This window comes from Mesoplodon bidens (genome assembly GCF_964165515.1).
Source record: "Mesoplodon bidens genome assembly, chromosome: 19".
NCBI classification, from domain to species: Eukaryota; Metazoa; Chordata; class Mammalia; order Artiodactyla; family Ziphiidae; genus Mesoplodon; species Mesoplodon bidens.
In genome coordinates this window covers 22591373-22661581 of record NC_138179.1, presented here as the reverse complement: position 1 = coordinate 22661581, position 70209 = coordinate 22591373, and the positions used below count along the sequence as shown (strand labels likewise).

Sequence of the window (70209 nt, the reverse complement as noted above, 5' to 3'; positions counted from 1 at the left end):
GAAGGAGGAGAGGGGGTTGGCTGGCCCTGCTCTCTCCCCTGGATGCAGGCTTCCTGCTGCTCTTCGTACTTGGCCGTTACTCTTTTCAGAACCAGGAGCAAACGTTAATTGAGCATCTACTGTGTGCAGGCTCCTGGAGGAGGCCCTGAGACATACGAAGGCCTTTCCCCTGGTCTGCATGTGGCCAGGACGTCTCTGAACAGTGGGAAAGGCAGCATGGCTGAAGCGGGGCTGGGGGGAGGGAGAGAAGGTTGGGAATGATGCAATGAGCTGGCTTGTGAAGGGTCCTGAAGGCCCAGCTAGGAAGTTTGCAGGAAACTGGGAGCTGCTAGGCATTCTTGGGCAGCTGTTAGGCCCTGGATGAGCTGATGGTGGCAGAGAGGCAGAGGAACTCGACGGGGCCAGATACGGGTGGGCGAGGGTCTCTGCCACCCACCCCCATAGGCCCCACATAGGAGCTGGGGGTGGGGAGAGGGCAGAGAAGAATCCCACAGCCCTCTCCTCCGTGGTCTCCACAGCCTGTCCTTCAGGTGAGCCCCCCCAGGACCGGCTGCCAAGCATCCCTCTGCCCAGCCCCCACATCACCTTCCACCTATGGACCGATGAAGAGCAGCTCTGTAAGTGCAGTGCCTTTGACCCCTCTGGGGGGAGCAGGCTGGAAATAGTGGTGTATGTGTTTGTGCGTGTGTGTGTGTGTGTGTGTCTGAGCATCTGTGTGTGTTTGTATGTCTCTCAGTGTGTGTGCAGGTGTCTTCGTGTGTCTGTGTATGTGTCTACATGTTTGCATCTGTGTGTGCACTGTGTGTCTCTCTCTCTATGTATATTTATTGTGTATCTGTGTGTATGTCTACGTCTGTGCCTCTGTGTGTGCCTGTGTGTATCTTTGTGGGTTTCTGTGTGTCTGTGTTGTGTCTTTGTGTCTGCCTGTGTGTGTGTCTGTGTGTGCTCCTTGTTCCCTGAGTTGTTTGCAGTATCTGAAAAGGGGATACATTTTCTCTATGTCAGAACACTCCGTGCATTAGCCACTGGCCACATGTGTCTAGAAAGTGTCTAGAAAGTGTCACATGCCATGATGATGCCAACAGACAATACATGTCCCCAAGAAAGAGGCAGGCACAAAAAAGTTATGGTTTCCAGAGCAGGAGGGGGCCCACACTTCCCCTCCACGCTGATGTCTGTCCCCCAGCCCCCCTGGCTCTTCTCAAGGGAAGGGGGAAGATAGAGCGGCAGGTTGTGGTGGGAAGTGCCAGACTGGTGAACCGGGTTCAAGGCCCACGTGTCCTTTCGCGTGCTGGGTCACCCTAGACGGACTCAGTTCCCTGGGGGCCTCAGTTTCCTCATGAGCAATAAAATGAAGGTCGATTAGAAAAGCCAGGAGCTGATGCTCTGTTATCTGTGTCCCGGGGGAAACTACAGGGGAGCTGGAGAATGGAGGATGCTGATGAGCAAGTATGGAAAAGAGGGCTCTAGAGTCAGCACGCACCTCATTAAGCTGATTTCTTTGCTACAGGACTTCTCAGAGCCTTTAAGATGTTCACTTGTGACAGGAGTGTGTGGGGTTCTTAGTCTCTGTTGGCCACAGAACCTCTGTTCCTTCATGGAGCATCTCATGGGGCTCCTGTTCAGCTAAACGTGTGTGGGAAACACGGAACCACCCGCCTTGCCAGGGTGGGGCCCTGCCAGCCTCGTGTCCGCTCTCCGCCCTGATGGTCCCCTTTGTCTCCGCGTCCCAGGGGAGGAACTGGTGCTCTTCCTGCGCCCGCGATCCCAGCTGCGCCTCAGTGCAGACTTGGAAGCCTTGGACCTGCAGGGCCTCCTGCCAGACCGGGAGTTGGCCCGGGCGTCCATGCTGTCCACCGACAGCGGCATCGAGCGGGACCTTCCTTGGGGGGCCGACGAGCCGCCCACACCCGGCAGCCCCGAGGTGGAGAGAGCCAGGCTGCAGCGCAAAGGCGGCATCAAGAAGCGGGTGTGGCCCCCGGACATCCTGATACCCGGCAGCTGGGATGGGTCCCCGGGGCTGCACCAGAGGACTGGCAGGCCCAGCGGGGATAGGGAGCTGCTGCCTGGGGTCTCCCGGCTGCACACGGCCCGGGTGCTGGTGCTGGGGGACGACCGGATGCTGGGGCGCCTGGCCCGGGCCTACCACAGCCTCAGGTAGGGCCCCGAGGGGCGGCTGGGGATGGTCGGGGCACAGGTGGGCCCAGCCTGTGCTGGTGAAGGATGGAAAGGTCGGGGTTGGGGGGTGCTCAGGAGGCCAAGGCCAGGGTGGGACGGCAGAGGATGGTGCACGGTGCTCCCCCTGCCCCCGCACCCGGCCACCACGGAGCACTGTGCTTCCTGCTTTACTGCACCCATTCTACAGATGAGAAAACAGAGGTTCAGAGAGAGTAGGTCAATTGCCCCGAGTCAAGAGATAATAAATAGCAGAGCCAGGACGTGGAACCAAGGCTGTCTGAAACCCAAACCCCTGCCCTCATGCCTGTACTCTGCTCCCCCCTGCCAGGAAACGCGAGACCCAGAAGTTCTGCCTCACCCCCAGACTCAGCCTGCAGCTCTACTACATCCCTGTGCTGGCACCTGAGGTGGCTGGATGGGGGGGCGGGGCATGTGGGGGAAGAGATGGAAGGTGTCAGGAGCGGGAACTGGGATCATTCTTCCTTAGGATGTGGAGCTGGGAGAGACCTGGAGGCTTTTTGTCCCAGAAGCCACAGACCTGGACCCTGGGGGCTGCATGTGGCCAGAGAGAGATGCTCTCTCACTGGGAGCATCGTTTTGCTTTTCTAACGAAATTAATGGCAAGCTTCTCAAACGGGGCCCTCTCTCTCTCTCTCTCTCTCTCTCTCTCTCTCTCTCTCACACACACACACACACACACACACACACATACACACCCTCACCTACATACACACCACCCTTCCTGGGGGGCCGGGAATGAAGCCGCACGGGCAGTTTTTCATTTCTGTTGCCCACTCTGCTTCTGATTGGAAAGCATTAAATTCAAGGCAATACTTGTCTCTCGCCTTTTAAGGCTGATGATCATTTTTCAGTGTCCCTGGCAGGCATCCTCAGGGAAGGGGATTCCAGCTTCATCTCAGGTGTAAAACCAGTCTTCACATGGCGCAGAAATCGACGCCCCAAGAGGTTGAGTGATTTGGCCACATTCCCAAAGCTAGTTTGCCTGGGACTGGTACCTGGGGACCCTCCGAGTAGGAAGAGAGTGCCAGAGAGGGCCTGACGGGTCTGCCCTGTCCCCTTGTCCCTTTGTCCCCAGAAGCCCACAGCATCCAGGCATTCGGAGCTCGGAGAGTTGGCTGCGTTCCTGGGCCGCGCAGACCCGTGGTATGAGAGCATCGTCAACACCCTGTGCCCCGCCATCCACAAGCTGGCAAAGATGGTAGGGCAGTGAGGGTAGGAGGGCGGGAGGGAGGTGGTAGGGGGTGTTTTCTTGACCCTTGACCTCAAGAGTCAACCCAGGGAGCCTCATGAGGCTTGAGGCAGGAAGGGATACGGAAGAGGAGCCCTAACCAGCTAGTGGCTGGAATTCACTTGGAGCGCGTACCAGGCACCTATGGGAACGCTATGGAGAAGATAAAGTAAAACATTCTTAAGTGTGTAGGCCAATTATATGCCTTCTTTTGTGAGTTTCTTGTGCTATTTTCTCTCCAACTGCAACAGTTCATGCTTCCTGAGCACTGCCACATGCCAGGCACTGTTCTAAGCACTTATACGCAGCAGCCCTACCAACCAGGTACTCTTGTCTGTCTACAGGTGCTGTTGCCACTGCATCCCCATTTTACAGATCAAGCAGCTGAGACACAAAGAGATTAGGTCACTTGCCCAAAGTAACAGAAGGAGTCCCACTTGGAATCAGGCAGCTTGATTCCAGAGCATGTTCTCTTAACCACAAGCCATAGTGCCAAGCCCCCACCCCAGGCAGCAGTGGGGGGCAAGAAGAGCTCATCTTTTACTGATTTGAAAGGCCTTCCCTTTCTGCTATCATATGTGCTGCAGACATTTTCCCCCACTTTTTTATTTGCCTATCAATTTTTTCAGAGTGTTTTATTTGACTTACAGAATTTCAATATTTTTACCCTTTATGGTTTTTCCCTTTGGAGCCATGCTTTGAAAGGCATTCTCCACTCCAAGATTAAGTAAATATTTACTGATAATTTCTCTAACAATCTTATGGTCTCAATTTTTACATTTAAATAACCTATCTGCCATTAATTTTAGTATGTAATTTTATTTTTTCCAAGTGTTTAGCCAGTTGTCCTAAAGCTATTTATTGCGTAAACCGTCTTGCCCCATCAATTTGAAACGCCACTTTTATCATTTACTAAATTGTCACACATGCTTGAGTTGATTTCTGGATACCTATTCTTTCTGATTCATCTATTCATTTTTGTATAAATTAGCACTTTTTAATGTTAATATTTGGCACGGTACATCTACCCCATTACTCGTTCAAAACTTTCCAGACTTGGAAAGTCTTCTTTCTTTATCTTTCCAGATAAATTTTAGAATCCCTTTGTCAAGTTTTATTTTTAATTCCCTTGGGATCTCGATTGAAATTTGGAGAATTAACATCTTTAGCACATTATGTTACACTCTCTGGGGGTGAGGTATAACTCTTCACTTATTAAAGTCTTCTTGTATCTCCCTCAGGTGAGTTGTACAGTTTTCATCATATAGATTTTACCCATTTCCTGCTAAATTTATTCCTTATGTTTGATGGTTTTTTCTTATAGTTGTGGATTTTTCTCCCATTATATTTGGGTAGTAGTAACCGCTAGTATAAAAGGAAGTTATTGATTTTTACATAATTACTTTCTAACTGGCCACATTTTGCTTCATTGCCTGATTGATTAGGGCATCTTCTTATATCTTATATTCTAATAAAGATATTGGAGGTAGGCATCTTTTCTGAATTATTACTTATCTGAAAATGTCTTTGCCTATATATGAAAGACTGTTTAGCTGGGTATTAAAATACCTTTTCCTCGAAACCTGGAGGATACTAACAGGAGAAACATCTGATGCAGGGTCTCATTTATACTCCTTTGTTGGTAGCTTTTTTCCCTGCCAAGACACTTGTAGGATTTTTATTTTCCCCTGCTCTCTTTCCCCTTATAATTAACAATTTATGTGGCCCTTACCCTTACTCCAAAAGCAGTTTCCACATGAAGAAAATGGAAATAGTGTGAACAACGGCAGCACTATTAGAATAAGTTCATTGTTCCTCAGTGTGAGCTTTTTGAAAGGAACAATATTTCAATAGACCAGATGTGAAAGTTAGAAGAGATATTATAAGATTGGATATGGGTGAAATACTCTGAGCTTCTTTCCAGCTCTGATACTATCAGACATTATATAGACGTTCTGTTTACCTGAAAAACCCATTATGCTTTATAATCATATGGGGTTGGGGAAGGCCTGTAGGACATGGCACTAGTCATTTCCCAATAGCATGTAAACATTAGCTCATTTATTAACATATTCAGATGCCACAAGAACTCAAAGAGACATCAGATCATCTGGTTCCAGCTCTCATGCCCAAGGTTACCTGGCTAGTGAGTAGCTAATGCAAACTAGAACCCACTCCAGTCTCTCTCATCATTACTTACATTCTTAAGCATCTTGTCTACCCCAAGCATCCAGCACAGTGCCTCATACACAGAGCTGCCCAATATGTCTGTGTGTGATTGAAATGAATCAGAGTCCCTGAGATGGGGATTTAGACAGGCATCTTTTGATTAGGAGCAGAAATTGGGTTGTGGGAGAGGCTTGGACTGTTGAAGGACCAGCTGGGTTAGTGTATCACAGAGGGCACATGGGGGCTTTGGAGTTTCTCTGTTAAGAAAGTGGTGGCAGAGTGGCTAGGCCTGTGAGCCATGGCCGCTGAGCCTCTGTGTCCGGAGCCTGTGCTCCGCAACGGGAGAGGCCACAACAGTGAGAGGCCCGCGTACTGCAAAAAAAAAAAAAAAAAAAAAAAAGTGGTGGCAATTCCCTGGTAGTCCAGTGGTTTGGACTCGGCACTTTCAGTGCCAGAGCTCAGGCTCAATCCCTGGTCAGAGAACTAAGAGCCTGCAAGCCATGCAGCATGGCGAGAAAAAAAAAAAAAAAAAGAAAGTGGCAGCTCCCACAGTAGGATGGAGGAAGCTGGCTGAAGACAGTACCTCTCCCTCACTCACAGCCTCTCTCCCTGGACACATCCCAGACCGTAGACCCCTTCATCCTGGATGCCATCACCTACTATGTTCGCATGGGCACCCAACCCATCTATTTCCAGATCTACGCAGTCAAGGTAAGCTTCGCACCTGGGGCTCCAAGGAGACCATGGCAGCCTGCTGGACCCCAGGACCCCACAACCTAAATACCCTGGCTCCAGGGAAACAGGGGGCCAGGATGCAAGTCATAAACTCATCCAGACATTCTTGGTTGTTAACTTTCTCTTCTTACTCTCTGGATGAGTCAGATTATTATTAACTCCTAAGGCCTCAAGTTCAAGCAGAAGCAGGTCTTCTTCATGTGGAAGGTTCTCTCCCTTACCTCACATCCTCCCCTTCATCCTTGCCAACCCTCACGTCCTACAGCAAAACTGCCCTCATCTCTGCTCCTCTCAGCCCGATTGGGTGCTTCTCCTGGGTGCCCTTGTGATGCCCTGGGCATCCCTCTGACACCTCACTGCCACTTTGTCATATACCTGCAGATGCCTGTCCCTCCCCACCAAGACTCTGGGTCCCCTGAGATAAGAGGCTGTCCTTTGTTTATCTTTGAATGTCCTGCTATTAACATCATAAAGTATGTGTGTGTGTGTGTGTGTGAGTGTGTGAGTGTGTGTGTGTGTGTGTATGTGTGTAAACCAAAGAGCGGGTCAGTGTGGGACCGGCTGGGTGCAGTGGGTGTAAAGTTAGAGCCAATGTGAGGTGGTAAGAAGTTCATGGCTTTGCCTCCTGGTCCCCCCACCTGCTCACTGTGGGATCGCGGTACCTCTACCTCTCTAACATTCATTTTCCCCATCTTCAAAATGGGAATAGGGACTTCCCTAGTGGTCCAGTGGTTAAGACTCCGCGCTCCCAATGCAGGGGGCCCAGGTTTGATCCCTGATCAGGGGACTAGATCCCACACGCGTGCCGCAACTAAGAGTTTGCAGGGGGCTTCCCTGGTGGCGCAGTGGTTGAGAGTCCACCTGCCGATGCAGGGGACGCAGGTTCGTGCCCTGGTCCGGGGGGATCCCACGTGTCGCAGAGCAGCTGGGTCCGTGAGCCATGGCTGCTGAGCCTGCTCGTCCGGGGCCTGTGCTCCACAGCGGGAGAGGCCACAGCAGTGAGAGGCCCGCGTACTGCAAAAAAAAAAAAAAAAAAAAAAAAAAAAAAAAAAAAGTTTGCAGGCTGCAGCTAAGAGTCACAGGCCACAACTAAAGATCCCGCGTGCCACAACTAAGACCCAGCGCAGCCTAAATAAAGACAGAAAGAAATATTTAAAAAAAAAAAAAAAAGGTGGGGCTCTCTCAATTGGCACAAGCCTTTCTCCTTTCTGGAAGGCAGGTGCAATGTAGGAGGTGGGGCAACCATTTAAAATAGGAATAATAATCTTCACCACAGGGTTCCTGTGAGAATTCAAATGAGTAGAAAAATAAATTAAAAGATAGGGGAAGATAAGGGCAAGGAAGTCGGCCCATGCAAGATTTGAGGGCAGCAGTGGGCACTTGGATTAAAAGCCCGCATCCCAGGCTGCGGGGGTTAGCGGGGAGCTGCCTCTGCTGGGGACGGCCTCCTCCAACCTCCATCCTCCCTGCCTCCCTCCAGATCTTCTTCAGTGACCCGAGCCAAGACCCTGCAGAGGACATCTTCCTCACCGAGCTCAAAGTCAAGATCCAAGACTCCAAGTTCCCCAGAGGTGAGCATCTGTCTCCCCTTTCCCACAGCTTGCCCTGACTCAGCTCCTCAAGGCCCACTTCCAGAAAGTCCTCCCACCTCTCACCTAATGGTTCCCCCCAACCCCCATCCCACCTCTGCTGAATACCGGGGGGCTTTTCCCGACTGAAGGGCAGCCTGGCCCCCCTGGGGTGCTGCCTTTCCATCCCCCGACAGATGCAGCTTCAGCTCCACCTCAGGGAGGTGGGGAGCCAGGGTGGGAGGGACGGGGACCTCCCGCCTTCATTCAGCCTCCCGCCTTCATTCAGCCTCTTCTCGCCCCCTGCAGATAGCCCTTCACCCAGGAGGAGGGGCGTGGCTGAGGCCCCAGGGGCTGAGCTCTCCGTCTGCTACCAGAAGGTCAGTGTGTGTGGCGTGGTCAGCAGGTGGCCCGGAGGTACAGCTGGGGGGAAGCAGATGTCAGGGACGTCAGGGGGAGCAGATAGAGCCAGAGGAAACTTCTGCCCTTTTCTCGTGGCTGCCCCCAGAGTTTCCCAGCCTCCAGGGAGTTTTGCAGGGATGGGCGGGTTACAGTTGGCCTTCCGCACAGCCAAGGAGGCGATCTGACCTAAGGAACAAAGCACTGTCCCCTTGCTCAAAAATACCCTCCTCGGGCTTCCCTGGTGGCGCAGTGGTTGAGAGTCCGCCTGCCGATGCAGGGGACACGCGTTTGTGCCCTGGTCCGGGAAGATCCCACATGCCGCGAAGCGGCTGGGCCTGTGAGCCATGGCCGCTGAGCCTGCGCGTCCGGAGCCTGTGCTCCGCAACGGGAGAGGCCACAGCAGTGAGAGGCCCGCGTACCGCAAAAAAAAAAAAATACCCTCCTCGCTAGCTGACCCGATGTATGGGGGCGTAGTCCTTGGTCTGGAAGGCTGATGGCGCTCCCTGGGCTGAGTGTTCTGAGCCTGCATCCTCTGGCTCCTTACGGGACAGTAGTGACACGGCCAACACTCAGGGCAGGGGCGGGAAGCGGGGGATGGGGGGAAGGGGAGAGAAGCTGGACTGTTGACGTGGTGTTGTGTACCTTGACCCCCTTCCGTCCCCGCATCCCCCTCCCCAGGCCCTGCTCAGCCACCGCACCCGAGAGGTCACCGTCTCCCTGCGGGCCACTGGGCTGGCCCTGAAGGCCCTTCCAGCCGGTGACACTGAAGGTGAGGGGCTGGGCACGCAGAGCAGAGACAGGGAAGGCCACGCACGGGAAAGCTGGGGCGCGGAGGAGAGAGGGCGGAGAGAGAGGAGACAGGTAGAGCCACGGGAAGGAGCCTCCCTCCCGGTCCCTGGGATCACGGAACGTGGTCGAACTCCTACCCGTGCTGGGCCCGGAGCTGGGCGCCAGGCTGCCTGGGTGAGGACCCGCCTGGCCTTCAGGTTAGTCACCATCGAGCAGCACTGGGTGATGCTTCTGCTGCCGGATGAGCCTGAGCTGGAAGGTGGAGGGACCACGCGGAGGGGTATACGTGGCCTCGTGTACATGAAGGAGACGTGTGACTTTGGCAATAGCTCTAAGACAAGAGGCGGTCACAGAGCAGTGGGTCAGGAGCACAGATTCTAGAACCAGATGGCAGGCTTCGAAGCCCAGTTTTGCCACGTTTCCACCTGTGTGACCTCGGGTTACTTGTGACCTCTCTACCTGTTTGTTCATTTCTAAAATAGAGACAAGATGCTAACGTATGGGCACATAGTAAACTGTAGCGTCAGCCCTTATTGTTAAACTTTGATTTCTTCTGTTTCCTTTACAAAACTCCTGCCCCATCCATCCCCGCTCTAACTCCTGAATCTCCTCCAAACTTTCCATCACACAGTCCTATCCGAACTGTTCTTGGATCTCTGAAAACCCTCCTTCGTCGGCAGGGAGGGGTAAAGCCGGGCAGCAGTCACACAATAATGATTTTTGACACATTATACACTGTGAGGAAAGTCAAGGAAATGCTCTCGACATGTTGGGACAGATGCCCTCCTACAGGCCTCTGTCTTACACACCATCCTGGGCTAGGTGTTCCTGCCATTCTGAGCATGCCCAGTGGCTGCAGAAGAACTTCTTCCCATTGGAAACGGGTACAGGAGAAGGTGAAAGAAAGGGTTTAGGTTGCTGATGGCTGCTATGCCTCAGGATATAGAAATGTGGATTCTCCAGGGGAGGGAGACGGATGATCTGGAGGGAACTGAGGCTCGTTGAGAACCAAGGTGGAGTCAGGAAGTAGGGGCTGAGCAGGGTGTGGGGAGGGGTTAAAAGGGGGCGGGGCGGTAGTCAAGGTGGGTTTGTGTCCTTCTTGGGAGGTGGAGTCTCAAGCTCCCCTACTTCCCTAGAGGCCCATTCACAGCCCCTCACCCACCATCTCATTCTTCCCAGTTTCAGGGCCCACCCACTGCCCCCCAACTGCTGCTGCCGAGACAGACCACACATGCCTGAATATTAGCGTGACAGAGGTTGTCAAGACCTCCAACTTGGCGGGAAGGTCCTTCTCTGTAAGTACTGGGTAGAGTGAGAACTGGGGAGATTCAAGCAGGGCAGGTGGCGGGGAGCCCAGGGGGAGGCTTTCAGCGAAGGGGGAATGGACTCTTGAGCCTTTCTGAGCCTTTGCTGTTGAAGTGGGTCTTCCTGTTGGAAAGAATCTGCTTTCCAGTCAGTCTGTTTGAAATACTGAGCACCAGCTGGCATAAGTAAGGCAGTGGAAGAGTTAAGGCCCCGCCCTCCACCTCCACCTGGACCATCTGAGGACCTAAGACGTACCCAGAGAGTACAAAATGCACCCGAGTTCTGGCGTCCCCTGCACACAGCAGCCAGACTCCCAAACAGCAATGGCCCAGCCTTTGACCATATCAAACCAGCTATTTCAACCTCATCACCCTACCACCACCCTTTGCCCTTTGCCTTAACCCTTACTGATACTCATAGAGAGTCCCTTATTAATACAGACATAGGACCCGCCCATTTTCTCCCTATCTGATGGCCTCTCTGGCCTTCCCTGCCCTACTCGGCTGGGCTTGGAGCCCGTGATCATACCTGAACCACGTTCTCAAGACAGCCTCAGCTTCCCCACATCTCCTTCCAGGCAGACACTACCTTTAGGTCAAGCCGCCTACTCGGCCTGATGCTCAGGTGTCTGAGTGCTTCCGCGATACCCTGCATCCGTGAGGTCAGGGCCGCTGCACGCTCGTGACCTTCCACCTCATCCCGATCCTTGGCATCACTGAACCCTTTTCTCTGGACTCTTTTTCCTAAGCCAATTCCTTAAATAGCTAATGTTCTCCGCTTCAGTCCATGGCCCACTTCTTTTCTTATTCCCTGGACTCTCAAAACCACGTCCATGGCTTTAGTCCAAGTTGTTAAGGGTGCCCAAACCTTTATCTCCTGCTCTGACATTCATCCTTGAGTGTCTGACTCCTGCATTCAACTAAGTTAGCATGACCTCAGTGTCCCACGACACCCCAAACTCAAGATATTCAAAAACAGAGCCAGTGCTTTCTAGTAGTTAAGAGCTCTCTAGAGCCAGACTGCCTGGGCTCAGATCTGGGCTCTGTCATTTACCAGCTACGTGACTTTAGACAAGTCACTCCAGCTCTCTGTGCCTCAGTCTCATTATATGGAAAACGGGGACAATAATGGTACCTACCTATTCGGTTGTTGTGAGGATTAAATGATGGTGACATGTCAAGCTTCTAGAAGAGTGCTTGGCCAAGTCAGAGCTATATATGTATTAGCGGCTGTTTTTATTTCATCCCCTCCTCCCCTGTGTCCTGTCTCTCATTCAGCGGGACCATCATTATCCAGTCACCTGTCCCAGAAACCTTGGAGTCAGCTCAGATGCCTCCCCTTTCTCACCTCCCCGTGTCCACTGGTTTTCTCTCTCAAACACTCTCACACCTCTCCCTTCCTCTCCATCCTCCTTCTTGTGGTCCAGTGAGGTTGACGATCTGTCCCAATTGGCCAGGGACTAAGGGGTTTCCTGGGACGAATTGGTCACCCTTGGGCCAGACCTTCCTCCACCCCCTTCTCCTGGACAGTCTCTACAGCCTCCCAGCCGGTCTCCCCGATGTCATTCCAGTGCTCCTCCAATCCACCCTCCATACCTCTGCCTGCGTGATCTTTCTAAAACAGAACTCAGACACGTGACTCTGTGCTTAAAATCCCTCGACCATTTCCTACTCTCCAGGGCAGGAGGGTGGAGAAACTTCAGTGTTGCATAGCTTGGTTCCTCTTTCTCTCCATCTGCAACTCTGGCCACCCCTGCATGCACCTTAAACGGGGGTATCTGTGATACCGAACCAAACCTGGGTCCTCTCGCCTGTGCTCAGCAAAGCCCATACACTGACACCAGGTCGTGGCGAAGGAAAGTGCAGTGTTTATTGCAGGGTGCCAAGCAAGGAGTCCAGGGCAGCTGGTGCTCAAAACCACCAAAGTCCCCTATGGGTTTCAGCAAAGCACTTTTAAAGGCCAGGTGAGGGAAAAGCGTCCCAGTGTATGTGATCAGCTGGTGCACAGCTCTCTGATTGGTTGATGGTGGGGTAACAGGGCGGTGTCACAGGGGTAAACATTATCAATCCTTAGGCGCCAGTAGGTCTGGGGGCTACAGGCTCATGATCATCAAGTAGTTAATTCCTTCCACGTGGTGGTGGTTTTAGCATCTGTAAAACAGCTCAGGAAATATGCATCAGATACTGTTATCTAGGTCCTTCAGAGAGAAGCTACAGAAGAGGATATGGGGGAGGAGTCTGTCCGGGGAAGGTCCCGTAGTGTCCCGCTCGGTTACATTTGGAGGTGTACTGGCAGACCTTCCTCTGTGCCTTTGATCATGCGCTTCGCTAGGCCTGAAACCCCATTCCTCCCTTTCTCTTCCCCATCTTCCTTTCATAACCCCTATTTCTCTTTCAAGATGAAACTCAGGTGTTATCTCCCCCCCAGGAGGCCCTTCCCTCCACCTCCTCCACCACACTCCCCATCCCCCACTCCCCAGAGAGCTAGGGACCCCACCTCTGGGCTCCCCCAGAGCCCTGGGGACACAGCCACTGAAGCATTTGCAAAACTGTCAATGCGGTCATCTCGTGGCTCAGGCCCTATCTCCGTCTTTCCAGCACACACCGTGGGAATGGCCCACAGCAGGAGCTGGCTAGATGTTCCCTGATCATCTGACCCAAGCCTTCACCTATGCAGGATCTCACCTCTAACCAGAGTTCATCTTTTCTGGGGCAGCCTATGCACTGGAGGAGCATTCTGACAGGCCGAGAGCTTTGTACTGAGCTGAGATCTTCCAACAGGACAGCTCTGTATTTGAACTTCAGGTTCCAGGGTGGACCTATTTACCTTTATGTATTTCCTCTTTCAAAGTCAGTTCCTTACCACGGTTTCTATTTTTAATGACCTCTTTAAATAACCTGGTTGTGAGCTTTTCGAAAATCTAAACTTACCACCCTAGCGAGTTCCCTTTTACCTCTGTACTGTCTTGCTACCTATAAGGTAGTTGCAAAGGTGAGAAACAAAAGCACAGAGTGATTAAGAATCATGTCCAAGGTCGCAGGGCTAATAAGTGGCAGAGCCAGGATGAGAACCCCGGTGGTCTGGGTGTAGAGTCTCCCGGGAGATTCTTGCACACTCTGCCCATAGACTCCTGGCCGCCAAGCCCACCTTCCACCCCACAGAAGTCCAGCAGAAATGCCTGGACATGCTTGACTGCCCCCCCCCCAGGTTGAGGCTCTGTTTGTCCCTCTGCTGTCTGACAGCAGGAAGGTGGATCAGCCCTGCCTACAACAGGGAGCTTATGAAAAATGCCCAGGCCGGGGCTGGACTCCAGACCACTTAGATCAGAATTTCTAATTTTATGTTTTGGAAAGGTGACTCCAGGGTTGAGAATACTTGAATGAGATGGAGGCTAAGGCTCTAGAAACTCCAATGCTCTGTGGTGGTGAGTCATGCAAAGCTGCTGTCCACGTGTGCTATGGGCCAGTGACCGGAAAGGCCCTCAGTGCCCCACCTGGAGCCCAGGATGCTCTACATTCTCTGTCCAGGGGGAGGGGTCTCTCGGGGGCAGCCCCCTCAGGTCACGGGTTGGAGGGCCGCCTCGGGGCTGCTTTCCTCTGCTCCTGGGTACTTTCTGGAGAAGCTGCGCAGGGCTGTGGGTGTGGAAGGTGGGAACACCTTGACCCAGGTTCCCCGTGCAGAGGACGTAACTAGCCCCAGGGTACAGACTGGTACAGGCTTAGTCTGAGTCATGGGGGTAGGTGGCTGTTTTCCAGACCCTCTGTCTCTGCCCCAGGGAAATAATTTTGTATGCAATCCAACACTGAGTACAGGGGTCAGGGCTTATAAAAACCCTGAAGTAGCCCCAAATTACATACATAACATGCCTGTCAAATAGGAGGTGCTCAGGTCACTTCAGCACCTGGCAAGCTCTAGCTGTAGCATCCCAGGTTGTGTTTGAAATTAAGGACAACAGGTGGGAAAAAGAACTGCGGAAATGATGGGAGAGCCAAGGACCAAGGCAGCCTAGAAGCATCTTATGCAGGCTTGTCACTACTCAGGGTCACTTGCAAGAAGAGGGGCGGGACCCTTGTGTACTGAACTGAAACACACAGGATTCCAGGGTAGGAGGTGTTGGCTGGGCTATCCGTTACCAAGGTGATGCTCCCCAAGCTGTCTCTGTTGCAGACGGTGACAAACACCTTCCGGTCAGCTAACGTCCAGATCCAAAGCCAGGACCAGAGGCTGCTGACACTGTTGCTGGACAAGGACAGTTGCCGCACATACAGGGATGTGGCCAGGTGAGGCTGGGCTCCATGCCCCTGGGGCAAAGCTTCCCGGCTGCTGGCCCACCCCGCCTCTTGCCTTGAGCCCTGAACGCCTTGTCGGGGTGGATCGTGGGCCAGGCAGTTATCCCTGATGGGTGTGGACTCAGGTGATGACTTAAATCCAGGAAGAAAAGCAAATGACGGTTGACCTTGGGCAGTAGCTGAGATTAAGTTTTCCCGAGATTCTTCTACAAATGCTCAGCCTGCAGCCCTCCTGATCCAACCTCCTGTGCTGGCACTGGCCCGCCAACACAGGCTGCCCTTCTGTGGCAGCTGCGACCCAGTTAACACGACACTTACTGGTGTCCCCTGGGGAGGTGTATTTGGGTCAGGCAGGCGCACAGGGTGACCCGTTCAGGCGTCTCCTCCTCTCCGTGCGTGCGCCCCCGGCTCAGGGTGCTCTTTCCCATTCTCACTCTTCCTCTTCCCTCTGCGGAGCCCCCTTGTCTATACCCGACAATAAAGGGGCTACGTTTAAAATGCCCAGGCAGATCTGACCCCTGAGATGGGTCTCCCGAGCTGGCCTCTCTCCGCCCACAGGTTCGAGGTTGCTCCCTGCCCAGAGCCGTGTTCTGGGGCCCAGAAATCCAAGGAGCTGGGGCTCAGCTCACACCGGGAGGAGATGGAAAGGACCAAAGCCAAGGCCAAACCCCTTCAAATGCCCATCAACACGTTCTCTGGCATCGTCCAGTGAGCCCAAAGGGGCTGCAGAATCGTTGAGTCTGAGAGCGGCGGGCCCGAGACCAAGGTTACACTACCCCACCCGCCCCAAACACTCACAGCAACGACTAGAACAAGGCTCCCTGGGGCAGCTTCCAGCCGCATATGAAAGCCAGCGAGTCCCAGGAGCACAGGGAGCTGGCCGTGGCAGGTGCGGCGGGGCAGGGCCCACACGAAGGGCCGAGGAGGCCCTGGCCAAGCTGTGCGCACAAAGCCCAGCCCCTTGCGCCTGTGTCCACTCCCCTTCGTTGATTTCCAATCCCTGCCTCTCCCACTCAAGCTCCTCACCCGGCCCTTAAAACCAAGGTGAGAGCTGCTGTCCCGTGGCCTGGGGCCCCGTGGCCTGGGGCAAACAGGACGTGGGCAGCGGCAGCCCCTCCCGCCCAGTCTGTTCCCTTCCCTCTAGCGGGCCACTGCCCACCTCGCCCACTCCCAGGCAGTCGTCCCTCCCAGTTGAGAGGAAATGTCAGATTCAATAAATACGCACTGCAGTCTTCCTGCTCTCATCTATATGGAGCAATACTTGTGTTTTAGTAGAGAGCAGAGGCACTGCATAGTCTAACCTAACAACTCTGCTTAGGCCCAGGTAAGAGCTTGGTGAAACATTCACTGGTGTGTTCTGTCCACCTGCCCGGCCCCCTCCTCATTCCCGTTCACTGAGGGCCTCCTGCTCAGAGATATCCCCAGAACGGAGGTGGGAACGCAGGCTCATTTCAGAGGAGCCAGAGATGAAAGACATCAAAATTCTTGGCTTTTGAGTTCAGATGTTAAGTCCAGATGTTATCCAGATGTTAAGTCCATACCTATCACCTGGACAATCCCAGGGGATGGTGGCAGTGGGATGGAAGAGTCCCTTCCAAGTTTGGGACCCAAGAGTGGAGAGGTCGGCACTTCACTTTTGGCCTTATTGCCCTGGGAGTGGGGGCAGGCCTCAGAGCACGTTCTCAGAGCCTAGGGGCGTGGTGTAAGAGGGGCTGCCTGGGGGCCTAGGCAGATGGGCCCAAGAGCAAGCTTAAAGAGAGTCCCTGCGCCTCTGTGGGCACGGGAAGCAGGTACGGTTTCCCCCAGGTAGTTGAAAGCAGACAAGCCCAAGGTAAGAGGTGCAGCCGTGAGTGGCTACAGGGACCACAGGACCTGAAGCCTGGATGTGGACCACAGGCACCTTTGATGGACACTACGTGGCGAAATCCCTGCCCCTCAGTGGTGATCCACCCTGGACAGGTGAAGACCGAGAAGTTGATGGATGTGTGGTCCTCCACCGAAGCTGCCCCTGCGGAGCCTGGGGAGGAGAGGGACTAGGGACAGCCCTGAATGTAACAGAGATGGTTTTAAACAGGAAGTGACTGATGTCACTGAATTTGAGTGAGTTTATCTGAACATGGCTAGACTTTCTTCTTCTGTCATTGGGGTTATGTAAATTGATTCATATCAATTTGGGCAACAAGTACTAGGTTCTTGAAATAAACAGCTGCAGGGTTTACCAGCTGTTAGCGTTAGGAGAGGGTTCTGGGCCTTCTCCCCCAACAATCTCTCCACCAGCTTACAAAGAAAGTACGTCATAGACCAAATTCTGCTGCGCACTCAGAGATGCATTGGCAAGTAGCCCTCCTCATCCCCACCTCCAGTCAAATTAGGTCCTCCGAACAAACCTTGCTTGAAACATTCACGCAAGGACACTGGGTGGCTGGACACTGTAAAGTGTCCATCTCAAAGTAAAGTCTTCCCTTCCAAAGGGTCTGGACTGCTGGAATCTCCGGATTCTTAATCCTGTTCACCAAGGGAGGAGATGCCTCCAAAAATTATAAACAATCCACGTAACTTGGACACCACGAATTTCACCAGCGAAATTTTGCCAATATCTCTCGGGATAATTAATGAATCCACTTCCGTTGATCTGAGATCGTTAACGTGCTTGTAGTCACTGCCTCTGGAGTGTGACTTTTGGATGAAGTGTTAGCTAACCACCTCTGGCGTGTGTATTCCCCACATGGACAACTAAGCACTCTCAGGTGTCGATTAAAACGATCCAGTACATGCATAACGTTGGCCGGGGGTGGGGCTGAGGGTGGGTGCTGCACGGGGCTGCCTGGAGGAGCTGCCGCCTCAAGACCACCCTCAGCTGTCAGTCCCTCTCGGGGGATTGTCTCCACTGAAGAAAACTGTGTCACCTAAGGTCATGCCTCTTAAGGAGGCAGCTCACATCCAATCAAACAGTTCTAGGCCCTGGGGACAAAAAATAGCACTTTGATTCCAATGGAGACAGACAATCAACAAGATAGACCCGTGAAACAGAAACCGGTAGAGTGTCTGATAGCGATGCGTACCACGGAGGAAAACAAGCAGGGAAGGGGAGAGTGTGAGTCTGGGGAGGGGGCGGGGTTTGTCAGCGAGGGTGGACAGGGACGGTCCCTGAGGGAAACAGGGTCGTCCTTGATCAGGGGGCCCATGAGCAAAGACCTAAAGAACACGGGGCAGGGGGGCATATCATGAATTCCACTCTCGCTCCTCCCCAGCCAAGTTTTACTTGCCTAAAGCAGTTCAGGGATCTAAGCACCATGGGCTACGCGGGGGCCCTGGGGGTGGCCTCGAGCGCACCCTGCAGGCCTCAGCCCGCGACCCTCCTGCACCTGCGCACGTCTGGCAGGTGCGGCGGCGAAGGCCGTGGGGCGTGGCAGGTGCGGCCCGCAGGTGCGCCGACCCCGCCCCTTAGGGTTGGTGCCCTCCGGGCGGGGCCACTTCCGGGTCGGTGGCCGGACGTGGGCGGGGGGTTGGGCGGCCGTTGACCCGGTGACCGCGGCGCCGCCGGAGGCTGGAGGTGCCGTGCGGCTCGCTCCCCGCCTCCCTTCAGGGGACATGGCCCCGCGCCCGCCCCGCGCCCCGCCGCGCCCTCCGCCCGCCCGGGTCTGACGGAGCCGGGCAGCCATGAGCGCCAACCCCCAGTGGGACATCAGCAGGGCGCTGGGGGTGGCCAGGTTCTTCCATCTGGTGTGCGGGGTCCGGGATGCCTGCGTGACCCCGTTCCTGACCCTCTACCTGCGGCAGCTGGGCTTGGCCGCGCCCTGGGTGGGCATCCTAATGGGAGCCAAGCACCTGATCGCAGCCTTCTGGGCTCCCTTCTGTGCCTTCCTGGCCAAAAGCTACCAGAAGCGGAGGGTGCTTCTGATAGGCTCGCTGCTCGGCTCGGTGGGAGCCAGCCTGTTGATGGTCCTGGTGCCGCCCTTGGACAGAGACCCAGGGTACCGCTCGTGTAATGGAAGCCACGGTGTGACCGCGACGGTCCCACCACCGGGGGTCGCACTCACTGTGAACGTCACCTCCGCCCCCGAGCCAGCTCCGAACTACCCAGCGCCCAGCCTCCCAGCCGAGAGGAGTACTGGGGTCTCCCCAGCCGATGGCTTCAGAGAAGGGCCTGGGGAAAGTGGCCAAGAACCTTCCAGTCGTCTGCCCAGCTCCTTTGTGGGCTCCATCCAAGGAACCAGGACCACATCCCGAGTTCTCCTCCATCCTGTTACTTCAAGAGTGAAAGATACTCCCCAGGAAGGTGCTTTTAGGGTGGTCAGTCCTGCCCTCCCTTTGCTTGCTGGGGGTACGGCGTTGGCAAGTCCGGCCAACCAGTCGGCAGCCAAGGGGATGGCGGGGGCCCTCGACCTCTCCTTGGAAGGGTTGCGGTGGACTTTCATCCTCTCCCTGGGCTCCATGGTGTTCTGGGAGCTGCTGACATCCCCTCTGGAGCAGGTGGCAGATGACAGCCTTTATGAATACCTGGATTTTGTGGACGCCACTGACCGCTACAGAAGCCTGTGGATCTGGAGGCTGCTGGGCATGTCGGCAGGCGTGTGTGGCATCTCAGCCTTGGTGGGGCAGCTGGACTGCTTCCTGATGACAAATAGCCCCCGGGGTGTAGTGCACTTCTACGGCTACTCACTGGTCAGCACCCTGGCTTTACTGGTGAGCATTGCCTTTCCCGTCCCCGTCTGCAGGCGGTGGGAGCCCAGCTACAAAATGGTCAAAGCCCTGTCTGTTGTAAGCGGTGACCCTCGCCTCATCACCCTCGCCCTCACTGTCTTCTTGATAGGAAGCGCCACCAGCACCGTGCAGAACTTCCTGTTCTGGCACATGGAAGACCACGACAGCACCGAGCTGGTCATGGGCTTCTCAGTGGCCCTGGGCTTGCTGGCGGAAATTCTACTTCATCCTCTCAAAACTCCGTTGCTTAGGAAGCTGTCCAGGGTGGGCACGGTGGGGCTAGGGCTGGGCTGCCTGGCGGGGCAGCTTCTGTATTTCTCTTTCCTCTGGAGCTGGTGGTCTGTCCTCCCCGCTCAGATCTTGAGCGCCATCAGCCACGGGGCTCTGTGGTGGGCAGTCGGGGCCTCCATAGAGCATCTGGCCACTCCCGGAACAGAGAGACCTCTGAGTGCCATGTTCCGAGGCCACTTTTACGGGGTCGGGGCCAGCCTGGGCAGCTTCGTGGGGGGCTTCATGGTGATGCGCTTCAGCTTAGCTGTGCTCTACCAGTCCTGCTGCGTGGTCCTGTTGCTCTGGCTGGCCTTGTTCCTGTCCATCCAGCCCAGACTGCCCCAAGAGCGGAAAATCAACTACTCTAAGCTGCTGGCCGTGGAGGCCAGTGACACGAGTGATTCTGAGCAGGGGACCGAACGGGACTGGCTTGTGAAGGCCATGAGGGACGAACACTCAGACTGGAGGGGCTGAGAGACAGTCAGGAAGTGCTGATCTGGGGAGGAGCCAAAGGGATGGACAGCACTGAGCCTGCTGAGGGCAAAACCCCACGAGTCCTGCCAGGAGTGCAGGGAGCCTGGGGAGAGAGAAGCATGTCTGTGCCAAAAACCCCACGGGACCATCTCATCGCATGATTTTCTTTACTTTTGTAGTAAAAGGAGCTTTAACTTTTGGCTGTTCAGTCTTTTTAAAATAATGGAGCAAGAATATATTTGCTAAAAAACAAAGAATTTCCCTTTGTGGTCACTCTTTTTTGGCGTATGTGGTTTGCAAGAGCTTTGCCTGGTGCTGTTGATTTCAACCACGGCCGAACTGCTCAGGTGAAACTGACGGGGCTGGGAGGGCGATGGAACTGCAGGACTCAGTCGGCGGAGGGGGCAACAGGCTTCGGTGAGTCATGTACATTCCTGTGGATCTTAAGGCTTGAGCCCGAGCCTGTAAAAGCCATGCCGTGGGCAGGTAAGCATGGCCATGAGAACTGAAACTCTTCTCTCTGTCTCTCTCTCTCTCCACTGATATACAGGTGCCCACACTCACACCCAGGTACTTAAGTCTCCAATAAGAGAAAATGATGGGAAGCGTAATGTGTGTTTGGGGGGATAGGGGGGTGGAGGTGAATAGGTTTTCATTCTTACTCTCAGATGTGTGCATCACCAAAATGGGATCCTTAGACTCGTCTTCCATACTTAGATGAGAGCAAGAGCCATTTCACGTCCTTTGGACTCCCATTTTGCAGGCTCCACCTCTCAAGAGCACATGGAGACTTTTTGCATCTGCTTCGTGAGGGTGCGGCAGCCTCCTTAGGGCTAGGATGCTAGTACCTGTGCCATTGGACCTCCCACAGCAAACCTATGAATAAATCAAAGTTGTTCACTGCATTTTACAAGCAAGAAAACAGAGTCTCAGAAAAGTCACACATTGGGTCACTGTCGGAAACACCTCCAGAGCCTGATCTCCTTCCCGCAAATCTGGTGCATTTTCCGCTATGCCAGTAGTTCCCAAGGCTGGATTCAGACACCAGCCACAAATTCAGGGGTCCCCAGGGCCACCCTCACTTCTGACCAACTGGCTACAAATTTGGGGTTCCCACTTTCCCCCTCAGGTTCAGTAATTCACTAGAATGGCTCACAGAACCTATGAAAGTGCTACACGAATGATTACAGTTTTATTATAGCCAAAAGAAGAGACACATAGAGTGAGGCCTGGAGGGTCCCAAACGTGAAGGGGCCATGTCCTCTCTCCACGGAGTCAGAATCCACCACCTCTGAGCCACGGATGTGTGCACATACACGGAGCATCGCCATCCCGGGAGACTCTGGCATTCGTGGTCTCCATTGCATCAGCACATGGTTCATTGAGTCATTGGTCTGAGACTCAATCTTCAGCCCCTGTCCCCTTCAGTCCCAACAGAAGTCAGGCTGTTGTCACATGGCTCAAAGCCCCAAACTTCTATTTAATCACGTGGTTGGTCTTTCTGGCACAGCAGTCCCCTTCCCAGTTATCTCATTAGCATTAGGGTCCCTCACTAGTTACTTCATTAACATAAACCAGGGGCCCTCCCAGAGTCACGCATTAGCATAAACACAGGTGTGGTCCAGAGAGACCCACCAAAAATAACAAAGACACTCTTATAACTCAGGAAATTCCAAGGATTTAGAGGGCTGCCTTCCAGGAACCAGGGACAAGGGGCAGCCAGCAGGCCCAACAGAAAACACACACACACAGAACAAGACAAGCTGAATGTCAAGTGAGAAGTTCAAACAGTGTTTCAGGAAGTGTGGGGCAGGCGTGATGGTTGAATGCTGGGAGAAAACCTCATGGAGATGATGAAATAGGCCTGCATATTGAAGGAAGGATCAGGTCACAAAGACTTAGACCTCAGAGGTGTGACTTTTACGCTAGTAACCAGCCACTAGATCAGTTCAGCATCATAAACTTAAAAGCAAATGAAATCCTTAGCTCGCAGCCTCGTGGCCATCAGAGATACTGAGTTCTGACACATCTTAGTTCCGGCTAAGAGGAAAGTAAATATTGGATTAGCCATTCACCTTTCTGCTCAGCCTTACTTAAAGCTTCATTTCCCAGGTGAGTTTGCAGAATACTTGATCCTAGCAGGGATGGGGGTGGGGGCATTAAGAAAGAATTCTGTGCCAAACAATTTAAGAAATTATGTAAATGATGTCACCTCTTAGAAACTTAAAATACATATTAGCAATGAAAGACTCTGGAAAGCCCTATAGCCAACAAATTTGTTTAACTTTGTTGGCCCTGTAATTCCCCTGACATAACACGTATCACAACCTTCTTCCAGGTACACAAATCACTATCTTGCAGAACTAGTGTTCCCTAGAAGAGCCTTGGAAAACACCAATGTTGGTAGTTTTCTGTGTGACCTTTTCAACTCAGGGACAAATCTGGGCTCCCACACCCAGACTGGCAAGAATCGAGGATATCTGTGCTACAAAGCTATCTCATTAAGTCAGAGCATCCACTCATTTTACAGGTGAAGCAACTAAGGCTCAGAAGGTTAAAATTCAAAACCAGATCTGTTTGAGCCCATCTGCTCAAGCTGTATGTTGAAACTGGCTCAGATAAGTGGAGAGGCTATTCTACAAGGGTAGCGGGTGATAACCAGGCAGGGGCATGGCGGGGATAAGACACTAAACTTGCTTGTGGATTTTGTATGAGGAGTTGTGGAAAATAGGCTGGAGACATGGGTTGGAGTCAGATCGTGGACACCCTCAATATCACCCTAAGGGAAAGGGAATTCACACAGGTTCAACCATGCCCACCCCCTCTGTGCCTGACACCTGCACATGTCACGCTCTTAATTCTCACCACACAAATGCTCATTTTACAGCAGGGGAAACTGAGGCTCAGAGAGGTTAACCGACTTAGCTGCTCAGGGTCATGACTATTGGATGGTGGAACATAGCTTGAACCCAGATCTGACCACTGCCAATCTCATGGACCTTCCTCTGAATATTCACGCTGCTTCTGGAAGTGAAGATTTTACCAGCCAGCTGAGAGGCACTGAAAGTTTAGACTCTCTCTTGCGGGTTGCACTGTGAACAATGGGTCTGGGTTGCGGGAGCTCCGTCAGGGCTGGGATGTCCGTTTTGGACAGACCATTGCAATTGTCTGGGCAGGAAGGGGGCTGCATCTCAGAAGCATGTGATGATCTAATGATGTGACAATGTATGTGCCACGGATTGAATTGTGTCCCCTCCAAAGTCATATGTTGAAGCCCTAACTGCCAATGTGATGGTATTTGGAGATAGGGCCTTTGGGAGGTAATTAGGGTTAAATGAGGTCATAGGGTGGGGCCCTAATCCGATGGGATTGGTGTCTTTATAAGAGGAAAGGAGACACCTGAGAGCTCTCTCTCCCTCTCCCTCCCTCCCTCCATCTCTCCCTCCCTCTTTCTTTCTCTCTCTCTCTCCCTCTCTCTCCACCAGTGCAAGAAGAAAGGCCATGTGAGGACACATCGAGAAGGCCACTGTCTCCAAGCCAGGAAGAGAGGCCTCACCAGAAATTGAATTCGCCAGCAATTTGACCACGGACTTCTAGCCTCCAGAACTGTGAGCAAATAAATGTCTGTGGTTTAAACCACCCAGCCCATGGTATTTTATTATGGCAGCTGGAGAAGACTAATGCAGTATGCAAGGGAGTTTCAGAGATGGAATCAACAATATAGCCCTTGGTTATTGATCGACTAATGATGTGGAGGTTAGGGAAGAAGGAGATATCAAGGATCACAGATGATTTTGCAATTTTGAACCCATGTGATGAGGGAAAAAGTCTGTAGAAATGGCAGAGTCCAGAATGACAGAAAACCAGTGCCTATATCATAAAAAAGGAAGACAATACAGAAAAAAACATGACTCCTAAGCCTGCTAGGTCCCTTCCACAATGGATGACTGTCACCGAGACCAGGGATATGGCTGTTCAGTGACACTTGTGATGTGAATGTTGTGAAGACATTTCCAAAATCAGAGGACTTTTCCAGAGCAACGTTCAGGAAACCTGACTCTCTTTTCAAGTCTGGTTGGGAAATAGCTTGGAGACATGAGTTTGGCCTGGACTGCAGTTCCTCTGGATCCTGGGAGCCTGTGATCTGTGATGGGAGGGTGATGTGGTGAGGTATCTTCTGTTACAGAAGTGAAGCTTAAGATGTGACCCCTTGGGCAAACCACTTACCCTTCCAAGGTCTCACCTTCCAAGTCTGAAAAACAAGGGCCTTGGCCTCCATGATTTTCCAAATTGTGCCGTTTGACTGGACATGATCCGTTCCTTTGAGCCTCGGTCCTTCTCACTCGGCAGAACGGCATGGCGTCCTGGAACCCGAGGGGAGTACTGAATGAATGTTTATTTCCTTCCCTGAACCTGGCACTGAGCCCCTGGTCTGCTGTGCAGCATGGCCACGTGGAGCCCCAAGTCCCAGCCCTAGACTGACCCTCTGCCCTCAAAACCAGGGCTCCAGGGCAGTGATGGGATGAACCCGAGGGGCAGTCCCTGGGGGCTAGAATTGCGAGCCTGTGGGTGGGGGTCTGCGGTGGAAGGGGGAGCCCCAGGCAGGCACCTTTAGCGCAGGGAACTCCCTCCTAGCAGCATGCGAATTCCAGCTCTGCACGTGTCAACCATCATAGGCTGCAACCTTGGACTCCTGCATCCCCTCTACCCTGTGCCAGGGATGAGGGCATCCTCTCGGGCCAGAGAAGCCATTTTCTACCTCCACATGGAGTGCGAGGGCCATAAGCTGAGGGCCATGAGCTGGGACCCAGGAGAACAAACCAGGACTGGCAGGGAGGAAGGGAGTCGGCCCGCAATTCAGAAGCGTTCCACCAGGGGGAACCAAACACATGGAGAAACACCCGCCTGGCTTCCTTTGGCAAACATGGGCCCGGGCCCTTCCCAAAGCTCCAGTTCAGGGTGAGGCCAGCTCCCTGAGGACCCTTTAGATCTTGAAGGTGGGAACTCCAGGGGGAAAAAAAAAAAAACCGAGGATCAGGTGCCACTGCTGGCTGGCTTTAAGTGAGAGATAGAACTCCTCCAGGAGAAGGACTTGGGAGAGGGGATGCTGCAGGGTTTGCAGTGGACTTGGCAGGTAAGAGACACGGGTGTCAGCGGCCCTGCCAGCTCAGAGCAGCCGCTGGTATTTCTTCCTGAGGAGACAAGCTACCCTTATGCTGCTTTGGTCTTGGTCAGGGTGGGTGGGAGTCCCTGTAAGTGTGAAAGAAACAGGACAAGTGGCTGCATGTACCACTTGAAGGTCCCAGGGCTGAGGGGGGCCATATGGGGTCAGAACCTTGATAGGAATAGCATCAGCTTCACAGGTCCTCACCTCCTGCTTCTCAGCCCCCATCCCTCCAACCCTGGCAGCCCCTCGAGTCTCACCTGTTTATATCTGGATGCCGGCAGTGAGGGCCTCACCAGCGTTTACCAATTACTCTGCTTTCACCAGCCTTCGCCCCCTACCGATGGAAAAAGATGGGAGGATTTGTCACCTTTGGGAGAATCCTGAGACCCTCTGATACCACCATGATACGACCTCTTCCTTTCTCTCCGGAAGCAGATGGCATCGAAAAACTGCCTCTTTCTATTGTTCTTGGCAAGATATATTAAAACCTGTGTGCCCTTTTCCCAGAAAAGAGACTAGACTTCCAGTAAGGAGAGAATCTTTTTTTTTTTTAATTAATTAATTAATTTATTTTGGCTGTGTTGGGTCTTCGTTGCTGTGCGTGGGCTTTCTCTAGTTGGGGCGAGCGGGGGCTACTCTTTGTTGCGGTGCGTGGGCTTCTCATTGCCGTGGCTTCTCTAGTTGTGGAGCACGGGCTCTAGGCTCGCAGGCTTCAGTAGTTGTGGCACGTGGGCTCAGTAGTTGTGGCTCGCGGGCTGTAGAGCGCAGGCTCAGTAGTTGTGGCATGCGGGCTTAGTTGCTCCGTGGCATGTGGGATCTTCCCGGACCAGGGCTCGAACCCGTGTCCCCTGTATTGGCAGGCGGATTCTTTTTTTTTTTTTTTTTTGCGGTACACGGGCCTCTCACTATTGTGGCCTCTCCCGTTGCGGAGCACAGGCTCCGGACGCGCAGGCTCAGCGGCCATGGTTCACGGGCCCAGCCGCTCCGCGGCATGTGGGATCTTCCCAGACCGGGGCACGAACCCGCGTCCCCTGCATCGGCAGGCAGACTCTCAACCACTGCGCCACCAGGGAAGCTCGGCAGGCGGATTCTTAACCACTGTGCCACCAGGGAAGTCCCAGGAGAGAATCTTTTGCTTGGAGGTTGTAGAGGCTTTCAAGGTTTCCATTGGAGAATAATGAGATGCTTGCCCTCAGTGGGGTGAATTAGGTGAGAGAGCTATGGTTGGGTGGTGTCACTACTGAACCTGCCATAAATAATGGCCACGGGGGGCCACCATTTCTAAGGAAAGTTGTGAGAGGAATCTGAATGCCTTCCCCCCTCACAACAGCTGCCACCATGCCAGTTGTGGGCAGCAAACATACCTGGCTGTGTCTGTCCCAGGGGCTGGTGAGCCAGACCAACTCGGGGGCTCAGGATATTTAAAGAAATACTGTCTTCCACAGAGGGGGTAATATCTGAATATGCTTGGCATTTTCTTGGTTAGAGACTAAAGAAGCATTTAGAAAACAAAACCATTTTTTAAAATGAACTCTTCTGTGTTACTTGGTGCCCAGAAATCTTTGCCTTACTACAATCAAAGGAATCTAAGCAAGGTGACCTGGGAGAGGAGAGAAGAGATACCGGGTACCATTACTACATCCAAACTGGGGCCCACCACCAGCATGATGATGTCCACCAGTGGAAACGTGATGGGGTTTACAGGTGGAGGACAAAGTTTGCAAACAGGCACGTGTAGCATCAAAGCACACAATCAACAGAGCAAAAGGCAACCTATGGAATGGGAGAGAATATTTGCAAATCCTACATCAGACAAAGGGTTAATATCCAGTATAAAGAACGAACTCCTACAGCTTAACAACAAAAAACAAACAACCCAATTATAAATATAGGCAAAGGACTTGAATAGACATTTCTCCTAAGAGTATATACAAATGGCCAACAAACACATGGAAAGATGCTCCACATATGTAATCATTAGGGAAATGCAAACTGAAACCATGATGAGATACCCATTGTGGATGGCTGCTATCAAAAAAACAAAAACAAAAGACCAGAAACAAAAAACCCAGAAAATAACAGGTGTTGACAAAGATATGGAGAGATTGGAACCCTTGTACACTGTTAGAGGAAACGAAAAATCCTGCCTTTTTCTGAACATACGTCTCATGAGGAAGCCTGTAACTTAGCTGCACCTGCACCAGCGCAGACGGCTGACTGCCTCACCTTTTTCTTATTTCCAGTCCCCTTTCCCCACCTCCCCACACCTCAGACCACCCTGCTTCTTTATCCCATAAATACCTCGAGGCCCTTGCCTTCAAGGAGGTGGAGCTTAGATCAGTTCTCCAGTCTCCCGGCCTCGTGAATAAACCCTTTCTCTGGTGCAAACCTCAGCGTCTCAGCGTTTGGCTCGCTGCACGTCCGGTAAACAAACCTGGCTTGGTGACAACATGAGGTACATACAGTGGTCAAACTCAGACAGACAGAAAGTGGAACGGTTGTTACTAGGGCTGGGGGCAGGGGGAAATGGGAGGTGGTGTTTATGGGTATAGGGTTTTAGTTTTCCAAGATGAAAGAGTCTGGAGGTTGGTTGCACAACCATGTGAATGGATTTAACACTACTGAACTGTATATTTACAAATGTTTGAGATGGTCAATTTTGTTTTACCACAATTAAAAAAAATTTTTTTTTAAAGAGGCAGGTCAGGCTTCCCTGGTGGCACAGTTGTTGAGAGTCCGCCTGCCGATGCAGGGGACACGGGTTCGTGCCCCGGTCCGGGAAGATCCCACATGCCGCGGAGAGGCTGGGCCCGTGAGCCATGGCTGCTGAGCCTGCGCATCCGGAGCCTGTGCTCCGCAATGGAAGAGGCCACAACAATGAGAGGCCTGCGTACCGCAAAAAAAAAAAAAAAAAAAAAAAAAAAATTTGCAGTCTCAAAGCTGATGGAGAAGTCTGATTTCTCTTGGAGTTCTGTTAAAAGCCCATTCCTAGAGCACAGTCAATATTTTTTCCAAGTTAGAAGCTACCTGAAAAATCCCCATTCCCGAGGTGTTATGGCTATTTGATTTGACTCACAGCTGGGGGTAGTGGGGGGAGGGAAGGTGGTATCCCTAGGGCATTACCGAAAACAATAGCAATCTTCTAATAATATCTCAGCTGCCTAAGGTTGTGATTTTGGTTGGAGCAAACAGAAGCCTGGCCAACAACAACAAAAGTTTTAAAGTAAGCCCTGGAAAACTAGAAAACCACAGGGAACTTTGAAAACTCCACCATATTCCTAGGGATCTAGAAGGCTGTGCACATGCACATGGTTAGGAAAGGCCTTTGGGAAAAGGCTGCAGGCACTCACCTCTGACTGACCTTTAGGCCCTGTGTACTCAGGAAGTGAAAGCGAAGTCTGTTCTGTTAACTGCCTGAAGTTTGAATGTGTGTCTTCAGACACAGATCTCCTTGTCGAAGGGTAGAAGACATATAAGCAAGGCATTTAGCGAAATCTCTAGACCGATCATTGGCTTACCACTAAATTATACTGAACCAGGAGTGAACCCTAGGAAACCAGACTTTAAAATACGAAGTTAAAAAAAGGGGTGGTGGTGGTGCATAACAGAGAACTCAAGTGCTATACACTTCAGGGAATACAGAATCTATAGAATTAATTGAGGAAAGTCACTAACAAGCAGCAACTAAAAAAACAATAACAAAAAAAACAGTAACAACAACAAATCTGAGGAGAAAGAATCTGATTTCAAGTTGTTACAATATATTATTTTAAATATCTAATTTTTTTTTTTTTTTTTTTTTTTTTTTGCTGTACGCAGGCCTCTCACTGTTGTGGCCTCTCCCGCTGCGGAGCACAGGCTCCGGATGCGCAGGCTCAGTGGCCATGGCTCACAGGCCCAGCCGCTCCGCGGCATGTGGGATCCTCCCAGACCAGGGCACGAACCCGTGTCCCCTGCATCGGCAGGAGGACTCTCAACCACTGCGCCACCAGGGAGGCCCCTAAATATCTAATTTTTGACAAAAATTTACAAGACATGCAAAGAAACAGAAAAAGATGCCACGTAATAGTAAAGTAAACAGCCAGCAGAAAATATCCCTGAGGGGGCACAAATGTTTAATTTAGTAGACAAAGACTTTAAACCAGCTACTACAAATATGTTTAAAGACCTAAAGAATACCATGCCTAAAGAATTAAAGTATGACAACGTCTCACCAAATAGAGAATATCAACAACAACAACAAAAACAGAAATTACAAAAAAGAATCAAATAGAAATTCTGGAGTTAAAAAGCGTAGTTACTGAAATGAAAAATTTGCTAAAGGGTCTCAATAGCAAATCTGGGCTGTAAGAAGAAAGAATCAGCAACTTGAAGGTAGGTTAATAGAAATTATCCAATCTAAGGAATAAAAATGAACAGAGCCTCAGAGACCTATAGGATATCATTAAGCATACTAACACACACATAATAGGAGTCCCAAAAGGAGAAGAGAAAAATAAAGAAAAAAAGGAATATTTTTAAACATAATGACTAAAATCTTCCCAAATTTGATGAAAAGAATTAGTTTTGTTGTACTATGTCTAGGTGTGGTTGATTTTTTGTTTTTGGGGTTTTGTTTTCTCCTTCTTAGATATGAACTTTTTTCAATTTGAGGTCTCTTCTGGAAATTCTTGGTCATTTTTTTCTTCAAATATTTCATCCCTCTCCATTTTTTTCTTCTTATGAAATTTCCATTATTACCTTAGATTTTCTATTTTTTACTTCAATCCTCTGTATCTTAGCTTATTCTCGATATCTTTCTGATGCCTTCTGGGAGAGTTGCTAAAAATGGTCTTCCACCTACTAATTGTTCTTTGTCTATATGCATCTACTCTTCAATGCATCCATTAAGTACTTCACTCAGTTTTCATATCCAGTATGTCCTTTGAATTCGTTCATCTTTTATGCTTGCTTCCAGCTTCATGTTTCTGATATCTTCCCTCCTCTCTCTGAGGATATTTGTTATGTTTATTTTAAATGCTTATTCCTTTAATCCATTCGTTCTGTTTCCCTTGGTACAGGGAAACAGGTTCTTCTGTCTGTTCCCTTTCTTTTATAACAGTTACCCTCCTCGGACATCCCATTATTTGCCCCTCTGAACTCATGTGTCCTTGGAACCACCAATGACCTTGGCCTGGCTGTGTGTACTTGGGCAGTCAGAGAGTCTCTGTGTTGCTGTCTGAAAGCAACCACTCCCCTTTCCCTCTCCCAACCAGGCAATATTCTTTCTCAGTAAATCTTCCAGAACCTCTTCCCCAGACATTGCTCTTTTCCAGGGGCTGCCTCCCTCTTGCAACTCTCTGTCCCTTGAAAGAGGGAACATTTAAGTGTGTCCAGCCTGGGTGCCCCTGTATCTGCTCCAAGGCTGCCTCCCCCTCACCTCACTGCTCTGGGCTGGTATCACATTGGCACTGGGCTAATGCTATTTTCTTGCCAAACAGTGGAAATAGGGTGTGCAGTGATCTTCCCAGCAATGTAAAGGAGAGAAATGGCATGGTCTGAGCCCCCCCAACTTTTTTTCTTTTTTTTTTTTTTGGTATCTGGCCCTCTTCTGCTCTAGGCTACCATGAGAGAGAGAGAGAGAGAGAGAGAGAAAGAAATCCAGCCACTTTCTGTTTCCCTAGGGTTTTCTTCTTAGTTTTTTTTTTTTTTTTTTTGCGGTACACGGGCCTCTCACTGTTGTGGCCTGTCCCGTTGTGGAGCACAGGCTCCGCGGCCATGGCTCATGGGCCCAGCCGCTCCGCGGCATGTGGGATCTTCCCGGACCGGGGCACGAACCCGTGTCCCCTGCATCGGCAGGCGGACTCCCAACCACCGCGCCACCAGGGAAGCCCCTCTTCTTAGTTTTTATGTTCGGTTCTGGTACCCCTCAACCTCCCCCCCATCTCTGCAGCATCTCAGGACAGGAGCAAAGAACCTCTCCTGGTTTGCAATCTTGTGGGAAACCTGAAGTCAGCCTCATGTGTTGTGGCTGAAGATGAATTTTAATCTCCAAGCCTCCATTCTTTTCTTCTCTGTAATGAGAAGTTTGGAACAGATGATCTCAAGTTGTCCTAGCTCTAAAATTCTGTGATTCCATGCAGTACACGCAGAGGCGGCAGGTAAGAGACATTGAGATATTTTAAGACCACACAGTTTCCAAGGTGATATAGAGACATAATGGCGGGGACACCCAACGAGAGAGAGTTATTAACAAAAATGAATGTCAAGTTAGAGGGTGGAATGTCAATCAAGTTTCAAGGAATGAGAAGGGGAGGATATTGACAGAGAAAGAGAAAGATGTCACAAGAGAAAGGGAAAACCACTGATTGGAAAAAGGTCTGGAGGAGAATCAGCAAGTGTTGAGAATGACAAATGCGATTAACCCACCATGGGAGCAGATGCCATCTTTTCTTTCTAATTTATTAGGAAATATTTCTGACTTACCAATAGTACACAGAATAACATAATGAACACTTGTGTGCCCAGTGCCCAATCTAAAATATTACTCACGACCAATATATAGCAACCTTCTCTCCACCATCACCAAGAGGTAGTAGCCATTATCCTAATTCAGTGTTTATCATTCTCAGTAGTTCTTTATACTTTTACTTCATATATGTATGCAAGACAATACTTTGCCTTTGAAAAATCAGTTTTCATGTTTGAAGACAGAAGTATGATGACTATGTATTGAAATACTTGTTTGAGGTTAAAAAAAAAAAAAAGCATCAGTGCTGAAGGAGTCCCAGGAGAGGGGAATAATAAAATAGATGGAATAATTTGGATCAGAGCATGAGGAACTTCTTTCTGCTCATTAGGTCTCTCCAAGGTGATGACACAGTGACTGGCAGAAGCTCCCGTAGCTGGACTGAGAGTGTTGGCCCCCTTCCTAATGGAGAGAGCCACACTCCTAGAACATCAAGATCAGAAGGAAAGGGATGGTTTCAGCTGCTGCCTAGCAGAGCCGTTCATTTGGATCAGTGGTAGTTCACTTCTCAGAAACACCAGCGTTGGGAAATCAGACATCAGAACACAGCAGGGAGTCATTTTATCATTTCAGAGACAAGCCCAGGAGCAGGCTGAGGTTTGGGGCCAGGCGCCAAGGTCAGAGTTGGCCCATGACTATTCATTGAGATGAATACAACCAAGGTTCTGCCTCATCCTTTCCCTGTAAGAGGCCCTTGAAACTGCCTCTGAAGGGGCCTGTCATCCTCAGCCTCAGCAGACTGCCAAAAGGGAATAAGAGAACCATTCTGTGAAAAGATGCCTGGGGTCAGGGAGGCCCTGGCTTTGCAAGATCCTACTAGTGACAACCCAACTGGGACATCTGTAGACAAGCCAACCCCGCTGGGTACATCACTCAGCCCTAAACCCTGTTGCAGCAAAAGATTAAAAACGCACTCCCATCGACGCTAAGTATAATTTGCATCGACACTAAATATAATTTTGGGGAAAAAAAAGTGAGAGGATTTTTGTAAACACACTTTTGAAATTTTTGTCTATAAATAACTCATTTAATTCGCAATTTGCTTTGATTTTTTCCCAAAAATCTGTGCATAATTGGGAATTTTTGAGAAATGAAGAAATCAAATCCACAGATTACTTTCAAATGTGTGAAACACTGTATGAATGCTAAAATTAACACTTCATGAAGTTGGAATACCATGTTTGTATGCATTTAATTAAACATTTATTCTTTATTTTGTGGTTTTCTTTCCGTATTCTAGAGCCAACAATCATTTCCAGGCTTCAAACATTGTTGCAAGCTCTTGAAAAGCTCATAGACCCTGGGCCCTGGGCCCACAGGGCCTGGAGGATAAACAACCCAGTTGGGGAGATTTGATGGGAGGTGCCTGGGTCTGTGGGCCTTGATTGGCTCCTTTGTCCCAACTCCCTACTCCTCCCCACTCATGGTCCGTTGTGGCGGTAGTAGGGGCAGCGTCCTGAAGACAACATTCTCAGGTGTAGTCACCAGAGTTTATTTCCTATTTTCTCCCCCAGTCACCGTAAGATTGGGAACCTTGTTTCGTTCACTGCTGTATCCCCAGCCTAGAATAGTGTCAGGCACATGACAGGTACTCAACATATTTGTTGAATGCATGCTCATTTCTGGGAAATGGGATTGGATGGTGGATCACTAGGGCTCAATAGGGCTCCAGCTGTATCAATTTTGTTTGAATGATGGACAATGAGAATATATTCACTCATTACCCGTCTAATTCAACAATAACATATTTTCACAATGAGATATCACTTCATACCCATCAGGGTAGCTTCTTTCAAAAAAACCCAGAAATAACAGGTATTGATAAGGATGTGGAGAAATTTTAACTCTTGTGCTTTGTTGGTGGGGATGTTACATGGTACAGCCGATATGGAAAACAGTATGATGGTTCCTCCAAACTGAAAATAGAACTACCATATCAATCATTCCAGCAATCCCTCTTCTGGGTATAGACCCAAAGGAAATGAAATTCGTACCTCAAAGAGATATCCGTACTCTTATGCTAATTGCAGCATAAACACAGTAGTCAAGATATGGAAACAACCTAAGTGTCCATCAGCCAATGAATGGATGTAGAAAATGTGGTGTATATGTGAACAATGGAATATTATTCAGCCTTCAAAAGGAAGGATATCCTGCTATTTGCAACAACACAGGTGAATCTCAAGGACACTATGCCACATGAAGCAAGCCAGACACCAAAAGATAAAAACAGCATGATCTAACTGATCTATGGAACCTAAAAAAGTTGAATATAGAGGAGCAGAGAGTAGAATGGTGGTTCGAGCAGTGGGGATCTGAGGGGAATAGGGAGATGTTGGTCTAAAGGTACAAAGTTGCAGTTGTGTGGGATGAATAAGTCTAGAGATCTAGCGTACAGCATGATGACTATAGTTAATAATACTGTACCGAATGCTGGAAATTTGCTAAGAGAGTAGATTTCAGGTGCTCTCACCAGACACACAAAAAATGGTAACTATGTGAGGTAGCTATGTTAATTAGCTTGACTGGGGTTATCATTTTCACTATGTAGATGTATATCAAATCATCTTGTTGTACTCCTTAAGTATATACGATGCTTACTTGAAAAATAAAATAAATTTGTATGTATTTTTCTTTTTTCCAAATAATTAGCTAGTTACCCCAATACCATTTGTTTAATAATCCACACTTTCTCCACGGGTTGAATGCCACATTAGCATACAAAGCATTCTTATATAAACTTGGGTCTATTTCTGGGCTTTCTATTCTGATTCAGTGTAGCAAGGATCACAAACTGTGGCACTGTGGGCTCAACAGACCTCCAGATGTGTGTTTCAACTTGTTTTGGTTTTGGCCGGAGGTGTTTTTTAAGCCTGTGAATTTTAATACCTTTAGGGCAGTGGTCCCTAACCTTTTTGGCACCAGGGACCGGTTTCATGGAAGACAATTTTTCCACAGACAGGCAACGCGAGCGATGGGGAGTGGCAGATGAAGTGTCGTTCACTCTCTCGGCCGCTGCTCACCCTCTGCTGCGCAGCCCAGTTCTTAACGGGCCGCGGACCGGTACTGGTCTGTGGCCCAGGGGTTGGGGACCCCTGCTTTAGGGGGTCTAGAGAGTCAGTTCTGTCTTAGACCAAGTTATTCGCCCAAGCTCTCAGGTTATTGAGTTTTTTCTGTCTGGAGTGACACTGGCAACATTAATATTTTATCTTTATAACATATTTTAGTATGGAGCAGTGGACATTCACTCTTGTTATTCTTCTTTTTCAATATTTAAGTGCTCTAATTCTCCAAATAATTTAGACATTATTTTGTCAGCTTCTGGGGAAAAAAACTCTCTGGGATTTTGATTGCAAGTACATCAAGTTCTTAAATCCATTTGGACAGAATTTACCTCTTTACAATATTGAGTCATTATTCAGAAATGTAAGTCTCTACTCAGTTCTTTTTTATCACTGAGTAAAAATTTAAATTTTTCTTTTTGAAGATCCTGCATATTTCTTGCTAAATTTATTTATTTCTAAGAATTTCTTTTGTTGCTGCCAATACGGATGGATATCTTTTTCTCATTTTTTTTCAAGATTACAAAAATAACATGTGGTCATTATACAAAAAGAAATTAAACAATATAGGAATATAAAGAACCATCACCCCACCCCCATGTCATTATGTCCCCAGAAATATGGTGCTATCCTTCTAGGGCTGTGCTTAACTATACACACACCATAGGCACACATGCACGCATGCGCACACACACACACACAGACTACACATTCTGTTCTGCATCTTTTGTCACATAGCAATTTATCACAGAAACCTCTCCATGTCCATGCATATAAATCAACCTCGATCTTCTTATAAATAGCATAGAATTACATTAACTTCTAATTGTTTTTCACTAATTAACCATTCTCTTGGATTTTCACAGTACATGATCACAGCATCTGTCATTATGAAAAAAAGAAAACTTTTTTTTGTCTTTTTGCAATAGCATCCAAAACAATGTCAAATGACTGTAGTGACAGAAGAAAACCTGTCATGTCTCTAACTTTAACAAAAATGTCTTTAATGTAAATTTTAATGTTATCTGTTGGGTTCAGATATTTTTTATCATGTTGATAAAGTGTCTTTGTGTACCAATAATTTGGAATTTTAAAAATCAGGATGGATGTTGAATTTTTCAATGCATCGTTGGCATATATCCCAATGATCATAAGTCTTTTCTCCTGAGACATATTTATAGAATTAATTTTATTAATAGACTTCCTAATATTAAACCATTTTTGTATTCATGGTCCTGGTGAATTATTCTTTTAACATTACACTAAATTAAATTTGATAACGTTTTCATTAAGATTTTCTTTTTTTTAAATTGAAGTATAGTTGATTTACAAGGATTTTCATACTTGAGATTGTGACTGGCCTGTTTTTTTCTTTCTTTGTCTATAATTAGTTCTTCTATAAAGCTCTGCTTTCAGCTTACTTCCAAACATTCTTTTAATTCTCAAAAGAAGTACAGCACAAACTGGTCTGATGCTCCTGGGAACACAGCTAAACCACATTGCTAGTCCCTTGCAACATAACTAGTCATATGACTGGTTCCCACCAGAGGTCAGTGAATAGACATGGCGCTGGGTTTGTTAAAAGCAGAAGGACCTTTGCTTTCTTTCTTTCCCTTCCGTAGCGACCTTGGAGGTCACGGAGCTGCGAGATGGAAGGGGCTTACACTTTTCACTGCTTGGAAGAGAATCTCCCAGGAGAGCTGCCCCACTGAGAAAATCCATATTGGACCTTGGTAAGCTATTGAGATTTGAGGTTGTTTGTTACACCAACTAACATCAGCATAGTTGACCAATATAAGGAATTTCCATAACGTCCATTTTGAAATGTATTTAATATAGTTTATCTGTGTGATTCCACTTACATGGAATCTAAGACATGGAAAATAACATAGACAAAAAGTGGTTTCCTCACACCCAGTACTCTGTGTGTACCTAGCACTGTGCTGGTCTACATGGCAGGAAATATTTTTTGAGACATTAACCTAGATCTTTTTTCCTCCTGATATTTTTCCCCCTCTCCCTTTTCAAACAGATAATTGTCTCAGAGGGAGGATGGGACAGGATAGAAAACAGAAAATATTATGCCTATTGGTTCCCAACAACCTAAATCCATCAGATTTTCCTAGATGCCTCAGAGGCAAATATCAAGATGGAAAAGTGGAGGTAGGGGCTGAAGGGTGGTAAGAAAGCTGGGCTCACCCAAGGAGGGAAGAGGAGAGGAGTGGGGGAGAGCACAGGCTTCTGTGGATCCCAGACAGCCCTGCATCTTGACCCACAGCTCGGGAAAAGGCAGTGAGACCCCAGGGAGGGATGGTGGGTGATGGGGATGAAGATTCTCATGACTTTCCCACAAGGTACAGAAGCAACAGAAACGCTACACGGGCACGTACACCGGCAGGAGAAGAAGATGCCTTGGCAGCTGCCTGTATGCACCAACCTGGCCCTGGACCATCCGATTCGTAGATGCAACCAAGGACGTGTCAAAATACCAGGGCAAGCAGGTGATTCGAGAAACAGAGAGCTTCCTCCTCAAGGCCGGGCATTACACACACACCCTCTTGGGGGAAAAGGGAGGGAAACCCCCCGCTGTGCCAAACTCTAGGGAGTAAAAAGGAGAGGGTCTGTTTCTTGCGGGTGCTCCCGATGGAGAACCCTCTCGGGTGGAGGCGCTGAGGGTGGAGTGGGATGGTGAAGGGGTGTTTGGGGGAGGGGGGCCGTCAGGTTGCCTCTGCAGATCCCGCCGGGCTGGCTCTGGAGGCGAGACTTGGGGGAGGGAGTGGGAAAGGGCGGGGTGGGCCGCGCCCCGCCACGTCTCCTCCTCCTCCCCGGCCGGGATTGAGGGCGGGCTCGGGCGGCCAGCAGGGGGCGCCAGAGGACAGGCACTGCCTCGCGGAGGACTTGCCGGGCTTGGGACGCTGCCCCGCCCGAGACCCCCGCCCCACCCCGGCTCCGCATCCCAGACCCGGAGGGGACCCGGGCCGCGCGGCCGGCGTGCGCGGGGGGAAGCAGGGAGAACCCAGCGGAGCCCCGAAGCCTGTGCCCGGCAGCGGCGGGCTCGAGGTCACGGCTGTTACCTCCGGGCGGGGCACCTGGGTGTCCGCCTCACACTCAGGGTCTCAGATTTAGACGCTGGACCTCGGGCCAGATGAGCTGATGCACAATGCCCTGATGGGACCAAGGAAGGCAAGCGTCATAAAGCAGACATGTAAAATATCTGACATTTATGTTAACACATTTAGCAGACATGTAAAATATCTGACATTTATGTTAACACATTTCGGCATTTCTTCCTATTTTAATACTCCGCCAACCTCAAAACATAGCACTGGCCCTGAGTCTCTTAGCCTACGAGGGGCCCCGTGCTGGGCCTCCTCCATCTCTCCGGGGGACATCCTCTTTCGTCCCCAGGCTTATCGCTTATCTGCACCCCACCCCAGCCCCCTCCCAACACATACACCCCTACACATCCGTCGCCCACTACTTGTCTCTCAACTTTGGGCCTCCTCCCCTCCTCCCACAGGCCCCATGCGCCTCTGTCCACCCCTACCCCTGCCTCAGCTAAACAGCTTCCTGATTCAGTTCTTTTCTTCTCGACCATCTGTCCCAGCCCCAGCCCCCTGCCTCGCCCTCACACACACACCTGAGCCCAGGAGGGAGCCCCCCACCCCGGGCAGGGCTGCCCTGCAAAAACATGCCTCTACCAAAACCCCCCTTTCTCAGCCATGGACGCCCAGCCCCTGCCTCCCCGGCCCCCGGCACCAGCATCAAATCAGGCCTCAAATCAGGCCGAACTTCTTCCCAGAGTTCCTGAGGGATAAATGCAGGAGCAGAGAGCCAGACCCCAGCCAGAGTGGGGTCAGTGTGGACAGGGGTCAAAGGGCAAAGTCAGGGTTCCACTTGTGGTTCACAGAACCCAGAGACCTGTTGCTAGGTAACCAGATCTCCCAGCACTTTCCCGACACATCCTGAGCTGCCGATAGCCAGCCTCCAGCCATCTTCCCTGAATCTCTCAGACACCCACCCTCTGTGGGACCCTGAAAAGCAGGAGGAGGGGAGAAGCAAGCCCTGCCACCATCCCTGAGCTCTGCCACCCCCGTTTCACTGTGAAGATTCGGCCGCTGGGCCATTAGGTCACAGCCGCCATGAGTCTGGGCATCATGGAGGAGGAGGATCTGGCCGAATACTTCCGGTTGCAGTATCGGCAACGGCTGCTGCAGCTGCTGCAGTGAGTGTCGGAGGGCCTGGGACCACTGAGCCCACCCAGTGCCCCACCTTCCCACCTGTCCCCCCTGCTCCTATAACCCAGCACCCCAAATCACACTGGCACCAATCCCGCCCATCCCCGGCCCCAGCTTGCTCCCCAGCACAGCCTTCTCTCCCTCTCAGCACACCGTTCTTTTCGCTTAGATGGGGCAGGGCACATTCCCTCCCCATGGATGCCTGTCTCCATGCGTTCCTCCCATCCCGGGCTGCCCCAGGCGCTCAGAGTCCACAGTCCCTATTGCCTGTGTCTTGGGCAGGAAGTTCCCCAGGATTGAGGACCACTCAGACTCCCCATGCATCCGGCTACTGGAGAAGAAGAAAGAGGCCAAGATCATGCACGATGCCATGGAGCAGAAGAAGGAGGTGGGAGACGCAAGGGTTGGATGAGGGGAGGGCCACAGGGCTCAAGGAGAGCCTGAGGATGGCCCTCTGTTTTGTGGGTGGTGGTGGCTAGAGCCAGGCATCGTGGGTGGTGATCCTGTGTTTCCTCTGCACAGCACAGAAGGGATCCGAGTCTTGGGGTACCAGTGTCCTGCGATGCTCTGCTCTGAACCAGACGTGGGGTGGAAAGTGGGCACCTGGGGACAGGAGCTTTAGGGCAGGGGATGCTGGGGCCTTCCTCAGTTCCCATTCGGGGGTCCTCCTGACCTCTCTGCGCCCCCTCACCCCTAGACATTTCAGCGCAGAATGGAAACCCTGAACCTGCGCTGGGAGGAGCTGGGAGTCAAGGAGGCCCAGCTGAAAGCCCACATACAGAAGTTTGAGCAGTTCATCCGGGTACGAAGGGGTGTGGCCTGCTGCAGCAGGGCTGCCACATTCTGCAGTTGGTCAAGTTGCCCCTCTTCACACTCCCCACCTCTTCCCCCGCCACCCCCCCATCCTCGATTTCCCTGACTCCATGGCCCTGGGTTAGAGGTCTCCTTGGTGCTCACCAGTGCCTGGGGCTTTCCCCTTTATCTTCCCCTCCTACTGCTCTGTTTGCATTGACAGTTTCCTGCTGCCCTGTCAGTCTCTGCCCCCTCTAGATTGCTGTTTCCTAGTTCCTTGTCTGTGGTTGGCACATACAGTTTATCCAGTGAATGAATGAATGATGGATAATGAATAAATGAATGAATGTGCCATGGTTAGGGCCAGGCACTTGGGGATACAAAGATGAATCAGACAGGGTTTTATTTTTTATTTTTTTAATTTTTTTTTGCGGTACGCGGGCCTCTCACTGCTGTGGCCTCTCCCGTTGCGGAGCACAGGCTCCGGATGCGCAGGCTCAGCGACCATGGCTCACGGGCCCAGCCGCTCCGCGGCATGTGGGATCTTCCCGGACCGGGGCACGAACCCGTGTCCCCTGCATCGGCAGGCGGACTCTCAACCACTGCACCACCAAGGAAGCCCTATTTATTTATTTTTAAAATAAATTTTTATTTATTTTATTTATTTATTTTTGGCTGTGTTGGGTCTTCGCTGCTGCACACAGGCTTTCTCTAGTTGTGGCAAGCAGGGGCTACTCTTCGTTGCGGTGCACGGGCTTCTCATTGCGGTGGCTTCTCATTGTGGAGGCTTCTCATTGCGGAGCACGGGCTCTAGGCATGTGGCCTTCAGTAGTTGCAGCACGTGGGCTCAGTAGTTGTGGCTCACGGGCTCTAGAGCACAGGCTCAGTAGTTGTGGCACACGGACTTAGTTACTCTGCAGCATGTGGGATCTTCCTGGACCAGGGACTGAACCCGTGTCCCCTGCATTGGTAGGCGGATTCTCAACCACTGCACCACCAGGGAAGCCCCCAGACAGGGTTTTAGTCCCCCCAGCTCAGCCTACCCCTCCATCCTTGCACTGAAGGCCCAGGCAGGGGGCATTGAAGAACCAGGTACTGGAGTCCCCTCTGAGACAACCCCTCTCAGTGTGTCCTGAGAGGAGGGATTTAACCATTTTAAAATCCAGATTTCTCCAGACTGGCTCCAACTGGGCACCTGCCAAGCCTTGAAGGGCTGGCCCAGCCCCAGGGGGTAACCTCTGGCCTCTGCTACAGGGCAGTCCTGTTCTCAGGCATCCTTGTCTCTCTCTCCGCCTAAACCAGGTGGGAAAGGAAGCTGATGGACCAGGCATTATTCTCCAGAGGTCCAGTCTTTCTTACTGGCCAGAGAAAAGCTCATGGAGTGCTTGGGGTGGCAAGAGATTGGGGGGTGAGGGCTTCCGCAAATCGTCGGAATCCTGGAGAGCTTGTTACAGATACGGGCCCTGGGCCCCTCCCCTCTCCTTGCTTTCAGCAGGCCTGAGGTCAGGCCCAGTCGACTGTATTGTTAAAAGTATCCCCAGGGGATTGTGATGCCCGGCTGGACTTGGAAACCAGTGGTTTGGGGCCCCTCTGTCCTCTCCTGGACCCACAGGGCAGAATGCAAATCCTCCGGGAGCCTTCTTCCATGTCTTCCAAATGCCACCACCACAGGCACCCATCTGGGTGGAATCACCACAGCCCCTGAAGGGGGAAAGGAGCCACACACATGCAGTGTGAGAGGTCTGCCCCTCGTCTTGGGAGGAGAGCTTGTTCTCCCAAGGAAGGAAGGAGGATGGGATCAGCCCAATTGCAGCAGCTGAGCCTCATGTCTTTCTTTCTGGGCATTGAACTGCCTGCATCATCTCCTCCTGTCCCCACCTGATGCCAGTCTTGAGCTACAGGAACAGCCTCTCCAGAATGGCCTTGCCCCACCAGGCCCTCCGGACTGGCCCACCTCCTAGCTCGTCTCCCTAGAGCTCCAGCAGGGTTGCCCCAGCTTTTGAAAGGAACAGAGAGGCTCCTGCCTCTCATTTCTACAACCGGAGAAGCTGAGGCACCAAATCAGGAGAAAATTTGGGCTTCCCAGGTCTGGGCCCAGGACTCTGCCCTGTGACAAATGGCCACCACTAAGGATAGAGATGAGGGACTTCCCTGGTGGTCCAGCGGTTAGGACTCTGCGCTTCCACTGCAGGGGGCTCCGGTTCGATCCCTGATCGGGGAACTAGGATCCCGCGAGAGGAGCGGCGCGGCCAAAAAAAAAAAAAAAAAAAAAAGAATAGAGACGGAAACTTTTATCAGAAGATTTTCCCAGCCTTCCCCGGGTTTGAGTTCTCTACAGACACTGAGCCCAGTGGGGCATGGGGCTTCCAGAGCGCAAATCCCACAGAGTCAGGATCACTTCGTGTCTCATCCCCATAAGGACACCTTCTGATGTTGGATTAAATCTCTGTCCTCTCAGCCTCCTCAGTCCATAGAAAGCCCCTCAACCAGATTCAAATAACCCTGGAGACGTGCTTCCTTACACCTCATCCGCCACATGGGCAGCCTGGCCACCCCCGTCCACCCTCAGGGTGGACAGAGGCCTTGTGGGAGCCCCACCAGCCTGGGCCCCAGGGAGGGCAGGACCCACTCCTGATGGTCATCACCTCCCTGGCCCCAGGAGAACGACCAGAAACGGATCCGGGCCCTGAAGAAGGCCAACAAGGAGCGAGAACTCAAGAGTCAGTGCATGCGCGAGCTGGCCAAGGCCAAGCAGGAGATGGCGGCCCTGCATCTGGAGCACCAGCGGCTGAGCGCCAAGCTGCAGGAATACTCCATCTTCAACAAGTACCTGGAGAAGGTGGTGGAGAACTCCGAGGTGCGTGGAGGGCTGAGGGGGGTGGGAGGTTCCTCAGGCCCACCTACTCTTCCCCAGGGTCCTGGGCTGTAGGGGAGACTGGGGCAGGGATGGTCACCTGCTCTGGGGAGACGCCTTCAGCCAAGGAGGGCAGCTGGCAGAGGCCCCTGGGGAGGCTGGACTCATTTCTCAAGGGTGGGGACCTGGTGGTGTATCTTTGTCTGTGTGCCTGACATCTGTGGACCTGTCTCTATATGGGTCTCGTGTCTGTGTCTAGGAGCGAGGTTTTGTTTTGGAGCACCAACGATCAGCTTGGCCTGTGTCGGATATGACCCACACTCTCCCTGCTTCCCCTCCTCCCTGGTGTTCTTTAGTTTACTTGAGAGTAGATGGGCAGAGAAAGTGCCAGCCTTGTGCAGAGCTGGGCACTTAGCATGTGCTGGGCCCTGGGCTGGGTGGGTGCTGCAAGCGTAGCCTTGCTGAGTCCACTCACTAGCCCCCCGAGGAAAGCCATCATTTCACCCTGTTACGAGGAAGAAGCGGAGGCTCAGAGAGGTTAGGTAACCTGCTCAGGGATGCACAGCTTATAAGTGGCAGAGCCCTTGCTTCTAACCACCCTTCGGTGGGCCCCACAAAGCCACTGACAACTGCTCTTCATAAAGTTGCCTTGTTGCCAGAGCTAAGGGAACTTGTCTGCCCTCTGCCCACCCATGCTTTCTGGAGCATTTGACACTGTCCATGCTCCTGCTTGAAATATACCTGTGCCCTTTCCTCTGGGACTCCTCCCTCCTTCTACTTTCAGGCTACCTGTGGCCCTTCCTCCTCAGGCTCCTCTGGGGCTCCTCCTCCTCAAGTTCCTCGGGTCTTTGTCCCACACCCTGCACTCCTCTCCCTGAGGAATTCCCTGGGCCTCTGATGGATGTCACCCATGTCAACGGCCATCCACCTACGTCCCCCATCCTTCCACGTGACAGCAGCAGGGCCCTTCACCGGGGTGGAGAGAGGTATGAGGGATGCCCTCTGGGGTGTGAATCCATGTCCTGTGGGGGCCCAGGGAGACAAAGGATGCACAACTTTTTAAAAAGTCCTGGCAATTTCCATATAGAACCACTAACCTAATTTATTTATGCGTGAGTCCCAAGTCCGTGTTACTTCCTGCATTCTAAGGCACTACCTACTGTATGATAAATTGTTCATTTCATAATTGGGTTTCGGGGGAGGTGGGGGAGTGAGAAAAGACTAGTATATTAAAGCAGCAGATAGATTATAGGACACGACTCAAATTTAGAGCTAGTAAAATGTGTCTTAGAATGGAGGAGATTGGCCTGGATCTCTCTGGCCTGGAGCTCCCTCCTAAGCTTCAGGCCCCTACATCTAATTTACTGAGTCCACAACTGCTTCCTGTCATCCCCAGGCCAGCGCTGCTGCTGGTGGGTCCGGTGCTGGTGAATGGCAAGACCACCCACCCACAGCCTCACCAGAACTCCGGCTTCTTCCTGGACTCTCTTCTTCTCCCTCATTCCCCGCAGCCATCCATCAGCAGATCTGGTCTATTCTGCCTCCTAAGTATTTCTGGAATCCAGCCCCTGCCCCTTCCTCATCCAGACCACCAATGTACCTCATCAGGAGTTCAGCTCTGCGTTATTCCTCGCCACCAGTCTGTCCAGCATTCTACAGCCAGGGGAATCCCAATCTCTCTTTCTCTTTCCTTGTCCTTTACTTCTTTCAAAATATTTTAAGTGTACTGAAAAGTATACATAAATATATAACAGCACCCAAGTACTCTCCACAGCTTCATCACATCTTAATATTTCCCCCAATTTGCCCCTTTTTTTGCTAAAATAAAACACAACTGGTAATTGAAACCGCCAGTGTGCCCCCCTTCCAAACACCATTCTTCTCTCTTCAGAGGTCACCAGTAATCCAGATTTTTAAGCTTCTCATTCTCAGGCTTGTTGTTATTATTTGGGGCCACAGTTTACATTATCCATAAACTGTGAATAGTATGTACATGTCCTTTTATGGCTTTTTTCCAATCAATGATTTAAAAAAAAAACAAAAAAGGCTTTGTATCATGGGAAATTTCAGGCGTATACAAAAGCAGAGAAAATAGTCTATTGAATGCCCATTACTCATCACCTAATTCCAGCAATCATCAGCTCATTGTCAGATCCCCATTTCTGCCATTTTGAAGCAAATGATATTTTTTTCATCCATAAGTATTTCATTATATGACTCTAAAAGAGCTCTTTTTAACATAGCCACAATACCTATATCCAGCCGACGTCAACATTTCCCCAGTTATTGCACAAATGCTTTTTGTACAGCTGGTTTGTTCCAATCAGGGTCCAAATAAGGTCCCCAAACTGCATTTGGTTGATGTGTTTCTCAAGTGTCCCAGACATTATTACTATGCTGATCAAAAGAAGCCAGACATGAAAGAGGACATACTGTATGATTCCACTGATACGTTTAAAAACAGGTAAAATGAATCACTGGGGATAGAAGTCACAATTCTGGTTTCCTCGGGTCAGATACTGACTGAAAGGGGGCCAAAGATCCTTCTAGGGTGCTGGAAATGTTCTAAGTCCCCCTCTTCACATATTAGTTAGAATACTACCATCAGGAAAAGGACTTCATAAAGAGACTCTTCCCTTCATCAACTATTTGATGACTAGGTGGGCCTTAAAGAAAAATCTTGTTAAATGCTTGACTCTTTTTTTTTTTTTTGCGGTACGCAGGCCTCTCACCGTTGTGGCCTCTCCCGCTGCAGAGCACAGCCTCCGGATGCGCAGGCTCAGCGGCCATGGCTCACGGGCCCAGCCGCTCTGCGGCATGTGGGATCTTCCCGGACCGGGGCACGAACCCGTGTCCCCTGCACTGGCGGGCGGACTCCCAACCACTGCGCCTCCAGGGAAGCCCCATTAAATGCTTGACTCTCTTATTACAGTCTTCAGAATAATGAGTTGGTTCTCCAGCGTCCTCTGCAAGTGCCCTGTAATCTTGTTAGTATCACTGCAAACAACACATTTGATATGGTTCAATCCTTTGCACTTATTCCTACTGATGTTCAAAGGGTCCCATCTTTGGACAGCAGGAGCCTCAAGTTGGCACCTGAGACCTTTTGACATCAGCATTTAGTTTTGGAGAGGTGCTCCTGGTTGCTCTGAAGTATCCCATTCGTTTTAGCTGTTGTGCACCATTGCATCTCTCAGAAATGCAGACAGGAAGTTCTCTCTCTGCTCTCTCCTTCAGTGGATGAAGTTCACACTCCTCAGGGTTTACTGGGCACTTTTTTAACTCCTCCAGGGTGATCTCTCCCTCCCCATCTTGAACTCAGGCCGTTCATATTAAACTCTCTTGCACATCCTGGATATGCCACACATACCCCATCATCTTTACCCAGGCTGTTCCGTCTACCTGTACTACTTCCTTGCTTTCCCACACCTGCCTTTGCCTGCCCATCTTCTCTTCATACCTCGGGTCTCATTTTAACCATCCTTTTCCTGAGGAAGCCTTTTCTGGCTGTCCCCATCTCTAATGCTGGGTTAAGTGGCCCTTGCCCACAGAGGATGTATTTGGGGAAAGGCCAGTTCCTGGAACACCAGTCTATCACTGGAAATGTCATAAGATGGAGAGACAACTCAGGGAGTTTCCCCTGGGTGGCTGGAAGTCAGGTGCTGATAACGCCCCCGGGACGTGAGTTGGCATCCTGGAGCTGGTGCTCACAGCGCCTTCTAGTAGAGGGAGGATTACAGGGCTTCTGTTCTGCTGAGTTAGGGCCAGAGCAGCGTGGCCCTGCACTGTGGCAGACGGGGCAGCTGAGCCTGGCCAGCCACCTGCCCCACTGGTACCCACCCTCTCCAGACCCCACTGGAGGGAGGCCTCAGCCCCTGTTGAACAAATACCAGAGAGCACCAGGCTGTAGATACGACCCAACAGTCGCCTGCAGCCCATCCCCCAGTCACCGAGAGGGCTTATCACTCTGTGTTGTAACTGACTATTTACTTGTCTGTCTGTCCTACGCCGCCACCCCAAGTTGTAAGGCTTCCTAAGAGCAGGGTCTGGCTTTCTTATCTCCTGTTCAGCTGGGGAACCTTCAGAGCGGTTTATTAATCCGGGTCTCTGAGGGTGGAGCCTGGCACGTATCTTTGTTAAAGCTCCCAGGTGATTCTAATAACCTGCCGTCAAGACTGAGAGCCCTGGGTCTAGATGCACGTGCTCCCAACACGTGGCCCATGGCCCATACCAACTCAGGAGGAGCGCAGGGGGACTCCAAGGGCTCACAGCCTCTGCCCCTTGGCCCAGGGCCTCACTGCCGGGCAGAGGCATCAAGGCTGGGAGTGGAAGGCGCAGAGTGGGGTCGGGCCCCCGGGGCGGCGGTGTACTGGTCCGAGTCCGTCCCTCCCCCCCCCCCGCCCATCCCCGCCGCAGTTCGAAGAGACCCACGAGGTGATCACGCGCTACAAGACGCTGGTGAGCATGCACCACGACCTCATGCTGGTGGCGCAGGAGGGCCAGGAGGAGGTCGAGCGCGCCAAGGCCCGGCTGGCGCGCTACAAGGAGGAGAAGCAGGACGAGATCCTGCAGCACAACGACGAGCTGGCGCGCCTGCAGGTGCGCTTCGACCGCGCCCGCAGCAACGTCATCATCTGGGTGAGCGCCCCGGGGCGGGTGGTAAGGGACACACACACACACACACACACACACATACACACACACACACACACTCCTAGCGCTCACGGCCCGCCCTCATCCTCCTCCCCAGGAATCTCGCTGGACACACATCCAGAACACCGCCGCCAAGAAGACCCTCTTGCTTGGCACCATTAAGATGGCAACGCTGAACCTCTTCCAGATCGTGAGCAAGCAGCTGAGGGAGGCGAGCTTCGTGTCCCTGGAGGACACGCACAAACAGCTGGACACGGTAAGAGGAGGCCCAAGTGCCTGGCCAGCTGGCTCGACTGAGCCACGATGGTTCTCCATGGGTTGAGCAGAGGCGTGATTCCTACAGAGTAGTGGTTCTCAAATTTTCACAGCATCAGAATCACCTGGGGGCTGGGGCGTATCGCTGAATCCCACCCTCAGAGTCTCAGACTCGGTGGGTCTGAGATGAAAAGCCATGAATTTCCATTTTCAGCAAGTTTCCAGGTGATGGTGCTGGTCTGGGTTCCACACTTTGAGAACCACTGCATTAGGGCTAAGGCTCTGTTGGCCCCAATCAACACGGGCAGTAGCAGGGACCCACTACTGCATTCATTAGTTACACAAAACAGTCTTATTAAGTTCTAGTGAGATGCTGAAGGCTTGTGACTGACCCCCACGCTTGGGGAAAAGAGAAAATCGGCGGGTGGTGCAGGGGGGGAAATCAGCAAGGGCAGGGAAGTGTCAGTCATATTAGTACCATTCTGAGATTTTCTCTTTGAAGTAACTGAAAGGAAATGACTTTTTCACTGTATGATTCAAAGCTATTGGATGCCATGTCCGTGTGCCACCTGAAATTGTCTTACTTCTCACCAAAGGTACCCGCATCCCACGATTTGGGAAACTACACCAGCAGATGCATTAGCCGTGCTTCTTGTGACATGCAGAGAACCATGACTAATTATTTATCCTTTTTGGCAAAAGCCTTTAGCTCTGCCATGAAATAGTAGAAAGTAGGCTCCTAAAGGCTGGGATTTCTGTTTGCTTTGTTCCCTGCTGTATCCCCCGCATCTAGAACAATGCCAAGCAGATAGCAGGCACTCAGTAAGTATTTGGTGAATGAATATGAAACACAAGCCGATAAAAGCAATTGACTGAGAGGTGCTTCCTCTGTTTAAAAAAAAAAAAAAAGGTGAAACTCATGAAATGTAAAGAATTTCACCCACTGACCAGCCAGGAAGTAGGATTTCCTTAAAACAAAGAATCAGCCTGCATCATAAGGCATATTAGAGCAGAATTATTAACAGTCCAAAGACTGTAAAGGGAATTTGTAAGAAAAGTTGTTCTGAAATAGTGATCCTCAAACTTTTTTGGTAGCAGGATACCTTTACACTCATAAAATTTATTGAAGACCCTCAAAGAGCTTTTGTTTATATGGGTTCTATCAATTGATGTTTACCTTATTAGAAACTCAAGCAGAAAAATTAAAAACAATTCATTTTAAAATGACAGTAAGAAACACATTAACACAAATAGCTTTTTTAAAATTTTTATTTATTTATTTTTGGCTGTGTTGGGTCTTCATTTCTGTGCAAGGGCTTTCTCTAGTTGCGGCGAGCGGGGGCCACTCTTCATTGCGGTGCGCGGGCCTCTCACTGTCGCGGCCTCTCTTGTTGTGGAGCACAGGCTCCAGACACGCAGGCTCAGTAGCTGTGGCTCACGGGCCCAGTTGCTCCGCAGTATGTGGGATCCTCCCAGACCAGGGCTCGAACTCGTGTCCCCTGCATTGGCAGGCAGCCTCTCAACCACTGCGCCACCAGGGAAGCCCCCAAAATAGCATTTTTAATGAAAAACACGTTTTCAAAAAGTATTTTATGGGACAAGTGGCATTATTTGACACTTGCAAATCCCTTGAATGCCTGGTTTCCTGGAGGACAGGTGGATTCTCACACCTGCTTCTGCATTCAGCCTGTCGTGATAGCCTACGTCACAGGAACATCCCACTCTGGTAAAAAGCCCCTGTAGACTCAAGAAAATAAGAACAAAAAAGACAAGTAACGTCTTAGTATTATTATAAAAAGAGTTTTGGCCTTGCAGACCCCTCTCCCCGGCAGTAGGGTCTCAGGACGCCCAGCTGTCCTCAGATCCCTCTCCTTTAGCTGTTGTAAAGAAAGATGGGGCAGGAGGTGGTGATCTCCAGCCCATGGGCCCTGCCCGAGCATCCCCTGCTCAGACCATACCTTACAGTCCATCCACTCCAAATTCTGAGCTTTCGGACTCCCTCTCAACCTCTTTTTTTTTGGGGGGGGGGCGCTGCACGGCTTGTGGGATCTTAGTTCCCCCACCAAAGATCGAACCCAGGCCCCCAGCATCGAGCAGTGAAGTGCCAAGTCCTAACTACTGGACTACCAGGGAATTCCTGTTCTCAACCTTGATTTGCTTCGATAGGAATTCCTCACATTGCCCAAATGTTATTTTTATGTATTCCACTTCATTCCTGTAGGATATGAGCCTACACACACATGATTAAGTAGCCTGAAAAAAGAAAAATAAAGACCTAGGAAAATGTAAGTTAAAATCTGAGGTCAAGGCAAGAGAGAGATGTATGGACTCTGGATTTTTGGATTATAGAGGACAGTAGTTCAACAGGGACAGTAGTTGGCTCTGAGCTTCCTGGTAACCAGAAGGAAAAGCAACACGTAGTTCTTGTACCAAAATAAGAAAACACATGGTTTCTTCAGAAAGAGCGAAACTTTCCCAGCACTTAACATCTAGCTGAAAATTTTCAAGGAGGCTTCAGAGACACTCAGTGAATGAGGTTCTCAGCAGTGTCCCTCCAACGGATCCACGCATGGGCTTCAGAAAGCAGCCACCTAAGGCCAAGATGATTTGCGTTCAGTATACTGTGTGTGGAAGGTCGAGCATTATTGTTTCTGAATAAAGCCCAAACTGGAGCAGCATTTTCCAAACCGTGCTTGACAAAGCCTAGAATCCCAGGATGGTAGTAAGTCTCCTCCAGGGAAATAAGCGGGCTCTACGGTCTACAAAATTTAGAAAACTCAAGTTAAACAAAGGTGGCTGGTTTTAAAATAACAGGACTTCACAGTGCCTTTGCTATGGTTCTGCCCTTTGCTATGGTTCCAAGCAGATAAAGTTTCTAAAACTTACTTGACCACAGACCCTTTTTGGGGTAGGTGATTACTTACTACAAGAACATAGTTTGGGAAATACTGGACTTGTCATCTCTGTAACCTTGGGAAAGTTGCTCTAATTCAGTCACTGTTTGTTTCTCTCCTCTCTTGCAAAATAGGAATTATGTTGGTAATAGTAACAGTATTAGCAACTAACTGGGCTTTTGAGAGTGTTGAACAGTCTGTGTAGCCCCATCTTTAGGAACATTCTTTTTTTTTTTTGAGGTATGCGGGCCTCTCACTGTTGTGGCCTCTCCCCTTGCAGAGCACAGGCTCCGGACATGCAGGCTCAGTGGCCATGGCTCACCGGCCTAGCCGCTCCACGGGATCTTCCCGGACCGGGGCACGAACCCGTGTCCCCTGCATCGGCAGGCGGACTCTCAACCACTGTGCCACCAGGGAAGCCCCTAGGAACATTCTTGAAAAGGAGAAATTTTAGGACTGAGATCTTAAAGGCCATCTAGGCCAACCTTTTCTCCCTCTTCCCTTTTTAAAGATAAAGAAACTGAGTCCCAGAAAGATGAAGTGATTTCCCCAGAGCTGCATCAGGACCCCAGGTCGTCATCCTTTTTTAAAGTGAAGTATAGTTGGTTTACAATATTGTGGTAGTTTCAGATGTATAGCAGAGTGATTCATTTATACGTATATATGTATATATCCATATTCTTTTTTTTCCAGTTCTTTTCCATTATAGTTTTTTATAAGATATTGAGTATAGTTTCCTGTGCTCTACAGTGTATCCTTATTGTTTCTCTGTTTTATATATGATAGTGTGCATCTATTAATCCCATATGCCGAATTCATCCCTCCCCCCACTTTCCCCTTCGTTAACCATAAGTTTGTTTTCTATGTCTGTGAGTCTGTTTCTGTTTTGTAAATAAGTTCATGTGTACTGTTTTTTAGATTCCACATATAAGTGATATCATATAATATTTGTCTTTGTCTGACTTACTTAGTATGATCATCTCTAGGTCCATCCATGTTCCTGCAAATGGCATTATTTCATTCTTTTTTATGGCAAGTCATATTCCATTGTGTGTGTGTGTGTGTGTGTGTATATGTGTGTGTATACACCACATCTTCTTTATCCATTCGTCTGCTGATGGGTGCTTAGGTTGCAGGACCCCAGGTCTTCTGACTTGTGAGCCTGTGCTTTTTCCACTGTGTCATACTGATTGCATGTTCTTTACAACAAAAGTTAGTGAATAGAATTTAAACTTCCCTTGATGACTCAAGATTATCATAACAAGCATCAGTTCTGGGTTTCAAGCAAATGACCTCCTTGAAGGCTTTTAAATAGTGGAGAGCCGTCTGCCCTGACCCTGGCTGACCCCCTCCTGCTAAGTGCGTGTAGCCTCAGTCTGCTCAGGATCCTCCCTTTGTCTCCCTTTGTTAGACTGTCAGCCTCTACTTCATCCTCTCACTGCGTCTTCCTCTAGGGGTTCCCAGCTCCATCCATGTTCATCACTTCTAGTCTGCTAACCCTCAATCTCCATGTCAACTAGAATAATTGTCAAATGAGGGAAAGTTGGTCACAGGAAACGGTGACTCCTTACAAGCAGGTTATGCCAGGACATTTTTGGGTGGGTGGCCTGTTGCCTGCTGGGATTAACTGCGGTCCCCGGCCTTGTTAGATCCAGCAGTTTATCCAGGACCTGTCAGACATCTGGGCAGAGGTGAAGAAGAAGGAGCAACAGCAAGTCCGGGTTTAAGGAGCAGCCATGGTTCCAGAATGTTCTGAGACAGAGAAGGGAGAGAGAAAGTACCTGGTGACCTTGCCGTCCAGTCAGCCCAGTCCAGCCCTCAGGGACCCCTGTGCCTTTCGGAAATCCCTGTTTTTCCCCTCAGGCCACAGCCCGCCCCATCCCTGAAAACATTAAATTCTATTAGAAGTTTGTTCCTAAGTTCTCTCTCTCTTTTTGGTGGTTTATTCACGGGGAAGAGGGTCCGCTGAGGGGAGAATCCCCCAAAGCACCCCCTCTTGAAGCTGGTCACTTAGGCTGCCCAGGTCTGGTATCTCTTAGGCTTTGCAGTTTACACAGGAAGTATCCGCGTGGCAACACACAGCAGGGTGAGTACACAGGACCCTTTTTTCCTCTACCACTTCCATTTTTTTTTTAAGTCGGTGTTTCCACTTGGGGTGCAAAGACTCACTAGAAACCATGAAGGCAGCTTCCTGGGTCAGAGCACCGAAGTGGTAAGTTAGGAACTCTTTCTTCCCTGACCTCGGGAGGAAGCCCTGCTGTCCTGCCCCCGCTGGACCCTAAGACACACAATATGGTATCAGCAATGCTGATGTAGGAATAGCAGGCAGGCTGCCAGGCGACAGCATCTTAGCAGGCTGGAATGATGGCTTCAAACCGACAAAACAGTTTAGTTGAGTGGAGGTAAATGTGAAGTCTCGGACTTAACGGTCAAAAACTCAGTGGCACTGTTATCAGTTGTCAATGGCAAAAGGCAGGTCAGGGACTGGACTGAAAGAGCAGCATTTATTGAGCATATGTTTCACATACATCATCCCAGTGAGAACCGTGTGGTACCACTAACACCTGAATTACCAAACAGGACACTTGCCCAAGGACACTGGCTCCAGCCACAGGGTCGGGAATCGCATTGGGTCTGCCTGCCCCCAGCCTGTGCTCGCTCCACCAGGCTGCTTTCCCCTCCAGGGGCAGAGGCCGAGGGGGCGGCCTGAACAGGGCTCCTTGTTTCCTCCTTGGCCCTGTGATCCCAGAAGCCCTGCGGGGAGACCATCACCTCCAGGGGAGTCTGCTGCAGCACCCCTGCCCGGATCCTGCTGTGGGCCGCCGTCACCCCTCACCTTTGTGTTCACCATCTGCCAGTAGTGTCAGCATCCCCTGGGAGTTTATTAGAAAGGCAAATTCTCGGGCCCCATCTCAGACCCAAGCATTGAAAGCTCTGGAGGTGGGGCGAAGCCCTCTGGGTTTTAACAAGGCCTCCAGGTGATTCGGATACAAGCTCAAGTTTGAGAACCACCACTTTAGGGTAAACCAAACACTTTCAAGGACCTGGGATCTCACCATGTGAGGTCATACCTATCCGTAATCCCACCTGTAGAGTCCACGTGCAGTCAGAGGAGCAGAACCAGCAGAAGGGAGATGCAGACAGACATCCGCGGCTTGGCTCAGGGGATTGCACCCCAGGCAGGGAGGCCACCAGTTGAGCAGTCTCTGCACACCTGTCGTCTTCCCACTGTTGCTGGAGCTTGAAGCCCAGGGACAGGGAGTAGTTGGGAAAGAAATATGGACGTAAAGTGGGGGTGATGGAGAGTGAGTCGGAATCCACACTCACAAGCTGGGCCCATGAGGATGGACAGAAGCCCATGGTAGTTCTTGTGGCCTCCAAGCTGGGAGGGGTGGGCGTCTGTAGAAGCTGGACCTGGATCACAGAGCTGAGCACCCACACTTGGCCCAGGAGCCGGAGACGCTGCAAGAGGGTCCAGGGAGGGAGGAACAGCTGGGGCCATGGCCCCCCACGAAGGAGGGGAGTGGGCAGTGCAGGGACAGCGGGTGGGAACCTCCACCTCTGCCCTCAAGCCTCTCACTGGAGCCTCTGTGACCCCTGCTCCTTAGAAACACCCTGGAAAAGGAATTCTGGGGAACATAGCACAAGGCCAAGCTGCCACGTCCCCAAGCCTCCACACAACCGTCATCTGCTTCACAGGTGAGGGAAAGGGGAGGGGAGTGGGGCTGGCTGTCCCCTGCCAAAGGGACTTCTCTCTGGAAGGGGTTGGAATGTAACTGAGCAAGGGATCCTGTGCTGGCAGCACAGAAAGCCAAGCTCTGACAGCGGGTGTTTGCAGCAAAATCAGGGTTTATTTGCAGGACGTCAAGCAAAGAGAACGGGCAACTCATGCTCAGAAAACCCAAACGCCGATGGCTTTCAGGCAAGGGTTTTTAAAGACAGTGTGAGGAAATGTAGCACTGGTCACTATAAAAGTCTTAGAGGAAAACACAGGAAGAACACTCTTTGACATAAATCACAGCAAGATCTTTTTTGATCCACCTCCTAGAGTAATGGAAATAAAAACAAATGGGACCTAATGAAACTTAAAAGCTTTTGCAAAGCAAAGGAAACTACAAACAAGACGAAAAGACAACCCTCAGAATGGGAGAAAATATTTGCAAACAAATCAATGGACAAAGGATTAATCTCCAAAATATATAAACAGCTCATGCTGCTCAATATTAAAAAAACAAACAACCCAATCCAAAAATGGGCAGAAGACCTAAGTAGACATTTCTCCAAAGAAGACATACAGGTGGCCAAGAAGCACATGAAAAGCTGCTCAACATCACTAATTATTAGAGAAATGCAAATCAAAACTACAATGAGGTATCACCTCACACCAGTTAGAATGGGCATCATCAGAAAATCTACAAACAACAAATGCTGGAGAGGGTGTGGAGAAGAGGGAACCCTCTTGCACTGTTGGTGGGAATGTAAATTGATACAGCCATTATGGAGAACAGTATGGAGGTTCCTTAAGAAACGAAAAATCGAATTACCATATGACCCAGCAATCCCACTACTGGGCATATACCCTGAGACAACCATAATTCAAAAAGAGTCATGTACCACAATGTTCACTGCAGCACTATTTACAATAGCCAGGACATGGAAGCAACCTAAGTGCCCATCGACAGATGAATGGATAAAGAAGATGTGGGGGACTTGCCTGGTGGCGCAGTGGTTAAGAATCCACCTGCCAATGCAGGGGACACGGATTTGAGCCCTGGTCCGGGAAGATCCCACATGCCACGGAGCAACTAAGCCCGTGCACCGCAACTACTGAGCCTGCGCTCTAGAGCCCACGAGCCACAACTACTGAGCCTGCATGCTGCAACTACTGAAGCCCACGAGCCTAGAGCCCGTGCTCCACAGCAAGAGAAGCCACCGCAAGGAGAAGCCTGCACACCACAGCGAAGGGTAGCCCCCGCTCGCCGCAACCAGAGAAAGCCCACGTGCGGCAATGAAAACCCAATGCAGCCAAAAATTAAATCACTAAATACTTATAAGAAGATGTGGTACATATATACAATGCAGCATTACTCAGCCATAAAAAGGAACGAAATTGGGTCATTTGTAGAGACGTGGATGGATCTAGAGACCGTCTATATAGAGTGAAGTAAGTCAGAAAGAGAAAAACAAATATCGTATATTAACGCATATATGTGGAACCTAGAAAAATGGTACAGATGAACCGGTTTGTAGGGCAGAAATAGAGACACAGGCGTAGAGAACAAACGTATGGACACCAAGGGGGGAAAGCGGTGGGGGTGGTGTGATGAATTGGGAGATTGGGATTGACATGTATACACTAATATGTATAAAATGGATAACTAATAAGAATCTGCTGTATAAAAAAATAAAATTCAAAAATTCAAAGAAAAAAAGACAGTGTGAGGGGAGAGGGTCGTAGGTGCCCAATCAACTCATGGACCTCCTTTTGATTGGTTGGTGGTGAGGTTACAGGGTGATGCTTTGGGAATCTCAGTCATCGACCTTCTGGTTGCAGCCAGTCTGGGGTCTACGTGCTTGTGGTCAGCACATGGTCACCATCCTCCTCGGGTGGGGAGGTCTTAGCTTCTGCAGAACAACTCAGAGATGTGTCACATTGTTATCTGTGTCCCTTTCAGGAGGACCTAGGAGTCCTGTGACTATGGTCCTGATCATTAACTGCTTGAACCTGCTCTTTGGAACTTGGGGAAGGTCTAGGAAAGTGAAGCCCTTTTTCTACAAAGAAGAAACAGGGAACACGGAGGGGCTTTTGTACCAGGAAGGCCCCGCAGGGTCCTGCTTGGTTTCATTCCCCCCTTTTCTTTGATCCTCCTCAATCCTGGGAGGAACAGGGGCAGGACAAGAAAGGGCATAAAGTTTTGGATAGAGAGGTTAATCGTAAACTCAGCAGGGGAGCTCAGTTTTTGGGGGACTGGGGTTTCAGGAGGGCAGAGGTCATCCTGCAAACCCAGGAGGGCGAGTTCTGGGGGTGGTGCTGAGAGGGAGATGGGCAGAGTCTCTCACTGGAAGGCGATGTCTGGGCCTCCAGAACCAGGGTTGGGGGTGAAGGATATGCCTCTAATACAGCTTCACCTCACCTTTGAGCCTCCTGGGCTGTTTCCTGGGAGGCAGGAAAGGGCGCAGGACAGATGGTTACCCTAACCCCCATGCACACAGCCCCACCGTGTTCTGCTGTATCTGTGAGGTGTTGTTTGAGAAGTTCAGCCTCTAAGGGCTGAACGCACTTCCCCGGAGGCCCTGGGGTGGCGGGCGGCCCAGCCCTGCCCCAGGCCCCTCCCTCCCTCCCTCTCTCCCTCTTTCCCGGCTCCTCCGTCTTGGAGTGTCAAGTTTCCCCGAAGTGAGGAATTGTGAAGAGTCACACTCAGGATCCCTGTGATCACACACAAGCTCACCCTAACCCACACGGCTTTACACACGTGTGCATAACTCCCTCGGAGACTCCTTGCATTTTTCAGGCTTCCAAAGGGGCCCAGCCCGGGAGCAGAAGAAATTCTGTGGATCTAGGCAGATTTCTTGATTCCAAGCGAAGCCACAGATCCGCAGACTCATTCCCAAACCCACAGAAAGGGGCAGAGCCACTCCAGGAGGGCTGGATTCTCCCGAGCCTGAGCGAGAGGGCTTCCCCTTGGAGCGGGGACAGGCACGGGTCGCGGACAGACCCTCACTCCGCTTCCCCAGCCCCTCAGCCTGTCCACCCCGGGCCCTGGACCCACAGAAAGAAGCCCAAGACCGCCCACTCAAGAGGGATTGGGGCTCCCAGATGCAGGAGAGAGTGTTTCAAGAAAAAAAAAAAAAAAAAAAGATGGAGTTAAGATGATTAGAGTTCTCCCAGCAAGAAAAGACACCAGCTCATTAAAGCAGAAATAACTGATTGGTTCCAGAAATGAATGGTTCTCATCAGCACAGGCAGGAAGTAGGGTTCCGGGTGTTTTATGGGTAACAGTAGGCAAGAGGAGGGAAGACCTTCAGGGACTTACTCCCAATGCTGTTAGTGCTTCCTGATTGGGGGCGGGGGCGGGGGGGAAGGAAAAAGGAGGAATAGAGCCTCGGGGCGTGAAAGAGCCCAGCCTGCCAGCAGCCAGGTAGGAGGACATCTCCATGTCTGTCGCTTATGCCACGCCACACACGCAACCCCCAAACAGCAGTGTCCCGAAGCTGCTGGTGAGGAACGGGCTTAGAACAAAGAGCTGAAAGCTTTCGGAGTGGTATCCGTGTCTCTGGAGTAGTTGAAGAGGTCATGCTTCTGTAGCATTAGCTGTTGGTCCCTGGGATCACACCCCTCCCTCACACCCCTTTCTCAGACTCCAGGCTGGGGTCCCACATCTTACATCCAAGGCTTTTGGGCAGCTTGCGGGGGCCTGGAACCTTCCTCCTGTCATTTCAAGCCATCTTAGTTAGGGGTCATCCCTCAGGCACCCCTGGTCTGAAACTTTCGATCCAGTGATATCTATCAGAAGTGTCCACAGCAGGGTGTGGAAGGCAAGCAGAGTCCCAGGAGGCCCCAGGCAGCTCCCTCCCCTGGGAGATGAGCCCTCACTGACAGCCATGGGCCTCACCTCCACTTTCCTCGCCTGCCCCGACACTCCCCCCTAGCTTTAACTCTTCGAAACTTTTAACTTTTTGAAATCGAGGTCTCCCACTGCAAACCACAGAGTTGGAGATGGTAAGAGCCAGGCTCAGAGTCATCCAGAGCATGAGGATTCCACCTTCCGGGGAGGCAAGTAACCATTTTAGGAATTTTAGGAGGAAACAGGCTGGATCTAGAAACATCCAACAGAAGGAAAGCCAGCTGCACAGTGACATGAAACTGATTGTATTAGTTTTCCATTCTGCGTGACAGATTGCCACAAACTCAGAGACCTAAACCAACACCCACTGCCTGTCTCACAGTTGTGGGTCAGAAGTCCCTGTGGACTCAACTGGGTTTTCCACTCAGGGCTGAAATCAACATGTTGGACGGCCTGGGCTCTTGTCTGGGGAGTTGAGGGAACAATCCACTTCCCAGCTCGTCCAGGTTGTTGGCAGGATTCCTCACAGCTGGGACTCTGAGGTCCCCAATTCCTTGCTGGCTGCAGCCCGGAGCCACTCTCTGCTCCTAGAGGCTGCCTGCCTTCCTTGTTATGTGTGATGTCCTCCATCTTCAAAGCCAGCAATGGAGTCATTGTCACTCTTCAGATCCCTCTGACTTTCTCTTCCAATACCATCCGGAGAAAACTCTCTGCTTTTAAAGGGCTCAGGTGATGAGTTTAGGCCCATCTCCCTTTTGCCGTACAACGAGAGAAACACGAGGGCATGAAGGTCATGCAGGCCATCTTAGAACTGTACCTACCCTACTGATCAAGAAAGGATGTGGATGGGTGTGGAATGTCTAGCGTGGTGACCATCGTTAATACTGTAGTGCAGGGCTTCCTTTGTGATGCAGTGGTTAAGAATCCGCCTGCCAATGCAGGGGACATGGGTTCGAGCCCTGGTCTGGGAACATCCCACATGCCGCAGAGCAACTGGGCCCATGAGTCACACGGCTGCTGGGCCTGCACCCTGGAGCCGGCGAGGCACAACTAGTGAAGCCCGAGCACCTAGAGCCCGTGCTCCGCACTGGGAGAAACCACTGCAATGAGAGGCCAGCGCACCACAACGAGGAGGGGCCCCTGCTCACCACAACTGGAGAGGGCCGCGCGCATCAGCGAAGACCCAATGCAGCCAAAAATAAATAATAAATAAATAAATTTATATAAAAAAATACTGTAGTGCATATTTGACAGTTGCTAAGAGTGCAGATCTTAAAAGTTCTCATCACAAGAGGAATAAATGTTGTAACTGTGTGGTGACAGATGTTACCTAGGTGCATTGTGATGATTTTGCAGTATATACAAATATCAAATCATTATGTGGCACACCTGGAACTAATACAATGTTGTATGTTAATTATACCTCAATTGAAAAAAAAGATGTCAAGACAGCTTGAAGAGGAAGATGAGGAGAAGGCTAGGAGGGACTGTGACAAGGGTGGTCCAAGGCCAAGATGAGGCATGGATGGAAAGGAACCTTCTAGATGTGCAGCTGACCTAACATTTACTCGTGATAGTTTCATCAAGACAGGATTCTCCTGGGGCTGTTAACCGTCCAGGGAGGCAATAAATGGGCTTTAGCCAGTCTGGGAGTCTCCTGATGTTTTATGAAACTTTTGTATACATGCACATATGGATTTTTCATGAGTGAGGGGGTGGGGTGGGGGCAGGAGGAGGTCCATGTCTTTCAGTAGATTCTCCCAAGAATCTTAACCCAATCAGGTTAGGAACTGCTGCCTTTCTTTCTTTCTTTTTTTAAGTTAACAGCCTTATTGAGATATAATTCATATACCATACAATTTACTAATTTAAAATGTGCAATTCAGTGGTTTATAGTATATTGACAGAGTCGTGCAATCAACACAATCAATATGAGAACATTTTCACCCCCCCCAAAAAAAAAACTCCTACCCATTAGTAGTCATTCCTGTTTCCTCCCAAACCCCCAGCCCTACCCAACCACTAATCTACTTTCTGTTTCCCTGGATTTGCTTATTCCGAACATTTCTTTTTTTTTTTTAATTTTTAAAATTTTTTATTTTAATTCTAATTTTTATTTTTATTTTTCTTGGCTGTGTTCAGTCATCGTTGCTGCACGTGGGCTTTCTCTAGTTGTGGTGAGCGGGGACTACCTTTTTGTTGTGCGCGGGCTTCTCATCGTGGTGACTTCTCTTGTTGAGGAGCATGGCTCTAGGCACACGGGCTTCAGTAGTTGTGGCATGCAGGCTCAGTAGTTGTGGCTCGCGGGCTCTGGAACACAGGCTCAGTAGTTGTGGCACATAGGCTCAGTTGCTCCGAGGCATGTGGGATCTTCCCGGACCAGGGATGGAACCCATGTCCCCTGCATTGGCAGGCGGATTCTTAACCACTGTGCCACCAGGGAAGTCCCTGGACATTTCTTATAAATGGAATCATACAATATGTTGTCTTTTGTGTGGCTTTGTTCACTTAGCATGTCTTCAACATTCATCCATGTTGTAGCATGTATCAGTACATCACTGCTTTTTTTATTGGCTGAATAATATTCCATTGTATGGATTTACCACATTTTATAAATCAAGTCAGCAGTTGATGGACATTTGGGTTTTCTCTACCTTTTGGCTATTATGAATAGGGCTGCTATGAACATTCTTATACAAGGTTTTCTGTAGATGTAGGTGTTTGTTTCTCTTAGGTATATACGTATATATATGTATATATATTTAGGAGTGGAATTGTTGGTTCATGTGGTACCTCTGTTTAACCTTTTGAGGAACTGCTGAACTGCCTGGAACTACTGCATTTTGAAATACTCTGGGAGCACTTTCATTTCAGGGATTAATGGCAGATTAGCAAAAAGGAAGGCCAGCTGGCAGGGAATAGTCAGATGGAAAAGCAGGATTTGATGAAGCAATGGTCTAGGGACAGTTCAAGATTGATGACTGTGATATCCAATTACAGGCTGCCCGAACCCAAGGGAAGGAGGCTGAACCATGAATTCGAGAGCAGGCAGCTGTCCCAGCCCTACCCATAATTCACTTAGAGCCCCCCTCCTCCCCCGTGTGCCCGTGCCCCTCCCGCCCACCCTTCCCATCCGCCACCCTCACACCTGGGCGTCAGCACCCTTCTGTCAGTCAACAAATAGTGGTATAATGGGTGCCTCCTATGTGCCCAGCCCTGGGGGGGGGCCAGAGGGGACAGATTAGCAAACAGTTGATATGGTTCCTGAATCCTGGAGCTTGTGGTCTTTTGGGAAAGAGAGATATTAAACCAGTATTTATAAATAATTGAATAATTATCACTGCAAGGCTGTCAGGAAATGCCGGGTGCTGAGATCACATAACGGGATGGAGGAGGGAACCAACCAAGTCTTTCTGAGGAAGCTGTGTAATGTTTATGGAGAGACTTATACGATGAATAGGTGTTTTTCTTAGCCAGACAGTGGTCAGGAGAAGGAGGGAGGAGGGTCAGGCTGTCCTAACACAAAACAGGAGGCCTCCGGGTCTGGAAGAGATGGAGCACAAGGCCAACATCCCGGGAACAGAGCAAGTGAGGGGAGGAGGTGGGCTAGAGCACACAGGGCCTTTCGGGTGGGCCTCTCCAAGGATCTCGTGCTTTATTCTCAGGGAACTGAAGAGCACTAGAGGATTTTACTAAAGAAAAAAAGCAAAGGCTAAGAGGCCAAAGGTTGGGCTCTGAGTAGAAGTTTATTTGGTTTTTGTTGTACAGTGACAAGCTTAGGAAGCCAATGTGGCCCATCCCTGCCCCAGGAGCGGGGGCGGGGGGTGGGGTGAGGTTTGGGGGAAGAGAAAGGGAGTAGATCTTTAAATCTGAAAAACAGAACAAAACAAAACTCAAAACTCTCTCCATCCTGTGCTAGGAAGGTAAGTGTCTGCATGCTACAGGTGAAATCTGGGCTTAATCAGGTGGGCGCAAGGCCCCCTGAGGGGAGTTCCTTCCTTGGGGGCTGTCCCACTGTTTGATGCAAGGCAAGGTGCCCGACTTGGGGTGACGGCACGCAGTTGTCTTAGAAGCCAGACCTGCACTGGTGTCAGCAGGCAACACAGCATGTCAGGGTTGAGCCAGGGAGGAGCATGGTGACATTTGCCCTTGGAAGAGATGGCTTTGGCTGCTGTATGTAGAATGGATTAAACAGGGTGCCAGAGAGGAGGGAGGCCAGAGCGCCTGCAGGGAGACCACCTAGCTAAAGGAGATTTTTTTAGGTAGAATTGTAACTTCTGTATAAATATAAAATGGACACGTCCTAAAGGTTTTACCGAACTCGTCAATGGAGTGAACCAGTGAGACATAAAACCCAGTTCAAAGGAGAATCCAAAGAACAGACGTTCCAGAGAGACAATTGGGTACGCTGAAGTTAAGTTGCTGATAGATGTAAAAATGATCTCCGCCACAGGGCAGAAGTCAATTGCATCTTCCCTGTACAAAATTCATTTGAATTTCTATGAGCAGAAATCATTGGCATCACCTCTGTAAGTTTCCTGTCTCTACAGAGTTGCAAACTGGAAAACAAAAAAGAACAGAAAGGTCAAACCCCTCTAGAATCAGATAACTCTGGAAGGGTCCTCTAGAGACAACACTGAAAGGAAAACTAGTAATATTTTTGCCTATTTCAAAGCCTTTCACAAATTTCCCGGCCAGTTTGGAGCTGCTGCAAGTGGTCCGTGCAAACCTGGACCTAGGCAGAGGAACAGTGTGTGTGGAACATATCTAAGTGGTGTGCTGTGGTTGAATTGGGGTGGTGAGGGTCCCCAGATCTCCCTCCCTCCTGCCAGCAGGACCGGGGACACCCCAAGAAGCCTGGGACTCTTCAGAATCCAGTTTGAAAACTTGGGCCTTGGTATTTCCTAGGTTCCTGCCTGCTGAGCATTCTTTGGGCTTTCTAGTTCCCCAGGTCTTACTCTGAGTTTTTTATGTATATTTAAGTACCACCTCCTGCTTGCAGTTAGAGATCTTAAAACATTAAAGAGAAATTGTGCAGTTGTGACGAGGCAGTCCAGCATAGTGCTTTTAAACACAGACTCTTGGAATCAAGACTTTGTACTCTGTCACCTTAGGCATGTCTCTTAATCTTTCTGTGCCTCTGTTTCTTCACATGTAAAGTGGAGACCATAGCAGCTCCTAGGGTTGCTTTGAGGATTAAATCAATTAGTATATGTACATCATTTAGTACAGAACCTGAGGCATGGGAAGTATTAAGGATTTCCTATCATTGTGATTCTGAGACAGTCCTGGGACCTGGGACGCTTTGCTGCAGTGCTGCAGTACTTGCACCTGGACACACCTCTCCTCCAGCGACCAAATATAAAGAAACTATATGGGACTAAAAATGACTGCATGCATGCACAGTTGGGGCAAAATTATGGACAAAAGATACAAAGAGACCAAGAAAACCCAACTGCCACTTTTGAAGAGCCTGGAGCAAAAGCAGGGGGTCAGGAGCAAAATCAAGGTACCTCGCATGTCCCCTGCACACACCACCACCTAAGGGGTGGGCAAAACACCTAAGCCACCCCTCTGGCCTGACCCCTGGACACACCCCTAGCCTCACCCCATATAAGGAACAAGCTCGCCCCCCTCCACTCAGGGAGTGGAGCAAGCAAGGGAACCTGTTGTTTGTTCTAGCTTCCCCCGGCTGCAGCAGGGGCCCCAATAAAGCCTTGCCTAAATTTCTTGTCTGACCTCTAGTCAATTTCTGTTGCTTAGGGAAGGCCAAGAACCCTAGTCATTATCAATTCTAGTGGTTGAATGAATCCACAAGCCATCTTTCTACTTCACTCTGCTCATGAGAAGCCCGGTGGTTGGGATCACGATGTCAAGTGTCTCATCAGAATTGTGATCCTTAACTAACCAACAAGCCTCAGAAGTGAATACACAGACAGGTAGCAAGATTCAGCTGTATAAACAAAGAGCAAATGGGTGAGAATCTTCAACATCATCATCATCATCAAATATTTATTGAATGCCTGCAAAACCCAGTGTGACATGTAAAGCATCAGAGAAGGGATGCTGAAGACCATGGATGCCCACCTAACCACACTACCCAAGCCATCCTTGAGAAAGAATCACAGAATACTTGGAGGTAACTCCTCGTAGCCTTTTCCTTCCTGAGGCACAGCAGATGTGGTGAACGGAGAGGTTAAGGGCTGTTCTCACGCTGAATTTTTGCCCCGTCTTCTCTCCTCCCAGAGAATGCTTTCTCAGGCTCCTGTCAGCCCCCTAATTACAGAGAGTTGAGGACCAGTTAGAGGAAGGTCTATGTACTACCTCTCGTCTATGGGAGCTCCCAGCAGAGTTAAATATATTGATAAGACTAATTATTACAACAGATCAGGTATAACAGTTACAAAGAGTATTCTTTGACACTCTGCTCTTCTAAGAGGTGGAGCGACTTCCCCTCCCTTTGAGTGTGGGCTGGACTGAGCAACTCTCTTCTGAAGAATAGAATATGGCAGAAGTGAAGGTGTATGACCTCTAAGACCAGGTCAGAAAAAGCATTGTGGCTTCCTCCTTTCTCTCTCTCTGGGTGCATTCAGTCTGGGGGAAGCCAACCGCCATGCCATGAGGGCACTCACACAGCCTTATAGAGCCGTCCACCTGGTGAAGAACTTAGGCCTCCCACCAACAGCCATGAGGGTGGATCTTGGAAGTGGATCCTCCTACCTCAGATAAGCCATCAGATGCCTGCAGCCCTGGTCAATAGCTTGACTGCACTTCATGACAGACCCAGAGCCAGAATCAACCAGTGAAGCTGCTCCCAGATTTTTGACCCTCAGAAATCATGTGAGATAATTATATTATTGGGTTTTTTTGGTTGGGGTTTTTTCACCTCACTTTCTCAGCCCTTTCTTGGCTGACACCCTAATCTAAAGTAGCCACTCAGTCACTCTCAAATATATAAGCCCATTGTATTTTTTATGTAATTAAAAATTAATTACTACTTGGGAATTCCCTGGAGGTCCAGTGGTTAGGACTCCGTGCTTTCACTGCCAAGGGCTCAGGTTTGATCCCTGGTCAGGGAACTAAGATCCGACAAGCTGCAGGGCATGGCCAAAAAAAAATAATTACTGCTTAATTTTCATATTTGCTCATTGTTTAAATAACTTCACTATAAGCTCCATGAGAGCTGGCATAGTTTCTGTCTTATTCAAAGATGTGTCTTCATTGCCTAGTTAGTGCCTGCTACATAGGAAGTGCTCATTAACTGTTTGTCGGGTGAATAAAGTGAATGAAGCATATATTCTATGTTGATCTTTGGATCTCTATAGTTCTGAGCATAGCAGCTTGAACGTGATTTGAGCTCAACTAACATCAGTGACTGAATTAATATACTTTATAAGACAGTAAAGAAGTGAAAAATGAACAGAATGTGTGTGATATTATTGTTTTATGCCCCTAAATTTGAGGTAACTTATCACTCGGTAATAGATAACTATTGCAGATAGCTAGGTTTTTTTCTTTTTTGCCTAATCGTTTGAAAATAAGTTGCAAACATCATGACCCTTCATCTCTAAATATTTTAGCAAGTTTTTTGAAGAACAGTGACACCCAAGAATTTTATTTTGATTTATTAGGAGTTATCACATCCGTAAATTTGAATATTGATTAAATGATTTCTAATATACAGTTCATACATTTCTCCAATTGTCCAATATATCCCAGTGGCCTCCCACTTCATACAGAGTAAAAGCCAAATCCTTACCAAGGCCACGAGGCCCTCTGTGATCAGCTCCGCCCACCCCTGTCATCTCTCTGACCTCATCTCCTACCCTCCCCCTTGCTCACTCCTCTCCAGCCTCACCAGCCTCCTCCACGTTCCTCCCACATCACGGCCTTTTGCACTTGCTGTTCCCTGGGTGCAGAATTTGCTCTCACCTCCTTAAAGTCTTGGCTCAAAGGGCCCGGATGTCTCTTCCTCCGTGGGGTCTACCATGGGTACCCATTCTGAAATTGCAGTCCCCACCCCTGGCACGCCCATTCCGTTGCCCTGCAGACTTTTCTCCATAAACATACCACCTTCTAACATACTGCATAATTCACTTGTTGACTTTGTGTAACATCCGCCTCCCCTATTAGAATGTCAGCTCCACGGGGGCACGGGTTGTCATCTGTGGTCACAGCAGTATCCCCACTGCCTAGAATGATGCCTGGCACAAACGTCAGTGGAGCTGGTACATCCATCAATGGATGTTTGTAGGATGAATGAATGAACGGAGGAGTGAACTGAGAGAAATGCCTCCCATGGACACTGGCGAAGGGGACATTGGCGAAGGGGATCCAAAGATCAACATAGGTCCTCCATTAAAGAATATATAATGAACTGAACACCTGCTGGGGAAGCCTGCCGCATTCGGGGCAGAGTCAGCAAAATGAGGGCGAGCCTCGCTAGCCAGAGAGGGACCCTGTAGCGGATTACCTGTGTTCTGGGTTACATCCGGCATCTCAGAACATCCCTCTTATCTCAGGACATTTCTATGCTCTCCTTTAAGAAAGAGTGAATAATACTAATAATTGCTGGCCTGTCATATTGAAAGCTTACCATGTACCAGTCATGATGTCAAACACTTCAAACCCAGTGTCTCATTTAAGCCTCCCAACAATCCTACAAGGCACGTATTACCATAAATCTCATTTTCTAGACACAGATGATTCAGAGGTTTCACTGACTTTTAAAATTAATGTTTGATTTATTGGAATTACAATTCACAAACCCTGGTTCTTCCTTAAGCTTCGGCTTACAAATCTTACTGTTATTTGTGGCCAACATATTTTCACAATCACTTTTATAAAGATGTGGAATGTTTGATTCCGGTTACAAAGTTAAACTCCCTTAAACATTTTAAATAGCATTTAAGCATTTATTGTGTTCGGTTTCCTTTTATGTACTTTAGTGGTCTGACTTAACAAACAGAACCTTTCCAAGTATTTAAATTTAAATTATTCTTCCAATAAATTAAACTGATAAATATGGTGAACTTTGAGTTCTCTTAAATGTTCCCATACTCTAGGAGTTTTCAGTTTAAAATTATAAATCTGAATCAATTCCATTCCTACTGATTTTCCATTGGAAATTCAAGATTTTTACTCTAAATAGGCCAAGTCCTATTGAGCTATAAATACGTAAATATCAAATGTGCACAGATTCTTTTACATAAAAACATTAATATCATGATTTGGGTTCCCTTAAACTTTCTGTACTTAATTTTAAATCTATAAAGATGCCCACTCACCAAGGAAACTGGAATAATTTCACATCGTTTTGGGGGTTGCCTTCTCGACTCTTCTGAGATGACAGAACATCTTCTCTGCCCTGTCATTGCTGTGTCAGTGACCCCATAATTCAAAGGAGGTGCCACATGGCCTAGGACACCTAGATTTAAATGACACATTATACCCCTACCAGGAAACTCTACTGACTGATTTGATTTTGCACCTTTGGCTTTTAAGATTAGTCAAGCCTTTTTTTTTTTTTTTTTTTTTTTCAGTACGCGGGCCTCTCACTGTTGTGGCCTCTCCCGTTGCGGAGCACAGGCTCCAGACGTGCAGGCTCAGTGGCCATGGCCCACGGGCCCAGCCGCTCCGCGGCATGTGGGATCTTCCCGGACTGGGGCACGAACCCGTGTCCCCTGCATCAGCAAGTGGACTCTTAACCACTGCGCCACCAGGGAAGCCCAGTCAAGCCATTTTTTATCTAAAGCTAAAGAGCTTCAAACCAGATGGAATCCTGCATTCTTTCATATTCTATTGTCTCTTTGGACCATGCAAATGTTAGAGATATTAAACCAATATCTGATTGAATTATGGCCTAGGAATCAGCTATTTTCCATCTGGAAGTGGAACCCCAGGCATCCGTCAACAATGGGAATGGACTCGAGGGGTTATCAGTTCCTTCCCAGGTCTGTGACATCACACCCTGTACTTCCACACCTGCGAGGGCAGCCAGCTCAGGGCAGGAAATAGGGAGACTTCCTCCAGGGGCCCTATGTTGGATTCTCTCCTGCTGTAAAGGTTAAAGTTCACACATGAGACTAGAAGACAGAAGCAGCAGAATTGCAGCTAGATGCACTCCTCTGGAGGAAGCACAGAGGTGCCTGAGTCCTTCTTTACTCATCTCTTCATAAATCACAATAAGCCTGGTGAGGCTAATAAGGCAGGTGGCATTGTTCCCATGCTTCATTCATTCATTCATTCAACAAACATTTATTGCCCATGTATTATGGGCAAGGTCATTGCCTTTGAGGTGCTCACAGTCTTCGAGGGAGACCACCAGCCAGAGCTCAGGGCTGAATGAAATTTACAGTTTGGGAAGTGCAGGGGGGCCCAGGGGAGGGAGAGTAATGTCCTTCAGGTGGAGGCCATCAGGGAAGGCTTATGAAGGAGGGGGCATTTGACATTCATCTGTGTTTACTGGGTACCCACTGTATGCCAGGCACTATTGGGGGAAGGGTTTGGGGATGAGTAGGAAAAAAGTAAACAGTGTAATTTCAGGTTCTGGGGAGCCATCATTTGTTGAGTGCTTACAATGTACTGACACTAAGTGCTTTACATAGATGGACTTGTTTAATCCTCCTGGCCCTTCTGTGAGGCAGGAAAACATTAATATCCCCATTTTGTCAGTGAGGAGACTGTTTCACTGATCTATGGCTGCATAGCAATCCACCCCAAATGTAGTGGTTGAAAAGAGCCATCGTTTTCTTGTGTCACGAGCCGGTGGGTCAGGAATTCAGGCAGGGCTCGGCAGGGGCAGCTCGCTCCTCTCTGCTCCACCGTGTTAGCTGGGCTTGTGGCTGTGGCTGGAGGATCCAGATGGCCTTGTCCCTTGCCTGGAGTGTCAGGCTGCCCATCAGCTGGGGCACTCTAGTTGTCCTGTACGTGACCCCTCTCTCCAACAGGGTGGCCGGGACTTCTTCTTTTTTTTTTTTTTTTTTAATAGTGTTTATTTTTACTTGTTGACAGTTTGCTTTATTTATTTATTTATTTTTGGCTGTGTTGGGTCTTCGTTTCTGTGCGAGGGCTTTCTCTAGTTGTGGAGAGTGGGGGCCACTCTTCATCGCAGTGCGCAGGCCTCTCACTATCGCGGCCTCTCTTGTTGCGGAGCACAGGCTCCAGACGCGCAGGCTCAGTAATTTTGGCTCACGGGCCCAGTTGCTCCGCGGCATGTGGGATCTTCCCAGACCAGGGCACGAACCCGTGTCCCCTGCATCGGCAGGCAGACTCTCAACCACTGCGCCACCAGGGAAGCCCGGCCGGGACTTCTTTACTCTTCTTCCCAGAGTGCAAACACAGGCGCTGCAAGTGACATGGCACCATGGCCACCGCATTCAGCTGGTCCACAAATGTCACAGAGCCAGCCCAGGTTCAAGTGGAAGGGAAACTGACATGGGGGGAGTGGCGAAGTCACAATGCAAAGGGCACGCAGGATGGAAGGGATCGCTGTGGCTGTCTTTGGAAACAATCTCATGCAGACACTGGTTTAAATAACTTGCACGTGGTCATACAGCTAATAGGCTGTGGGGGTCAGTAGGGTAAAGGTCAGACATGCAGAAATATGGAGGACATCTCAGATAAAATGATGCTGTGAGTGAGGGCCCAGAGTCATGAAAACCTGGAGAGTCATTGCTCTGTTTGCTGGAAGAAGTAGGTAGACAAGAATGAAGCCATATAGGGAATTCCCTGGCAGTCCAGTGGTTAGGACTCGGCACTTTCACTTCCGTGGCCCGAGTTCAATCCCTGGTTGGGGAACTAAGATCCTGCAAGCATCACGGCACGGCCGATAAAAAAAAAACCGAAGCCGTGTGTGTGTGTGTGTGTGTGTGTGTGTGTGGGTGTGTATGTAAAGTGGAATATTCCTCAGCCATAAAAAAGAATGAAATAATGCCATTTGCAGCAACATGGATGGATCTAGAGATTGCCATACTAAGTGAAGTAAGCCAGACAAAGACAAATATCATATGATATCACTTATCTGTGGAACTAAAAAAATGATACAAATGAACTTATATACAAAGCAGAAATAGATCACAGACATCGAA

The 70209-nt window shown here is 49.9% G+C and overlaps 3 protein-coding genes across 7 annotated transcripts in view; all 3 read left to right on the top strand.

The window, feature by feature from the left end:
• The window catches only part of PIK3R6 (phosphoinositide-3-kinase regulatory subunit 6), a gene marked incomplete at its 5' end in the record, with an annotated part of 48722 nt that extends 32791 nt beyond the window's left edge, over positions 1–15931 (top strand). Inside the window, 11 exons of the mRNA XM_081219266.1 lie at positions 519–617; positions 1734–2157; positions 2507–2585; positions 3275–3397; positions 6197–6307; positions 7812–7902; positions 8209–8279; positions 8980–9070; positions 10270–10385; positions 14563–14675; positions 15243–15931. Coding sequence (XP_081075392.1) covers positions 519–617; positions 1734–2157; positions 2507–2585; positions 3275–3397; positions 6197–6307; positions 7812–7902; positions 8209–8279; positions 8980–9070; positions 10270–10385; positions 14563–14675; positions 15243–15396 — 1472 coding nt within the window. The 3' untranslated portion in view covers positions 15397–15931. The remainder of the gene's footprint in view (positions 1–518; positions 618–1733; positions 2158–2506; positions 2586–3274; positions 3398–6196; positions 6308–7811; positions 7903–8208; positions 8280–8979; positions 9071–10269; positions 10386–14562; positions 14676–15242) is intronic.
• Positions 15932–18344: 2413 nt separating this feature from the next.
• On the top strand, positions 18345–20389 carry MFSD6L (major facilitator superfamily domain containing 6 like; the record flags this gene model as incomplete). Its single annotated transcript, XM_081219564.1, has 1 exon — positions 18345–20389. The coding sequence occupies one exon, from the start codon at positions 18345–18347 to the stop codon at positions 20130–20132; it is 1788 nt and encodes a 595-aa protein (XP_081075690.1). The 3' UTR covers positions 20133–20389.
• Positions 20390–36458: 16069 nt separating this feature from the next.
• CCDC42 (coiled-coil domain containing 42) lies at positions 36459–55052 on the top strand. 5 transcript variants are annotated; one of them, XM_081220347.1, is made up of 11 exons: positions 36459–36602; positions 37230–37370; positions 38883–39094; positions 39390–39495; positions 39805–39909; positions 42559–42756; positions 47170–47391; positions 47504–47662; positions 52693–52767; positions 54164–54254; positions 54416–55052. In XM_081220347.1, exons 3-11 carry the CDS (start codon positions 39012–39014, stop codon positions 54562–54564), a joined length of 1188 nt encoding a protein of 395 aa, XP_081076473.1. In that variant the 5' UTR covers positions 36459–36602; positions 37230–37370; positions 38883–39011; the 3' UTR covers positions 54565–55052. The 5 variants fall into 5 exon arrangements, with proteins under 5 accessions (XP_081076473.1, XP_081076472.1, XP_081076474.1 ...); XM_081220346.1 differs by having other exon boundaries at positions 37224–37370; positions 38979–39094; XM_081220348.1 differs by having other exon boundaries at positions 37224–37370; positions 47170–47352.
• The last annotated feature ends 15157 nt before the right edge of the window (positions 55053–70209 follow it).

Excerpts from the sequence above, each read along its gene's own strand:
- CCDC42 (XM_081220347.1), top strand. The coding sequence starts at position 39,012 with ATGAGTCTGGGCATCATGGAGGAGGAGGATCTGGCCGAATACTTCCGG. Across the intron at positions 39,910-42,558 it reads AGTTTGAGCAGTTCATCCGG|GAGAACGACCAGAAACGGAT; the intron begins GTACGAAGGGGT and ends CCCTGGCCCCAG. Across the intron at positions 47,663-52,692 it reads CGCACAAACAGCTGGACACG|TCGGTGTTTCCACTTGGGGT; the intron begins GTAAGAGGAGGC and ends TTTTTTTTTAAG.